The following is a 72,089-nucleotide window of genomic DNA, read 5'->3' as shown; positions in this document are numbered from 1 at the left end:
TTATTCAATAGAATTTCAGCTTCATATGGTGTTCTTTCCCTGAAAACAGAACCAGCACAACTATCCAGGTAATCTCTGGAAGCATTGGTTAGTCCATTATAAAAGATATCAAGTATTTCATTTTTCTTAAGAGGACGATCAGGCAAAGCATTAAGTAATTGGAGAAGCCTCCCCCAAGCTTGTGGGAGACTCTCTTCTTCAATTTGCACAAAATTATATATATCCCTTAAAGCAGCTTGTTTCTTATGAGCATGGAAATATTTAGCAGAGAAGTAATAATCATATCCTGGGGACTACGCACACAACCAGGATCAAGAGAATTAAACCATATCTTAGCATCACCCTTTAATGAGAACGGAAATATTTTAAGGATATAAAAGTAGCGAGTTCTCTCATCTTTAGTAAACAGGGTAGCTATATCATTTAATTTAGTAAGATGTGCCACTACAGTTTCAGATTCATAGCCATGAAAAGGACCAGATTCAACCAAAATAATTATATCAGGATCAACAGAGAATTCATAATCCTTATCGGTAACACAGATGGGTGAAGTAGCAAAAGCAGTGTCAGGTTTCATTCTAGCATTTAGGGATTGCTTATTCCATTTAGCTAATAACATCTTAAGTTCGTATCTATCTTTGCAAGCTAAAATAGCTAAAGAGGCTTCTTGATCAAAAACACAACCCTCAGGAATAACAAGTGATTCTTCATCATCACTTTCATCACTATTATCAGATTCAATATTTTCAATCTCTCTAGCCCTAGCAAGTTGTTCATCCAGAAATTCACCAGGTGGCACAATAGTATCAGGCATAGAAGTAGTTTCATCATAAGTATCATGTATAACATAAGTGATATCATCAATAACATGCGACATATCCTAACGAATAGCAGAAGCAGGTTTAGGTGTCGCAAACTTACTCAAAACAGAAGGTGAATCAAGTGCAGAGCTAGATGGCAGTTCCTTACCTCCCCTCGTAGTTGAGGGATAAATCTTGGTTTTTGGATCTTTCAAGTTCTTCATAATGATAAGCAGATATAAATCCCAAGTGACTCAAAGAATAGAGCTATGCTCCCCGGCAACGGCGCCAGAAAATAGTCTTGATAACCCACAAGTATAGGGGATCGCAACAGTTTTCGAGGGTAAAGTATTCAACCCAAATTTATTGATTCGAAACAAGGGGAGCCAAAGAATACTCTCAAGTATTAGCAGCTGAGTTGTCAATTCAACCACACTTGGAAACTTAATATCTACAGCAAAGTATTTAGTAGCAAAGTAATATGATAGTAGTGGTAACGGTAGCAAAAGTAATGTTTTTGGTATTTTGTAGTGATGATAGCAATAGCAACGGGAAAGTAAATAAGCGAAGAACAATATAGGAAAAGCTCATAGGAAATGGATCGGTGATATAGAATTATGCCGGATGCGGTTCATCATGTAACAGTCATAACCTAGGGTGAAACAGAACTAGCTCCAGTTCATTGATATAATGTAGGCATGTATTCCGAATATAGTCATACGTGCTTATGGAAAAGAACTTGCATGACATATTTTGTCCTACCCTCCCGTGGCAGCGGGGTCCGTACGGAAACTAAGGGATATTAAGGCCTCCTTTTAATAGAGTACCGGAACAAAGCATTAACACATAGTGAATACATGAACTCGTCAAACTACGGTCATCACCGGTAAGTATCCCGATTATTGTCACTTCGGGGTTAACAGATCATAACACATAATAGGTGACTATAGACTTGCAAGATAGGATCAAGAACGCTCATATATTGATGAAAACATAATAGGTTCAGATCTGAAATCATGGCACTCGGGCCCTAGTGACAAGCATTAAGCATAGCAAAGTCATAGCAACATCAATCTCAGAACATAGTGGATACTAGGGATCAAACCCTAACAAAACTAACTCGATTACATGATAGATCCCATCCAACCCATCACCGTCCAGCAAGCCTATGATGGAATTACTCACGCATGGCGGTGAGCATCATGAAATTGGTGATGGAGGATAGTTGATGATGACGATGGCGACGGATTCCCCTCTCTGGAGCCCCGAACGGACTCCAGATCAGCCCTCCCGAGAGGTTAGGGCTTGGCGGCGGTTCTGTATTTGTAAAATGCGATGAATTCTTATCTCTGATATTTTTCTCCCCGAAACACAATATATAGAGTTGGAGTTGGAGTCAGAGAGGCACCAGGGGGCCCATGAGGTAGGGGCGCACCCTAGGGGGGGCAGGCGTGTCCCCCACCCTCGTGGAGAGGTGGTGGGCCCCCTGGCCTTCATATTTTGCAGGTATTTTTTATATTTTCCAAAAAGTTGCTCCGTGAAGTTTCAGGTCATTCCGAGAACATTTGTTTCTGCACATAAATAACACCATGGTAATTCTGCTAAAAACAGCGTCAGTCCGGGTTAGTTCCATTCAAATCATGCAAGTTAGAGTCCAAAACAAGGGCAAAAGTGTTTGGAAAAGTAGATACGACGGAGACGTATCAGCACCCCGCGTCGGTGGGTGGTGGTCGCCGGCAAGCACCAGAACAACGGCGAGGTCGACTCTGATGGACGACAGCGTCGGGTGGTTGTGGGCTTCGCCGGAGGGGGCTCTAGTTGACGAATTGGAGCGCGGAAATGGTCACAGGGTCGATCCGTGGGCTACTTATGAAGTTTGGGTGGAGGAGATGGCCTAACGACGATGAGAGGCTCTCGGATGCCGCGGCGGATCGGGTGGTCGGAGGTGGGGAAGATGACCCTGTCGAAGTTGAGGTAGTGTGCGGGAGGTCGATTGAGATGGTGGTGGAGTGGTGTGGATGAAGAACGGAGCTCGAGGTGGCCTTTTATAGGTGGTCCGGGCAGGTCAGCGGCGGAGTGGATCACGTCGGAGTTACTCATGTCGGTGAGGTTGGTTTGGATGGCATGCGCGGTTGGCGTGAAGTGGATGAGGCCGAGGGAGTCTCTCAAAGTGCCAGTGCGACGAGTCCCGAGCTCTGTGGCCTTATCTGTGGTGCGGATTATGCACAGGCGTGGCGGCGGCGATCGGCTCTGGCGACTGTCAGACAGGCACGGGGCGGTTTGGGTGGTGGGTCAACGCCGTATGGGAGGCGATGCGTGGAGAGGAGATAGGTAGGGGAGTGAAGGCGGCCGGTGGCCGTGCTGATCCTGTTCGGCCGCTGCAGCTGAGGACGGTGGCAGGTGCACCGGCCAGCCACTGTGCTGGTCGGCGGTGAGGCACTGACCAGAGGGGTCTGGGCATCACATTTAAGCCTCAGGTAGACGACACCGCGCGGGGAAGTGGAAGAGGAGAAGTGCACGGCATCGATCTCCCTCTCTCTCTGAATTTCTGTTACTACTGAATTTTACTGAAACTTTTTGACAGTGGTGAACAGTGCACTTCAGGTGTTTGATAAAATGCCAGAGAGCTCTAGACATTTTTAGAAAATTTTGAGAATTTTTTTGGTGATGCGTTGATGCATAAGAGAGTGTCTCGCAAAATTTCAGAATTGTTGGAGTAAGGAAAAATGGGTTTTGCCCATGGAATGTGAATCTAGACCAAATTTGAATTGCCTGAAGTTTGAAAATTTTGAACTGTGGAACCCCATGTTTTTGGTGAAATGGGTTGTGGGTACTGTCTAGTTGCTGGTGTAATTTTTGTGGGTGGACAAGAGTTGAAAAGAATATGGTTCCTTTGTAAACCAAAGAAACTAGGAATAATGCAAATTCCAACTTTGGAATTTATTAAATATGAGAAGAATATTTTTGTGGAGAAGTGAGGTGTTGGACACTGTCCTAGAAAGTGAGGAAGACTAGGAGAGGATTTTAGAGTGACATAATACATTTTTGGAAGAGTTAGAAGTATTTTGACAAGAGTGAAGTGACCAAATCCTTGAAATATTTTTAAATGCCACAAAAATTCTTATAACATAAGAAATGCTTCTGATATTAGACAAAATAACCAAACCAAAGACTCATCCAAATAAAGAAACCATTTTTAATTTTTTTAAATCCAAGGGATAATTTTGGGGTGTTACAGTTCACCTTCGAGCACGAGGAGGCCTGGAGGCGCGGCGTCCGCTGATACATCTCCAACATATCTATAATTTATGAAGTATTCATGCCATTATATTATCATTCTTGGATGTTTTGCATTCATTTTATAACAACTTTATATCATTTTTTGGGACTAACCTATTGACCCAGTGCCCAGTGTCAGTTGTTGTATTTTGCATGTTTTTTACATTGCAGGAAATCAATATCAAACGGAGTCCAAACACCGTGAAACTTTTTGTGGATTTTTTATGGACCAGAACACCCAAGATGGGCCAGAGCAACACCTGGGGGGGGGGTACCTCGAGGGGGGCACAACCCACCTGGGCGCACCTGGGGGCCCAGGCGAGCCCAGGTGGGTTGTGCCCAACTCGGTGGCCTCCCGCACCCCCTTCGGGGTTAACCTAGATCAGAAGTTCCACCGCCGTAAGGCTCTGTAGCCACCGAAAGCCAATCTAGACCCTTTTTGGCACCCTGCCGGAGGGGGGAATCATCTCCGATGGCCATCTTCATCATCCCGGCAGCCACCACGATGAGGAGGGAGTAGTCCACCCTCGGGGCTGAGGGTTTGTACAAGTAGATATGTGTTTAATCTCTCTCTCTCTCTCTCTCTCTCTCTCTCTCTTTCTCGTGTTCTTGAGATGTCATGATTTTTATGTTTCTCGCGGGCTTTGTTAATATAGTCGGATCATATGGTGTTTTTCCCTCTATATCTTGTTGTGATGAATTGAGTTTTTCCCTTTGAGATTTCATTGTTATCGGATTGAATACTTTTATGGATTTGAGAACACTTGATATATGTCTTTCAATTGAATACTCATGGTGATAATGGGGTATCATATTGATTCACTTGATATATGTTTTGGCACTCAACTCGCGGATTCCCAATGTGGCATTGGGGTAATCTATGCATAGGGGTTGATGCACGTTCTTGTCTTTGTTTCTCCGGTAGAAATCTTGGGGCACTCTTTGAAGTTCTTTGTGTTGGATTGAGTATTATGAATATGAATTTGCTTTGGTGTTATTTTAGTACGAACTCTAGCATAGATCGAACGGAAAGAATAACTTTGTGTTATTCTGGTACAAAATCTTGAATAGATCGATTGGAAAGAATAGCTATGACGTGGTTCCGTACCCTACAAACAATTTATTCTTATGTTCTCCGCTAGATAGGAACTTTGGAGTGATTCTTTATCGCACTTTGAGGGGTGGTTATATGATCCAATTCTATTAGCATCGTTGAGAGGTTGCACTAGTGAAAGTACGTACCCTAGGCCTCATTTTCAAGCATTGCAATACCGTTTGTGCTCTGCTTTATCAATTGCTACCTTGCTATTTTTTATTGTTCCTATTTTTTGACTATTCACTGCAAGGAAACAGCCTCACGGTCCTTTATTAAAAGAAAAAAAGAGAATAGGTTACAAGTTAAGAATTTACAAAGGAGAGAAAGATACTTACAAGAAAAAGCTAAGAAAGGTTAGCTATCCAAGACAAAAAACTATCTCTATATTTACATTTAATCCTATGAGATAGGAGGGTGATGTCATGAATAAAGTTTCTTCTCCAAGCTCTAAATGATGGTTGTTCATTTCTGAAAATCTTCCCATTCCATTGTATCCAAATATTCCAGGTAGCAGTGAATACAACCTCAGAGAAAAAAGGGAGACCAAAATCCTTTCTAACTGCTTGTGCCATTTCATATGTGGTTTGGTTCGGTTGAACTGTCCAAGAAATCCCAAGATAGTTCCAAACCCTTTGGCTATAGTTGCAAGCAAAGAAAAGATGAGCCCGATCCTCATGTTGTGCAAGGTTGCATAGCACGCATGTGTTATCCTGGATGATCCAATGTCGATGTTGCATCATATCCCTAGTATTCAAGCGATCCATTAACAGGAGCCAACCAAAACTTTGAGCTTTAGCGTGCATGCACACTTCCAAATCCAGCGTAGTATTGGATCAACCACTAGGTGTGTGAAGCAAGAGTCATAATATATCTTTGACATAAAGACTCCAGACTTTGAGCGCCACTTCCAAATATCCTTGCGCTCAGCATCCATATTGATCAAAGGCAGGAGGGCCTCTAATTGTGTGTGTTCAGAGAAGGCCTCCTGTGATAGAGGCAAATGGAAATGATCCAAGTTATCGGTCTGCTCCATAAAGTCCTTGACTGTGATTGCATCATCCACCACAAATGAATGTAGCCTCGGGAAACAGTCCTGCAAGAGAACAACACGATTTCCCAGTTGCCAACGGTCAAGCCAAAAAAGCACAGTGTCACCAGCAAGAACTTGCGGAATAGCAAGCTTGCAGAACTTGGGATATAAGCGCATGATATCACGCCACCAAAATCAATATCTACTATCACTACTACACTTGTATCACCATCTCTTCACCGAACTAGTGCACCTATACAAATTACCATTGTATTTGGTGTGTTGGGGGACACAAGAGACTTTTTGTTATTTGGTTGCAGGGTTGTTTGACAGCGACCATCTTCATCCTACACCTCCCACGGATTGATAAACCTTAGGTCATCCACTTGAGGGAAAAAAAACTCTGCGCTTGGAGGCCCAACACAAGTGTACAAGAAAAAGTTGCATAGTAGACATGATCCGCAACATGTGGCGTCGCTCGCATCTGCCGCCCCTTGTTGTGCGCGATGACGACAAGAAGGCAGAGGCCGCCTACTAGGCGGTGCTGGCCGCTGTCCTCCGGGAGAGCGAGGAGGACGAGCGGCACATGGAGGAGGAGGAGGAGGTGTACCACACGCGCATGCCAGAGGCCATGGCATTGTCCGCGATCAGCGACTACGTCATGCCGCCACTGGCCCCACTGTCCCCAGCCAAGGCCGAGCTGGAGCCGACCCCCATCAAGCGCTATTCCTGGACCGGGGTGGTGCGCGAGTGGGTCAGCGCGCCATCGGTCTGGATGGATGCGAGGGGGGCGCAAGAAGGCGCCTACCTCGAGCAATGTCGCCAGTGAAGGCTGGTCGAGGATCGCCGCAAGGGCGAGTACCTTGAGCAGCTGGAGCGCGATGCCGAGGAGGAGGCACGCCGTGCCTAGGGTGGGGCACCCAGCTGGCGGCAGCACAACCAACGGAGGAGGACGTCGCCCAGGCCTAGGAGACGGTGTTCCCTTGGGCTGGCCCAGCGCTGACGCTGATCGACCTCACCGGCCCCGACGACAACGACGAGTATGCATTGGGCAGCGCGCCGCCTCGTAGTTTTATTAAGTTTAATTAACATTAGTTAATTTAAATGTGGACGTGTGGACTCTCTTCGGCCTTTGTGGCCAACATTAATGTTTAATTAATGTTTTTTCTAAAATTTGTGTTCTATTTTTTCGCGCAACCTAAAAATGAATCGAATCAATGTTGGGCACATCCACTGACCCAAACGCAAAGGCGAAGATGAATGTCAGCCAGGCCGATTCAGACAAATAGAAAACAGATAAAATCGCCGTCCATTTGAGTCGGCTGGCTCTTATCAATCAAGAGGAAGCGAGCAGGGTGCTCGAGGATGTCTCGGCGATATGGCAGCAACAGTTGGCATCGGCAGAGTCGATCGATCCAGATCGGACCTGGCAGCGCGTGTGGCAACCCTAGGTGAGAATGGATTACGTCTGGGCGAGAGAGGTCTACATGGAAAATACTATAATGCAAGAGATAAGAGTTTATGGTGGGTACTTGGTAGGCTTGATGTAGATCTCCCCGGCAACGGAACTGGAAATTCTTCCTGCTACTTCTTGAGCTTGCGTTGGTTTTTCCCTTGAAGAGGAAAGGGTGATGCAGCAAAGTAGAGATAAGTATTTCCCTCAGTTAAGAACCAAGGTATCAATCCAGTAGGAGATACACGCAAGTCTCCAATCTATGCACCTGCACAAACAATCAAACACTTGCACCCAACGCAATAAAGGGGTTGTCAATCCCTTCACGGTCACTTGCAAGGATGAGATATGATAGAGATAGATATAAAAGCTTACTAAAACGTAAAACAAAGTAAAAACAAATAAATTGCAGCAAGGTATTTTTGGGTCTTTTGGTTTATAGACATGAAAATATATGATGGAAAATAGACCCGGGGGCCATAGGTTTCACTAGAGGCTTCTCTCCTGAAGGAAAATAATACGGTGGGCGAACAAATTACTATCGAGCAATTGATAGAAAAGAGCAAAGTTATGAAGATATCAAAGGCAATGATTATGAATATAGGCATCATGTCCATGTCAAGTAGACCGACTCCTGCCCACATCTACTAATATTACTCCACACATCGACCGCTATCCAGCATGCATCTGAGTATTAAGTTCATAAGAACTGAGTAACGCCTTAAGTAAGATGACATGATGTAGAGGGATAAACTCAAGCAGTATGATGAAAACCCCATATTTTTACCCTTGATGGCAACAATACAAATACGTGCCTCGCTACCCTACTTTGTCACTCGGTGAGGACACTGCAAGATTGAACCCAAAACTAAGCACCTCTCCCGTTGCAAGAAGAACCAATCTAGTTGGCCAAACTAAACAGATAATTCGAAGAGAAATTCAACAATATAAAATCATGCATATAAGAATTCAGAGAAGATTCAAATAATATTCATAGATAAACTAATCATAAATCCACAATTCATCGGATTTCGACAAACACACCGCAAAAGAATATTACATCAGATAGATCTCCAAGAACAACGAGGAGAACATGGTATTGAGAATCAAAGAGGGAGAACAAGCCATCTAGCTACTAGCTATGGACCCGTAGGTCTATGGTAAACTACTCACGCTTCATCGGAAGGGCAATAGAGTTGATGTAGATGCCCTCCGTGATCGAAATCCCCTCCGACGGGATGCTGGAAAAGGCCCCAAGATGGGATCTCACGGGAACAAAAGGTTACGGTAGCAGAAAAGTATTTTTGGTGGACGCTTCTGGTCGTTTGGGAATATTTCTGAATTTATAGGCCAAGATTTAGGGTTAGAGGAGCTCTGAGGGCCCCCAAGCCCTCAAGGCGGCGCCCCCTGGGGTGCGCCCCTGTGTCTTGTGTCCGCCTCGAGACTCCTCTGACTTCATCTCCAAGTTCGTGTGTATTCTGGTCCAAGAAAAACCATCACGAAAGTTTTTATTCCGTTTGGACTCCTTTGATATTCCTTTTCTGTAAAACTCAAAAACAAGGAAAAAATAGAAACTGGCACCGGGCTCTAGGTTAATAAGTTAGTCCCAAAAATAATATAAAATAGCATAAAATGCATATAAAACATCCAAAACAGATAATATAATAGCATGGAATGATCGAAAATTATAGATATGTTGGAGACGTATCAGCACAAAAGGTATTTCTTCGGTATCCGGGAGTTGCATGATCTCATGGTCGAAGGAATATATTTTGACATTTAAGAAAGAAGTGACAATAAACTGAATGATCATATGCTAAGCTAATAGATGGGTCTTGTCCATCACATCATTCTCTTAATGATGTGATCCCGTTATCAAATGACAACTCATGTCTATGGTCAGGAAACCTTAACCATCTTTTAATCAACGAGCTAGTCTAGTAGAGGCATACTTGGGACTTGGTATTTACTTATGTTTCACACATGCATTTAAGTTTCCAATCAATACAATTCTAGCATGAATTAGAAATCTTTATCATGATTAAGGAAATATAATAATAATTACTTTATTATTGCCTCTAGGGCATATTTCCAACAGCACTACCCCATATGGAACTATATATAAGTGTTTTTATAAGTGTTGATTACAAAACCAGAAAATGATGGTGTATGCCACACATGCTAGAATGAATTCATTTTTCATGAAATGCAGTTTGGTCACTTTCAGTGTGGTTAGAGGAATAAAAGGTTACATGATGAGTAACCAGAAAAATATAAGAAGAGATGGGGTGGGGTACAAGTTATAGATCAATTGTTGCACCCTCAATCAGGCTCTCGTGGTTTGTCCACCAGGGCCATGACCCGACACCTTCCAGCATCAATCCATGTGTTTGCTTCCTCTTTTAGGTTGAGCATAATCTGGTTGGCCGTGATAGCTTGCTGGTTGAAGATACGAGCGTTCCACTCCTTCCAAAGCACCCACCAAGTCAAAGAAATTACCGATCTCCAGTTCTTCATTCCTTCCTTTGTAAGTCTCGCCGAAGACCTCATTACCCAGTCAAGGAGAGAGCCATCAGATGGTCCCCAGGCCATGTCGTGAGGCATGCCAACATCATTGAGGATCAGAAGCCAAATCCCCTGCGTTAGAGGGTAGGAAGCCAGTAGGTGGGCCGGTGTTTTTGGTTACTGCTGGCAAAGCACGCAGGTCGGGCTATGGGGCCAGCCACGCTTGGCCAGATTATCTGTCGTGAGGCAATGACCTTGGATCGCTAGCCAGACGAAGAACTGACAGTTAGGAGGGGCGTCCGAGGTCCAGGAAATCATGGCAAAGTCCTGCTTGATGTTACCAGTGAAGAGTAGTCTGTTGGTGGAGGCAATGTTGTACACACCATTCATTGTCCATATCCAGGAAATGGTGTCTTGCTGTCCCTGGGTGAGCCGCACACCATGCAGATCGTTCCAAAGGTTGGTGAATTGGAGGATTGCTTCTGCACTCAAGTTTGTCTTGAAATGCCTCATCCACTTGTCATCATCCAGGGTAGTTGCAATTGTTATACGACGAAGGGTGCAATGATCAAATAAATCTGGATACGTTGTGCAGAGGCTCTGAGCTGGAGCTAGGGGTCTGTCCAGAACTGCGTGAAAGCACTGTCCCCAATGGAGAAATCGATTGAAGCCTCAAAGAGGCCGCACACAGCTTGGTAAACCAGCAGAGGAAGACCAATCCATGGTCTCGAGCGATCCATCCAGCTAAGCCACAACCATGTGCATCTTAGGGCCATGCTCTTGAATGGGAGACTTGGCACACCTAGGTCGCCCATGTTATGCGGCAGGCAAACCTGCTTCTAGTTAACCAGATACTTGCCACCCTTAGCTTCCTCTTTGTTGGCCCAAAGAAATCCTCTGCAGAGCTTGTAAGTTTTCTTCAGCATCCACGGGTTTGGGTCGATGGCCAGGATCTGGAATGTGGGGATGGCATATAGCACTGATATGATAAGCATAGCATGTCCTGCCACCGGCAAGCCTAGCTTGTTCCAGCATGTGGTTCTGTGTTGTAGCTTGTCATAGATGGGCTAGAAGTGGATTCTCTTCATCCTTGTGACATCGAGTGGCATCCCAAGGTAAGTGCAAGGGAAATCCTAAACTGGACATTGAATAATAGCCGCCAGTGTGGCTAGGTCCACATCATCACATTGAATGCCACAAATACTGCTCTTTTGGAAGTTTGTAGACAGCCCACCGACATCCGCAGAAGTGTCAAGGATGGCCTTAGCTACAAGTATCTCCCGGCTCATGGATTTGATGAACATGATGACATCATCTGCATAAAACGATGCCCTTACGGGCGGCAAGCTGGGAGCAAGGATGGTAAATAGTTGGTCATTCACAACAGCATGAACAAGGGTGTCCAGCATGTCCATAAAGATGACAAATAGCAGAGGCGATAGTTGATAACCCACAAGTATAGGGGATCGCAACAGTTTTCGAGGATAGAGTATTCAACCCAAATTTATTGATTCGACACAAGGGGAGCCAAAGAATATTCTCAAGTACTAACAGTTGAGTTGTCAATTTAACCGCAACTGAAAGACTTAACATCCGCAGCAAAGTATTTAGTAGCAAAGTAATATGGAAGTAGCAGTAACAGTGGCAAAAGTAACAACAGTAGTTTTTGTAGTGATTGTAACAGTGGCAACGGAAAAGTAACTAAGCAAAGATCAATATGTGAAAAGCTCATAGGCAATGGATCAGTGATGGATAATTATGTCGGATGTGATTCCTCATGCAACAGTTATAACATAGGGTGACACATAACTAGCTCCAGTTCATCAATGTTATGTAGGCATGTATTCCGAATATAGTCATACGTGCTTATGGAAAAGAACTTGCATGACATCTTTTGTCCTACCCTCCCATGGCAGCGGGTCCTATTGGAAACTAAGGGATATTAAGGCCTCCTTTTAATAGAGTACCGGACCAAAGCATTAACACTTAGTGAATACATAAACTCCTCAAACTATGGTCATCACCGGTAATGGTCCCGATTATTGTCACTTCGGGGTTAACGGATCATAACACATAGTAGGTGACTATTGACTTGCAAGATAGGATCAAGAACTCACATATATTCATGAAAACATAGTAGGTTCAGATCTGAAATCATGGCAGTCGGGCCCTAGTGACAAGCATTAAGCATAGTGAAGTCATAACAACATCAATCTTAGAACATAATGGATACTAGGGATCAAACCCTAACAAATCTAACTCGATTACATGATAAATCTCATCCAACCCATCACCGTCCAGCAAGCCTACGATGGAATTACTCACGCACGGTGGTGAGCATCATGAAATTGGTGATGGAGGAAGGTTGATGATGACGATGGCGATGGATTCCCCTCTCCGGAGCCCCGAACGGACTCCAGATCAGCCCTCCCGAGAGAGATTAGGGCTTGGCGACAGCTCCGTATCATAAAACACGATGAATCCTTCTCTCTGATTTTTTTCTCCCCAAACGTGAATATATAGAGTTGGAGTTGACATCGGTGGAGCCTCAGGGGGCCCATGAGACAGGGGGCGCGCCCCCACCCTCGTGGACAGGGTGTTGGCCCCTGGTGTTGATTCTTTCGCCAGTATTTTTTATTAATACCAAAAATATTTTCCGTTGATTTTTAGGTCATTCCGAGAACTTTTATTTCTACACAAAAATAACACCATGGCAATCCTGCTGAAAATAGCGTCAGTCTGGGTTAGTTCCATTCAAATCATGCAAGTTAGAGTCCAAAACAAGGGCAAAAGTGTTTGGAAAAGTAGATACATTGGAGATGTATCAACTCCCCCAAACTTAAACCTTTGCTTGTCCTCAAGCAATTCAGTTGACAAACTGAAAGTGATAAAGAAAAACTTTTACAAACTATGTTTGCTCTTGTTGTTGTAAATATGTAAAGCCAGCATTCAGGTTTTCAGCAAAGATTATGAACTAACCACATTCACAGTAACACTTAGGTCTCATGTTTACTCATATCAATGGCATAATCAACTAGCGAGCAATAATAATAAATTTCAGATGACAACACTTTCTCAAAACAATCATAATATGATATAACAAGTTGGTATCTCACTAGTCCTTTTTGAGACCGCAAAACATAAATGTAGAGCACCTCTCAAGATCAAGGACTGACTAGACATTGTAATTCATGGTAAAAGAGATCTAGTCACAGTCATACTCAATGTAAACTAATAGTAATGCATGCAAGTGACAGAGGTGCTCTCCAGATGGTGCTTTTTAATAAGAGGTGATGACTCAACATAAAGGTAAATAGATAGGACCTTCGTAGAGGGAAGCAGAGATTTGTAGAGGTGCCAGAGCTTCAGTTTTGAAACAGAGATAAATAATATTTTGAATGGTATACTTTCATTGTCAACATAACAACCAGGAGATCTCGATATCTTCCATGCTACACACATTATAGGCGGTTCCCAAATAGAATGGTAAAGTTTATACTCCCCCACCACCAACATACATCAATCCATGGATTATCCGAAACAACGGGTGCCTCCAACTAACAACAATCCTGTGTGAGTTTTGTTTGCGATTATTTTAATTTAAGCATGGGACTGGGCATCCCAGTTACCAGCCATTTTCTCGTGAATGATGAGTGGAGTCCACTCATCTTGAGAATAACCCACCTAGCTGTTGGGGAACATAGTAATTTCAAAATTTTCCTACGCACACGCAAGATCATGGTGATGCATAGCAACGAGAGGGGAGAGTGTGATCGACGTACCCTTGTAGACCGACAACGGAAGCGTTAGCACAACGCGGTTGATGTAGTCGTACGTCTTCATGGCCCGACCGATCAAGCACCGAAACTACGGCACCTCCGAGTTTTAGCACACGTTCAGCTCGATGACGATCCCCGAACTTCGATCCAGCAAAGTGTCGGGGAAGAGTTCCGTCAGCACGACGGCGTGGTGACAATCTTGATGTACTACCGTCGCAGGGCTTCGTGTAAGCACCGCTACAATATTATCAAGGATTATGGTGGAAGGGGGCACCGCACACGGCTAAGAATATGATCACGTGGATCAACTTCTGTGTCTATGGGGTGCCTCCTGCCCCCGTATATAAAGGAGTGGAGGAGGGGAGGGCCCGCCCTCTCTATGGTGCACCCTAGGGGAGTCCTACTCCCACCGGGAGTAGGATTCCCCCTTTCCTAGTCCAACTAGGAGTCCTTCCATGTAGTAGGAGTAGGAGACAAGGAAGGGGAAGAGGGAAGAGAAGGAAGGAGGGGGCGCAGCCCCTCCCCCTAGTCCAATTCGGACTAGGCCTTGGGGGGGGGGGCTGCCTCTCCCTCTCCCCTAAAGCACAATAAGGCCCATATACTTCTTCTCCCGTATTCCCGTAACTCCCCGGTACTCCGAAAAATACCCGAACCACTCGGAACCTTTCCGGTGTCCGAATATAGTCGTCCAATATATCGATCTTTTCGTCTCGACCATTTCGAGACTCCTCGTCATGTCCCCGATCTCATCCGGGACTCTGAACTCCTTCGGTATATCAAAACTCATAAACTCATAATATAACTGTCATCGAAATCTTAAGCGTGCGGACCCTACGGGTTCGAGAACAATGTAGACATGACCGAGACATGTCTCCGGTCAATAACCAATAGCGGAACCTGGATGCTCATATTGGCTCCCACATATTCTACGAAGATCTTTATCGGTCAGACCGCATAACAACATACGTTGTTCCCTTTGTCATCGGTATGTTACTTGCCCGAGATTCGATCGTCGGTATCTGAATACCTAGTTCAATCTCGTTACCGGCAAGTCTCTTTACTCGTTTCATAATATATCATCCTGCAACTAACTCATTAGTTGCAATGCTTGCAAGGCTTATGTGATGTGCATTACCGAGAGGGCCCAGAGATACCTCTCCGACAATCAGAGTGACAAATCCTAATCTCGAAATACGACAACCCAACATTTACCTTTGGAGACACCTGTAGAGCTCCTTTATAATCACCCAGTTACGTTGTGATGTTTGGTAGCACACAAAGTGTTTCTCCGGCAAATGGGAGTTGCATAATCTCATAGTCATAGGAACATGTATAAGTCATGAAGAAAGCAATAGCAACATACTAAATGATCGGGTGCTAAGCTAATGGAATGGGTCATGTCAATCACATCATTCTTCTAATGATGTGATCCCGTTAATCAAATAACAACTCTTTGTCTATGGTTAGGAAACATAACCATCTTTGATTAACGAGCTAGTCAAGTAGAGGCATACTAGTGACACTCTGTTTGTCTATGTATTCACACATGTATTATGTTTCCGGTTAATACAATTCTAGCATGAATAATAAACATTTATCATGAAATAAGGAAATAAATAATAACTTTATTATTGCCTCTAGGGCATATTTCCTTCAGTCTCCCACTTGCACTAGAGTCAATAATCTAGTTCACATCGCCATGTGATCTAACATCAATAGTTCACATCTTTATGTGGTTAACACCCATAGTTCACATCGATATGTGACCAACACCCAAAGGGTTTACTAGAGTCAGTAATCTAGTTCACATTGCTATGTGATTAACACCCAAAGAGTACTAAGGTGTGATCATGTTTTGTTTGTGAGATAATTTTAGTCAACGGGTCTGTCATATTCAGATCCGTAAGTATTTTGCAAATTTCTATGTCTACAATGCTCTGCACGGAGCTACTTTAGCTAATTGCTCCCACTTTCAATATGTATCCAGATGAAGACTTAGAGTCATCCGGATCAATGCGAAAACTTGTATCTACGTAACCCTTTTACGACGAACCTTTTTTCACCTCATAATCGAGAAACATATCCTTATTCCACTAAGGATAATTTTGACCGCTGTCCAGTGATCTACTCATAGATCACTATTGTACTCCCTTGCCAAAATCAGTGTAGGGTATACAATAGGTCTGGTACACAGCATGGCATACTTTATAGAACCTATGGCCAAGGCATAGGGAATGACTTTCATTCTCTTTCTATTTTCTGCCGTGGTCGGGCTTTAAGTCTTACTCAATTTCACACCTTGTAACATAGGCAAGAATTCTTTCTTTGACTGTTCTATTTTGAACTAATTCAAAATCTTGTCAAGGTATGTACTCATTGAAAAAACTTATCAAGCGTCTTGATCTATCTCTATAGATCTTGATGCTCAATATGTAAGCAGCTTCATCGAGGTCTTTCTTTGAAAAACTCCTTTCAAATATTCCTTTATGCTTTCCAGAAAATTATACATTATTTCCGATCAACAATATGTTGTTCACATATTCTTATCAGAAATGCTGTAGTGCTCCCACTCACTTTCTTGTAAATACAGGCTTCACCGCAAGTCTGTATAAAACTATATGCTTTGATCAACTTATCAAAGCGTATATTCCAACTCCGAGATGCTTGCACCAGTCCGTAGATGGATCCCTGGAGGTTGCATATTTAGTTAACACCTTTAGGATCGACAAAACCTTCTAGTTGCATCGTATACAACTCTTCTTTAATAAATCCATTAAGGAATGCAGTTTTGTTTATCCATTTGCCAGATTTCATAAAATGCGGCAATTGCTAACATGATTTGGACAGACTTAAGCATAGATACGGGTGAGAAACTCTCATCGTAGTCAACACCTTGAACTTGTCGAAAACCTTTTTGCGACAATTCTAGCTTTGTAGATAGTAACACTACTATCAGCGTCCGTCTTCCTCTTGAAGATCCATTTATTTTCAGTGGCTCGCCGATCATTGGGCGAGTCAATCAAAGTCCATACTTTGTTCTCATACATGGATCTCATCTCAGATTTCATGGCCTCAAGTCATTTCGCGGATTCTGGGCTCATCATCGCTTTCTCATAGTTTGTAGGCTCGTCATGGTCAAGTAACATGACCTCCAGAACTGGATTACCGTACCACTCTGGTGCGGATCTCACTCTGGTTTTACCTATGAGGTTCGGTAGTAACTTGATCTGAAGTTACATGATCATCATCATTGGCTTCCTCACTAATCGGTCTAGTAGTCACAGGAATAGATTTCTGTGATGAACTACTTTCCAATAAGGGAGCAGGTACAGTTACCTCATCAAGTTTTACTTTCCTCCCACTCACTTCTTTCGAGAGAAATTCCTTCTCTAGAAAGGATCCATTCAAAGCAACGAATATCTTGCCTTCGGATCTGTGATAGAAGGTGTACCCAACATTTTCTTTTGGGTATCCTATGAAGACACACTTCTCCGATTTGGGTTTGAGCTTATCAGGTTGAAACTTTTTCACATAAGCATTGCAACCTCAAACTTTAAGAAACGACAGCTTAGGTTTCTTGCCAAACCATAGTTCATACGGTGTCGTTTCAACGGATTTAGATGGTGCCCTGTTTAACGTGAATGCAGCTGTCTCTAATGCATAACCCCAAAACGATAGTGGTAGATCGGTAAGAGATATCATAGATCGCACCATATCTAATAAAGTACGGTTATGACGTTCGGACACACCATTACATTGTGGTGTTCCAGGTGGCGTGAGTAGTGAAACTATTTCACATTGTTTTTAACTGAAGGCCAAACTCGTAACTCAAATACTCTTCTCTACGATCAGATCGTAGAAACTTTATTTTCTTGTTACGATGATTTTTCACTTCACTCTGAAATTCTTTGAACTTTTCAAATGTTTCAGACTTATGTTTCATCAAGTAGATATACTCATATCTGCTCAAATCATCTGTGAAGATCAGAAAATATTGATACCCGTCGCGAGCCTCAATATTCATCGGACCACATACATCAGTATGTATGATTTCCAACAAATCTGTTGCTCGCTCCATTGTTCCGAAGAACAGAGTCTTTGTCATCTTGCCCATGAGGCATGGTTCGCAAGCATCAATTGATTCATAATCAAGTGATTCGAAAAGCCCATCAGCATGGAGTTTCTTCATGCGCTTTACACCAATATGACCTAAACGGTAGTGCCACAAATAAGTTGCACTATCATTATTAACTTTGCATCTTTTGGTTTCAATATTATGATTATGTGTATCACTACGATCGAGATCCAACGAACTATTTTCATTGGGTGTGTAACCATATAAGGTTTTATTCATGTAAACAGAACAACAATTTATTCTCTTACTTAAATGAATAACCGTATTACAATAAACATGATCAAATCATATTCATGCTCAACGCAAACACCAAATAACACTTATTTAGGTTCAACACTAATCCCGAAATTATAGGGAGTGTGTGATGATGATCATATCAATCTTGGAACCACTTCCAACACACATCGTCACTTCACCCTTAACTAGTCTCTTTTTATTCTGCAACTCCCGTTTCGAGTTACTAATCTTAGCAACCGAACTAGTATCAAATATTGAGGGGTTGCTATAAACACTAGTAAAGTACACATCAATAACATGTATATCAAATATACTTATGTTCACTTTGCCATCCTTCTTATTCGCCAATCACTTGGGGTAGTTCCGCTTCCAGTGACCAGTCCCTTTGCAGTAGAAGCACTTAGTCTCAGGCTTAGGACCAGACTTGGGCTTCTTCACTTGAGCAACAACTTGATTGCTGTTCTTCTTGAAGTTCCCCTTCTTCCCTCTGCCTTTTCTTGAAACTAGTGGTCTTGTCTACCATCAACACTTGATGTTTTTGTCGATTTCTACCTTCGTCAATTTCAGCATTACGAAGAGCTTGGGAATCGTTTCCGTTATCCCTTGCATATCATAGTTCATCACGAAGTTCTACTAACTTGGTGATGGTGACTAGAGAATTCAGTTAATCACTATTTTATCTGGAAGATTAACTCCCACTTGATTCAAGCAATTGTAGTACCCAGACAATCTGAGCACATGCTCACTAGTTGAGCGATTCTCCTCCATCTTTTAGCTATAGAACATGTTGGAAACTTCATATCTCTCAACTCGGGTATTTGCTTGAAATATTAACTTCAACTCCTGGAACATCTCATATGTTCCATGACGTTCAAAACGTCTTTGAAATCCCGATTCTAAGCTGTTAAGCATGGTGCACTAAACTATCAAGTAGTCATCATATTGAGCTAGCCAAACGTTCATAACGTCTGCATCTGCTCCTGGAATAGGTCTGTCACCTAGCAATGCATCAAGGACATAATTCTTCTGTGTAGCAATGAGGATAAACCTCAGATCACAGATCCAATCCGCATCATTGCTACTAACATCTTTCAACACAATTTTCTCTAGGAACATATCAAAATAAACACATGGAAGCAACAACGCGAGCTATTGATCTACAACATATATATGCTAATACCACCAGGACTAAGTTCATGATAAATTAAAGTTCAATTAATCATATTACTTAAGAACTCCCACTTAGATAGACATCCCTCTAATCCTCTAAGTGATTACGTGATCCAAATCAACTAAACCATGTCCGATCATCACGTGAGATGGAGTAGTTTCATTGGTGAACATCACTATGTTGATCATATCTACTATATGATTCACGCTCGACCTTTCGGTCTCCGTGTTCCGAGGCCATATTTGTATATGCTTGGCTCATCAAGTATAACCTGAGTATTCCGCGTGTGCAACTGTTTTGCACCCGTTGTATTTGAACGTAGAGCCTATCACACCCGATCATCACGTGGTGTCTCAGCACGAAGAACTTTCGCAACGGTGCATACTCAGGGAGAACACTTCTTGATAATTAGTGAGAGATCATCTTAAAATGCTACCGTCAAACAAAGCAAGATAAGATGCATAAAAGATAAACATCACATGCAATCAATATAAGTGATATGATATGGCCATCATCATCTTGTGCTTGTGATCTCCATCTTCGAAGCACCGTCATGATCACCATCGTCACCGGCGCGACACCTTGATCACCATCGTAGCATCGTTGTCGTCTCGCCAATCTTATGCTTCCACGACTATCGCTACCGCTTAGTGATGAAGTAAAGCATTACAGCGCAGTTGCATTGCATACAATAAAGCGACAACCATATGGCTCCTCCCAGTTGCCGATAACTCGGTTACAAAACATGATCATCTCATACAATAAAATTTAGCATCATGTCTTGACCATACACATCACAACATGCCCTGCAAAAACAAGTTAGACGTCCTCTACTTTGTTGTTGCAAGTTTTACATGGCTGCTACGGGCTTAAGCAAGAACCAATCTTACCTACGCATCAAAACCACAACGATAGTTTGTCAAGTTGGTGCTGTTTTAACCTTCGCAAGGACCGGGAGTAGCCACACTCAGTTCAACTAAAGTTGGAGAAACTGTCACCCGCTAGCCACCTTTGTGCAAAGCACGTCGGGAGAACCGGTCTCGCGTAAGCGTACGCGTAATGTCGGTCCGGGCCGCTTTGTCCAACAATACCGCCGAACCAAAGTATGACATGCTGGTAAGCAGTATGACTTATATCGCCCACAACTCACTTGTGTTCTACTCGTGCATATAACATTAACACATAAAACCTGGCTCTGATACCACTTTTGGGGAACGTAGTAATTTCAAAATTTTCCTACGCACACGTGAGATCATGGTGATGCATAGCAACGAGAGGGGAGAGTGTGATCTACGTACCCTTGTAGACCGACAGCGGAAGCGTTAGCACAACGCGGTTGATGTAGTCGTACGTCTTCACGGCCCGACCGATCAAGCACCGAAACTACGGCACCTCCGAGTTTTAGCACACGTTCAGCTCGATGACGATCCTCGGACTCCGATCCAGCAAAGTGTCGGGGAAGAGTTCCGTCAACACGACGGCGTGGTGACGATCTTGATGTACTACCATCGCAGGGCTTTGCCTAAGCACCGCTACAATATTATCGAGGATTATGGTGGAAGGGGGCACCGCACACGGCTAAGAATATGATCACGTGGATCAACTTCTGTGTCTATGGGGTGCCTCCTGCCCCCGTATATAAAGGAGTGGAGGAGGGGAGGGCCAGCCCTCTCTATGGCGCACCCTAGGGGAGTCCTACTCCCACCGGGAGTAGGATTCCCCCTTTCCTAGTCCAACTAGGAGTCCTTCCATGTAGTAGGAGTAGGAGACAAGGAAGGGGAAGAGGGAAGAGAAGGAAGGAGGGGGCGCAGCCCCTCCCCCTAGTCCAATTCGGACTAGGCCTTGGGGGGCGCGGGGCCTGCCTCTCCCTCTCCCCTAAAGCCCAATAAGGCCCATATACTTCTTCTCCTGTATTCCCGTAACTCCCCGGTACTCCGAAAAATACCTGAACCACTCGGAACCTTTCCGATGTTAGAATATAGTCGTCCAATATATCGATCTTTTCGTCTCGACCATTTCGAGACTCCTCGTCATGTCCCCGATCTCATCCGGGACTCCGAACTCCTTCGGTATATCAAAACTCATAAACTCATAATATAACTGCCATCGAAACCTTAAGCGTGCGGACCCTACGGGTTCGAGAACAATGTAGACATGACCGAGACATGTCTCCGGTCAATAACCAATAGCGGAACCTGGATGCTCATATTGGCTCCCACATATTCTACGAAGATCTTTATCGGTCAGACCGCATAACAACATACGTTGTTCCCTTTGTCATCGGTATGTTACTTGCCCGAGATTCGATCGTCGGTATCTTAATACCTAGTTCAATCTCGTTACTGGCAAGTCTCTTTACTCGTTTCGTAATACATCATCTCGCAACTAACTCATTAGTTGCAATGCTTGCAAGGCTTATGTGATGTGCATTACCGAGAGGGCCCAGAGATACCTCTCCGACAATCGGAGTGACAAATCCTAATCTCGAAATACGGTAACCCAATATTTACCTTTGGAGACACCTGTAGAGCTCCTTTATAATCACCCAATTACGTTGTGATGTTTGGTAGCACACAAAGTGTTCCTCCGGCAAACGGGAGTTGCATAATCTCATAGTCATAGGAACATGTATAAGTCATGAAGAAAGCAATATCAACATACTAAACGATCGGGTGCTAAGCTAATGGAATGGGTCATGTCAATCACATCATTCTTCTAATGATGTGATCCCGTTAATCAAATAACAACTCTTTTTCTATGGTTAGGAAACATAACCATCTTTGATTAACGAGCTAGTCAAGTAGAGGCATACTAGTGACACTCTGTTTGTCTATGTATTCACACATGTATTATGTTTCCGGTTAATACAATTCTAGCATGAATAATAAACATTTATCATGAAATAAGGAAATAAATAATAACTTTATTATTGCCTCTAGGGCATATTTCCTTCACTAGCATGGAAGATATAGACATCCCTAGTTGATACATGAGCTATTCGAGCATACAAAACAGAATTTCATTTGAAGGTTTAGAGTTTGGCACATACAAATTTACTTGGAACGGCAGGTAGATACCGCATATAGGTAGGTATGGTGGACTCATATGGAATAACTTTGGGGTTTATGGAAGTGGATGCACAAGCAATATTCCTGCTTAGTACAAGTGAAGGCTAGAAAGAGACTGGGAAGCGACCAACTAGAGAGTGACAACAGTCATGAACATGCATTAAAATTAATCAACACTGAGTGCAAGCATGAGTAGGATATAATTCACCATGAAGATAAATATCATGGAGGCTATGTTGATTTTTCAACTACATGCGTGAACATGTGCCAAGTCAAGCCACTCGAATCGTTCAAAGGAGGATACCACCCTATCATACCACATCACAACCATTTTAATAGCATGTTGGCATGCAAGGTAAACCATTATAAACTCCTAGCAAATTAATCATGGCATGAGCAACTATAATCTCTAATTGTCATTGCAAATATGTTTCATTCATAATAGGCTGAATTAGGAACAATGAACTAATCATATTTACAAAAACAAGATAGGTCGAGTTCATACCAGCTTCTCTCATCTCAATCAGTCCATCATATATCGTCATTATTGCCTTTCACTTGCACGACCGAACGGTGTGGATAATAATAATAGTGCACGTGTGTTGGACTAAGCTGGAATCTACAAGCATTTAATACATGGGAGAAGACAAGGTAATATGGGCTCTTGGTTAAATCAACAATAATGCATATAAGAGCCACTCAACATTTTCATCATGGTCTACTCCTCTCGACCCCCAAATAAAAGACATAAAACTATTTACACGGGAAAGATCCCAATAAGCAAAAGAAGAACAAGAAATCTTTTTGGGTTTTATTTTAATTGCTACTACTACAGGCATGGAAAGTAAACTAGCTAAAAGCTACAACTAACTTTTTTGGTTTTTCTTAAGGTTATTCAAACACACAAGAATAAGGCTTAGAAAAATAAAATAAAATAAACTAGCATGGATAGTACAACGAAAAAGTATGAGCACCGACAAGTAGAATGAGTGTGTGAACATGAATGTAATGTCGATGAGAAATACGTACTCCCCCAAGCTTAGGCTTTTGGTCTAAGTTGGTTTATGGCCACCACTGGCCTGGCGGATATCCAAAGTTGTAGTTGGGGTCGTACTGAGATGTAGCGGCTACTGCCTGACGAGCTGCCTCTTGGACGCGAGCTGCCTCTGTCCTCCTTTCATACTCGTTCGCCTCCTCCCTGGTTATAATATATCTCCTTTTTTCCTGAAAGTCAAAGAAAGTAGGAGCAAGGAGAGCAATATGGACAACGCGATGTCTGTCAAAGATTAGTCGGTACTGGAGGAATTGTTCATTCCTCTCAACAAACTGATGGCGAACCATAGCATTATAATCTAGATAAGCAGGAGGTAACTCCATATCATTTTCATGTATGGGTACATCAAGATAATTAGCTACACGAGTTGCATAAATTCCACCAAACAAATCTCCACTTATATTGTTGTGATGCAACCTCCGTGCAACAATGCCCCCCAAGTGATATTGTTTATCACCTAATACCGCACTTTTGATGACACTAAGATCTGGAACGCACATGTACCAAGCCTCATCTTTACCGTTAATACATCCACCTATAAAGAGAGGAAAATAATGTATGGAAGGAAAATGAATGCTCCCTATGGTAGCTTGTGTGATTTGTCTAGGTTCCCCCATAGTGATACTAGCAAGAAAGTCTTTATATTCAGATTTGCGAGGTTCACTAACATTGCCCCACTGCGGGAGTTTACAAGCAGTATTAAAATCTTCTAGGTCCATGGTATATGATTTATCATATAGATCAAATAAAACAGTGTGAGAATTGTGAGAGGATGTAAATTCAAACCTTCTCACAAAGAGATAACCCACAAGTATAGGGGATCAATTTGTGACGCCCCAATTCAATCGTACACTAATCATGCACGCAATGTGTACGATCAAGATCAAGGACTCACGGGAAGATATCACAACACAAGTCTAAAACATAAATAAGTCATACAAGCATCATAATACAAGCCAGGGGCCTCGAGGGCTCGAATACAAGTGCTCGATCATAGACGAGTCAGCGGAAGCAACAATATCTGAGTACAGACATAAGTTAAACAAGTTGCCTTAAGAAGGCTAGCACAAACTGGGATACAGATCGAAAGAGGCGCAGGCCTCCTGCCTGGGATCCTCCTAACTACTCCTGGTCGTTGTCAGCGGGCTGCACGTAGTAGTAGGCACCTCCGGTGTAGTAGGGGTCGTCGTCGACGGTGGCGTCTGGCTCCAGGGCTCCAGCATCTGGTTGCGCCAACCAGGTAAAAGGGAAAAGGGGGAAAAGAGGGAGAAAAGCAACCGTGAGTACTCATCCAAAGTACTCGCAAGCAAGGAGCTACACTACATATGCATGGGGATATGTGTAAAGGGCCATATCAGTGGACTGAACTGCAGAATGCCAGAATAAGAGGGGGGATAGCTAGTCCTATCGAAGACTACGCTTCTGGCAGCCTCCGTCTTGCAGCATGTAGAAGAGAGTAGATTGAAGTCCTCCAAGTAGCATCTCCAAGTAGAATCTCCAAATAGCATCTCCAAGTAGCATCGCATAGCATAACCCTACCCGGCGATCCTCCCCTCGTCGCCCTGTGGAAAAGCGATCACCGGGTTGTCTGTGGAACTTGGAAGGGTGTGTTTTATTAAGTATCCGGTTCTAGTTGTCATAAGGTCAAGGTACAACTCCAAGTCGTCCTGTTACCGAAGATCACGGCTATTCGAATAGATTAACTTCCCTGCAGGGGTGCACCAACTTACCCAGCACGCTTGATCCCATTTGGCCGGACACACTTTCCTGGGTCATGCCCGGCCGCGGAAGATCAACACGTCGCAGCCCCACCTAGGCTCAACAGAGAGGCCAACACGCCGGTCTAAACCTAAGCGCACAGGGGTCTGGGCCCATCGCCCATAGCACACCTGCACGTTGCGTACGCGGCCGAAAGCAGACCTAGCCTAGTGGCGTTCCAGTCCAATTCGGCGCGCGCCGCTCCGTCGCTGACGTCTGAAGTGCTTCGGCTGATACCACGATGCCGGGATACCCATAACTACTCCCGCGTAGATGGTTAGTGCGTATAAGCTCGTAGCCAACTCAGATCAAATACCAAGATCTCGTTAAGCGTGTTAAGTATCCGCGAACGCCGAACAGGGCTAGGCCCACCTGTCTCCTAGGTGGTCTCAACCTGCCCTGTCGCTCCGCCACCAAGTAACAGTCGGGGGCCGTCGGGAACCCAGGCCCACCTCTACCGGGATGGAGCCACCTGCCCCTTCAGCCCCCAACTCCGAACATTATCACAGGTAATGTAACAGTGTAAAGTATATAGTATATGCCCGTGATCACCTCCCGAAGTGATCACAGCCCAGTAGTATAGCATGGCAGACGGACAAGAGTGTAGGGCCACTGATGGAACACTAGCATCCTATACTAAGCATTTAGGATTGCGGGTAAGGTATCAATGACTGTAGCAGCAATGACAGGCTATGCATCAGAATAGGATTAACGGAAAGCAGTAACATGCTACACTACTCTAATGCAAGCAGTATAGAGAAGAGTAGGCGATATCTGTGATCAAAGGGGGGGCTTGCCTGGTTGCTCTGGCAAGAGAGAGGGGTCGTCGGTGACGTAGTCATACTCGGTGGCATCAACGTCGGTCTCGTAGTCTACCGGAGATAAGAGGGGGAAGAAACAATGAATACAATGCAAACATAAACACGACGATGCATGACGTGACAATGAGCGGTGCTAGGTGTGCCCTAATGTGGTATGAGGTGGTACCGGTTAAGGGGGGAAACATCCGGGAAAGTATTCCCAGTGTTTCGCGTTTTCGGGCAGAGGAGCCGGAGGGGGAAAGTTGCGAGTTCGATAGGTTAGGGGTGTGTGGCAGACGAACGGACTGCGTATCCGGATTCGTCTCGTCGTTCTAAGCAACTTTCATGTTGAAAATATTTTAATCCGAGTTACGGATTAAAAGATATGATTTTCTAAAGATTTAATTATTTTCTGATTTTATTTAATTATTTATTTAAATCCAACACTATCCAGAATAGTAAATGATGACGTCAGCATGACATCAGAGTGATGTCAGCAGTCAACATTGACCATTGACCTGGTCAACCTGACGTGTGGGTCCCTCTGTCATTGACTAAGATTAACTAAAACAGATTAATTAGTTTAATTAGTGATTAGGTTAATCTAATCAGGATTAATTAACTTAATTAATTACTTAATTAATTAATTAATATTTTAATTTTTTAATTATTTATTTATTTAATATTTTTAATTCCTTTTTTATTAAAACGTTTTGGGCTAGGCCCACCTGTCATTGGCACAGGGAGCCATAGCGGGTGTGGGGGGGTTCACGGGCGTCGGACGCGACCGGCAGGGGCAACCCAACTGGGGCGCCGGCGACCACGGCAGAGCGCCGGAGAAGAGGGGGGCCGGTGGCCTGGGGCGGCCTGGGTGGGCGCGGGTCGGCAGTGAGGGGAGCCGCAGCGAGGGGGCGCGGCACACAGGGGGACGGGGAAGGGCAGCCGCAGCTGCGGTCGGCGCGGGCGCGCGACCATGGGCGTGCGAGCGAGCGGGAGGAGGGGGGAGGCGGTGCGGTGGCCGTGGTGCCGTTCGGCAATCCCGTCGACGCGACGGAACGGACGACGGAGACGGGGATAGAAGAGGAGGCCGGGGGTGCGGCCACGGGCGCGGTCATGAGCAGGGAGCCGGCCACGGCGTGGGTGCCGCGCGTGCGGGTGCGGAGGAGAAGAACGGGGGCTCACAGGGGGGTTCGTGGGGTTCGGGGCAACGGGGGGCGAGGAGGAGGACGGCGACGACATCGTAGAGGAGGCAGGCCGGTGGGGAGGGGCGCCGGCGAGGACGAGCTCCGGGCGGCGTCAGGCGCAGTCCGAGCGGCGACGGGTGCGCGGGGAGAGGGGCGAGGGGATCCAGCGGGGGTGGGGGGGAGTGGTGCGATTGGGGGGTCTAGCGTTGGACCGGGGGGGAGTGGGGGTTATGGGGAGGCCGGTTGGGCCAAAGGAGATTTGGGTCGGCCTGGTAGGTCGTGGCCCAGTTGGGCCGGTGGCCTGCTGGGCCGGAGCCCCGGGGGGTTTCTCTCCTATATTTTTTTTGTCTTTTGTTTTTCTGTTTTATCTCTTTTGTTTTATTTATTTTCTTCTACGGATTTATATTATTTTAGTTTTATAAAACATAAAAGTTGCACCTAAATTATTATTACTAGTTATACCTCGGTCACAAAAAGGTCTAACCCCCAAATAAAATAGTTTAGTATTTTATAAAATACAAAAGGCATTTATTTAGTTGTTTTAGCTACTGCTTAAATCATTTTAGAGCATTCAAACATTTTATAAAAGGGTGGTTTCTTCACCATAATTACCTATGCTTTATTTGTCACCGTTTGTACTTTTTAGTTCTGACATTTGAAAATTTTACTGGTTTGACTTTATTTTAAATTTGAATTTCGAATCGGTTTTGAACTACGCGTGATTAACAACAGTAATCGAGGTGACGTGGCATCATTTGGTGAGGGTTACTATAGCTTAATTATCCGGGCGTCACAATTCTCCTCCACTACAAGAAATCTCGTCCCGAGATTTAAGAGGAGAGTAAGGGGGAGATCTGGTTACGAAACTCTAACGAATCTTCTCGGTCTTGGTTGCTCTTCTCGAAGAGATCGATCCATTACATTGATGTCTTCATTACTCTTCTTCCAGCCATCAGGATGAAGTCAGCATCCTTTCTTCAGGATCTCCATCGTACTTACGAATAGGTAAGGGGCAGCTCGGCTACGACATAATGCTTATGAGGGAAACAATCTGGGGTTAACCCATGAATGAGCATAAGATTATCTCTCGAGTTGAACATATAAAATACATCGAGAGTAAGGTACGAAGGTACAATAAGAGGTTCCAAGCGGATAGGTGGTTGCTCGAAGTCCGAACCAGAGTGAGAAAGGGGTTCAGAGTAGCGACAGTAAATATTGCGTCTGATACCATAATAGAGCACTAGGAAGGTGGCCCATGAATTAAATACGAAGCCAAGCGTGGGGAATAACCACTAGAAACAGGGTCGTACAGGAGAGTCAGGTTTCGATCCAGTGGACCTGTGGGTTATGGGCCCACCATGTGGGTTAGAAGTAGGAAGGGCGGAGACGTCTTGCGTGATCATGCAAGCAAGGCATGTCAGGGGGGGGTAGCCTGTCGATTATGTCGGCGACAACGTCGATACCAAGGGCGAGGGACGAAGAGAACTATTTTCCTGCTCGTTGAACGAGGCGGGCCAAGAGGCAAAGTTCTCATCCATCGGCGGTTACCGAAATGCCATCAACAATAGAAACAGGGTCTCACTGTCAGAGTTGTACACCGAGGTGTTTACCTACGCAGTGAATTATTACTGCTTAGATTATATAGATCACAAGAAAGGTTAAAACAAATAATGGAAAGGAAAACGTGTTTAAACACATATATCAGGGGTATATCCTTCCCAAGGACAAGCAGAGCATGATATCCTTGGCAGGATATAATGTAGAAAACTCCTTAGGAAAGGGGAGAGAAATTTCATGACATTACCGATGCAACGGTGTTTGGGTAATTGAGCAAGTAACATTTAGCATTGGGCTTCAAATGTTCTTGTTGAGAATCGGAGCACCACCGACATGCTTCGAGATAGCATTGACATGGTCTATAGGTGAAGATCAGACTTTGGAAACAACATGATCCATCAGGAACAACTTATAGAATAAGTCTTACAATTTCCTCATTGAAGAATGGATAACCTTGCTGAAAAGGAAACTATAACACTTGGTCCTCCGGTCAGGTGTGCATGACATCACCTTACCGGGTCATATGAGGATCAATGTTATAACTCTTGAAAATATGTTCCAACCATCATATCTGACCGAGATTCAGATCTGATTGGGGTCATGATACCTCAGACCCAGGATGCCTGAGAAGAAAAGGTGTAACACAAATTGACGAGAAGACATTGTAAGATTCTCGGGGAAATGAACTATGTAGTGATTTCCGTTATCAAGAGTCCATCATTAACCCAAGGAGAGGACAAGGAGGTGTCTGGTGAACTCAACGGCAATTCACCGAGATTCCCAAAAGATGGATGTCCACAATTAAGTGAACAAGGAGATAACATTGGTCAGATCAAATGATATAAGGAAATATGCTCGAGGAAAACATACACCATTAAACATTGGTTGAAAGGTGCGCTCGAAATATGGGTTGGGTTGCACGACCAATGTCAGAATGGTGATTCAATAGTCAATAGCCTAAGAATGAACTTTCGACCATTAACTTCAAAAAAATAGGGTTGCTAGAAGGAAAGAATCCAAACAACACCGTTCACTTGTTGGAATTAACACGGGGACCAAGAAAGAATGGTGATGGTGAGAAGTATTTCTATGTCAAGAATTCTCAAGAGGTGGAACAAATCTCAGAACATTCTTGACATAAAGGATGGTAATACTCCAAGGTAAAGAAGAACAATTGCTGGATAGCAAGGAACTCAAGATATAACACCAAACATGAACAAGCTTGTGTTGGTGGGAGGGCAATAAAGTGGTCGACGATAATACAATTCATCGAGGGCAAGGATGGTATTTCTCATCATGAATTCAATTGATATCCTGGATGAACTCAGAATGTTGATGATCACGACACCTTTGTCGCGAGAGTTCATGAAGATGTAATCGATCGGCGACGACATCAAGTCAAAGTAATGATGAAGTGAAAGGTTATTGGAACCAAGGGTACAACACAAACTCGAAATCAAGCTTGATGTTCAAAGCGAAATGATATGACAAGGAAGATCGACGTAAGTCTAGCTCATCATCGAAAGTTGTGCTCCGGAAGAAGGACCGGGTAGCACAGTTAAAATTAGCTCGATAATGATATAGCCGATCAGGCTAGGAACGACTTGAAGGATTAATAAATTTGTAAGCAGTGATGGGTTCAAATACTTGTTGAATCGCAATGCGAACTCGATTCAGTTATCGGTGTCTTTGAGTTTTTAATAACTCAGAGCCCGTGAAAAATTTGAATCAGTGAGAAGGTAGTACTTGATGAACTCATAAAAATTTAGGCAGTTCCATAATAATCTCGAGATACCATGGGGTAATACTCGATGACAGATCGAAGTAGAGGTTGGACTGGGGCATTGCTCTGCAGAAGACAAGTGCTTAAACTTGCACGAGAAATGGTATTTAAAGGAGAACATGGTCGGAACCAAGATTGCAAAAAGGCCAGATCCCAGATATAAGATGATCTTATATCAATGGAATAATTAATTTTAAAAGAAGCTTCGATGAGAAGATGTGTATCGTGTCCATGGGCATGAACACAAAGTTCAAGGTCGACTCCCACTTCCCCAATGCACAACCTTTCATTCACTTCTCGCGTTCAATGAAGTTGTAGTGTTGAAATTTTATCTGGCAAAATATCAGAAGAGTACGACTCGTGAAAACTTTCGAGCCCACACATATTAAGGAAGGCATAGGTTCAACCCATCGGGGCATCTTAGAATCATATACCAGAATCTTTAGAAGTAATTAACTCAAGCTCGAAGACAGAGCATGGTTGAGAAAGCAGACGATACAATTTACCAAAGGCATTATGTATCAGAGAAAAGGCTCACAAGGTTATTGAATATGAAGGGCGTTGTCAGATAAAATCCAACAAAGGATCTGGTGGTCCACAAGGGATCTGACGTGAGCATCGGTACTCAACTAGAGGAAGCAAATTATAGAAACAACTGACTAACTCAATTGTCAAATGCAAAGGAATTATGATTTCCAAATCAAGGGATCAGAAGCAATGCTCTGATTAGGGGTGGATAAGTTGAATAGCCTTAGGGTACAATCAAAGACAATTGGATTGGTCGAGAACCAATTCCAGTTAAAAGGATGGCAGCTCAGCCGGAAAATTAATTTATAAGGATCAATGATGATTGCGTGTATTCGCAAACATATTGAGTCAACGGACTCAAAATGATAATGACAAGGAATGTCATTAAGACTACGAGACTTATGGGATTAACCATAATGCAAGCAAGCAAGAATTTCAAGAGCCAAAGGCTCCAGAGGATTTTAGGAAGATCGAATATTATTTTGAAGACTTTTGTGAAACACATGAACAACTGGGGATGAGCGGATACTCGGCAAGCGCGAGTAATTATCCGTAGGGGTATTCATGCAGCAAGGAACTGCAGGGCAGTAAGCGTAAAGAATTCTCGGAATAACGAAGAGTATTTCAGGACATCTTGTAATAACAAGAGCAACTGGGGATGACAATATGAACGATAGGTGTAAGTAGTTATCCAGAGGGATTTATCGATGGAAGTGAATTGCAAAAGCGATGGCACATAGTCTCGAGAGCACATCGTAGAGTATCTTCGGAATCTTCTGGTTAGCAGACGGTCATCTGAAGTGAGGGGCTCTCCGGGAGAAAGTACTTGCGAGAACCTAAAGTTAGTTTTGTTTTTAGCAAAATCGTTTAACCCGAATAGAAGAGAGTTCAGAATCCCAGAGTAAAGATCGAGGAGTAAAAGATCCTAATACCACCCAATGGCGACGTGGGCCCATGGGCCGCACAGCCATGTTAGTAAAAGTTTTGTAAAGTCTAGACCCGACTTCGGCCAAGGAGTTGGAAGGGGGATTCCTACAGGCAGTTGGCTCTGATACCAACTTGTGACGCCCCCGATTCAATCGTACACTAATCATGCACGCAAACGTGTACGATCAGGATCAGGGACTCACGGGAAGATATCACAACACAACTCTAAAACATAAATAAGTCATACAAGCATCATAATACAAGCCAGGGGCCTCGAGGGCTCGAATACAAGTGCTCGATCATAGACGAGTCAGCGGAAGCAACAATATCTGAGTACAGACATAAGTTAAACAAGTTGCCTTAAGAAGGCTAGCACAAACTGGGATACAGATCGAAAGAGGCGCAGGCCTCCTGCCTGGGATCCTCCTAACTACTCCTGGTCGTCGTCAGCGGGCTGCACGTAGTAGTAGGCACCTCCGGTGTAGTAGGGGTCGTCGTCGACGGTGGCGTCTGGCTCCAGGGCTCCAGCATCTGGTTGCGCCAACCAGGTAAAAGGGAAAAGGGGGAAAAGAGGGAGAAAAGCAACCGTGAGTACTCATCCAAAGTACTCGCAAGCAAGGAGCTACACTACATATGCATGGGGATATGTGTAAAGGGCCATATCAGTGGACTGAACTGCAGAATGCCAGAATAAGAGGGGGGATAGCTAGTCCTATCGAAGACTACGCTTCTGGCAGCCTCCGTCTTGCAGCATGTAGAAGAGAGTAGATTGAAGTCCTCCAAGTAGCATCTCCAAGTAGAATCTCCAAATAGCATCTCCAAGTAGCATCGCATAGCATAACCCTACCCGGCGATCCTCCCCTCGTCGCCCTGTGGAAAAGCGATCACCGGGTTGTCTGTGGAACTTGGAAGGGTGTGTTTTATTAAGTATCCGGTTCTAGTTGTCATAAGGTCAAGGTACAACTCCAAGTCGTCCTGTTACCGAAGATCACGGCTATTCGAATAGATTAACTTCCCTGCAGGGGTGCACCAACTTACCCAGCACGCTTGATCCCATTTGGCCGGACACACTTTCCTGGGTCATGCCCGGCCGCGGAAGATCAACACGTCGCAGCCCCACCTAGGCCAAACAGAGAGGCCAGCACGCCGGTCTAAACCTAAGCGCACAGGGGTCTGGGCCCATCGCCCATAGCACACCTGCACGTTGCGTAGGCGGCCGGAAGCAGAACTAGCCCCTAGTAAGAGCAGGCTTCCAGTTCCAATCCGGCGCGCGCCGCTCCGTCGCTGACGTCTGAAGTGCTTCGGCTGATACCACGACGCCGGGATACCCATAACTACTCCCGCGTAGATGGTTAGTGCGTATAAGCTCGTAGCCAACTCAGATCAAATACCAAGATCTCGTTAAGCGTGTTAAGTATCCGCGAACGCCGAACAGGGCCAGGCCCACCTGTCTCCTAGGTGGTCTCAACCTGCCCTGTCGCTCCGCCACCAAGTAACAGTCGGGGGCCGTCGGGAACCCAGGCCCACCTCTACCGGGATGGAGCCACCTGCCCCTTCAGCCCCCAACTCCGAACATTATCACAGGTAATGTAACAGTGTAAAGTATATAGTATATGCCCGTGATCACCTCCCGAAGTGATCACAGCCCAGTAGTATAGCATGGCAGACGGACAAGAGTGTAGGGCCACTGATGGAACACTAGCATCCTATACTAAGCATTTAGGATTGCGGGTAAGGTATCAATGACTGTAGCAGCAATGACAGGCTATGCATCAGAATAGGATTAACGAAAAGCAGTAACATGCTACACTACTCTAATGCAAGCAGTATAGAGAAGAGTAGGCGATATCTGTGATCAAAGGGGGGGCTTGCCTGGTTGCTCTGGCAAGAGAGAGGGGTCGTCGGTGACGTAGTCGTACTCGGTGGCATCAGCGTCGGTCTCGTAGTCTACCGGAGATAAGAGGGGGAAGAAACAATGAATACAATGCAAACATAAACACGATGATGCATCACGTGACAATGAGCGGTGCTAGGTGTGCCCTAACGTGGTATGAGGTGGTACCGGTTAAGGGGGGAAACATCCGGGAAAGTATTCCCGGTGTTTCGTGTTTTCTGGCAGAGGAGCCGGAGGGGGAAAGTTGCGGGTTTGATATGTTAGGGGTGTGTGGTGGACGAACGGGCTACGTATCCGGATTCGTCTCGTCGTTCTGAGCAACTTTCATGTTGAAAATATTTTAATCCGAGTTACGTATTAAAAGATATGATTTTCTAAAGATTTAATTATTTTCTGATTTTATTTAATTATTTATTTAAATCCAACACTATCTAGAATAGTAAATGATGACGTCAGCATGACATCAGAGTGATGTCAGCAGTCAACATTGACCATTGACCTGGTCAACCTGACGTGTGGGTCCCTCTGTCATTGACTAAGATTAACTAAAACAGATTAATTAGTTTAATTAGTGATTAGGTTAATCTAATCAGGATTAATTAACTTAATTAATTACTTAATTAATTAATTAATATTTTAATTATTTTAATTATTATTTATTTATTTATTTATTTAATATTTTTAATTCCTTTTTTATTAAAACGTTTTGGGCTAGGCCCACCTGTCATTGGCACAGGGAGCCATAGCGGGTGTGGGGGGGTTCACGGGCGTCGGGCGCGACCGGCAGGGGCAACCCAACTGGGGCGCCGGCGACCACGGCAGAGCGCCGGAGAAGAGGGGGGCCGGTGGCCTGGGGCGGCCTGGGTGGGCGCGGGTCGGCAGTGAGGGGAGCCGCAGCGAGGGGGCGCGGCACACAGGGGGACAGGGAAGGGCAGCCGCAGCTGCGGTTGGCGCGGGCGCGCGACCATGGGCGTGCGAGCGAGCGGGAGGAGGGGGGAGGCGGTGCGGTGGCCGTGGTGCCGTTCGGCAATCCCGTCGACGCGACGGAACGGACGACGGAGACGGGGAGAGAAGAGGAGGCCGGGGGTGCGGCCACGGGCGCGGTCATGAGCAGGGAGCCGGCCACGGCGCGGGTGCCGCGCGTGCGGGCGCGACGCCGCGGGCGTCGGGACGGCGCTGCTGAGCGCGTGCGGGGCGAGGCGGAGGAGAAGAACGGGGGCTCACAGGGGGGTTCGTGGGGTTCGGGGCAACGGGGGGCGAGGAGGAGGACGGCGACGACGTCGTAGAGGAGGCAGGCCGGTGGGGAGGGGCGCCGGCGAGGACGAGCTCCGGGCGGCGTCAGGCGCAGTCCGAGCGGCGACGGGTGCGCGGGGAGAGGGGCGAGGGGATCGGGATTTTGCCCCGATCCAGATCCAGCGGGGGTGGGGGGGGAGTGGTGCGATTGGGGGGTCTAGGGTTGGACCGGGGGGGAGTGGGGGTTATGGGGAGGCCGGTTGGGCCAAAGGAGATTTGGGTCGGCCTGGCAGGTCGTGGCCCAGTTGGGCCGGTGGCCTGCTGGGCCGGAGCCCCGGGGGGTTTCTCTCCTATATTTTTTTGTCTTTTGTTTTTCTGTTTTATCTCTTTTCTTTTATTTATTTTCTTCTACGGATTTATATTATTTTAGTTTTATAAAACATAAAAGTTGCACCTAAATTATTATTACTAGTTATACCTCGGTCACAAAAAGGTCTAACCCCCAAATAAAATAGTTTAGTATTTTATAAATACAAAAGGCATTTATTTAGTTGTTTTAGCTACTGCTTAAATCATTTTAGAGCATTCAAACATTTTATAAAAGGGTGGTTTCTTCACCATAATTACCTATGCTTTATTTGTCACCGTTTGTACTTTTTAGTTCTGACATTTGAAAATTTTACTGGTTTGACTTTATTTTAAATTTGAATTTCAAATCGGTTTTGAACTACGCGTGATTAACAACAGTAATCGAGGTGACGTGGCATCATTTGGTGAGGGTTACTATAGCTTAATTATCCGGGCGTCACAAAAGTGTAACCTCTTTTGATAAGAAAGAGTGTCGAACCCAACGAGGAGCTAAATGCAGAACAAATATTCCCTCAAGTTTTATCGACCACCGATACAACTCTACGAACGCTTGACGTTCGCTTTTACCTAGAACAAGTATAAAACTAGAAGTACTTTGTAGGTGTAAAGGGATAGGTTTGCAAGAATATAAAGATCACATAAATAAAAACTAGGGGCTGTTTTAAGTAAAGAAGCAATGAAGTTAGTATAGCAAGTGTGGAAAAGTGGTGGTAGGAGTTGCGAAATTGTCCCTAAGCAATTGACTACTTTACTAGACCGATAGCAAGTTTTATGTGGGAGAGGCCACTGCTAGCATGTCATCCCTGACTTGGAATTCTATGCACTTATGATTGGAACTATTAGAAAGCATCTGCAACTAATAATGTTCATTAAGGTAAAACCCAACCATAGCATTAAGATATATTGGTCCCCCTTCAATCCCGTATGCATCAATTTCTATGCTAGGTTGAAGCTTATGTCACTCTTGCCCTCCAATACGTAGTCCTATCAACATACAACTAACCCTATGGTGTGATCCACGCGCGCGCTCATATGATGGGCACCAAAGGACAGCAGCATAACCACAAGCAAATTAAACCAATCATACCAATTCACCAATTACCGATAGGATAACAAAAATCTACCCAGACATCATAGGATGGCAACACATCATTGGATAATAATATGAAGCATAATGCACCATGTTCAAGTTGAGGGTACAGCTGGTTGCGGGAGAGTGGACCGTTGTAGATAGATGGGGGAAGGTGATGGAGATGTTGGTGAAGATGACGAAGGTGTTGGTGTAGATCGCCGTCACACGATGATGGCCCCGGCGGTGTTCCGGCGCCACCGGGAGAGAGGGGGAGAGGGCCCCCCTTCTTCTTCTTCTTCCTTGACCTTATCCCTAGATGGGAGAAGGGTTTCCCCTCTGGTCCATGGCCTCCATGGTGGCGGAGGGGCGAGAGCCCCTCCGAGATTGGATCTCCCTCTCTCTCTGTTTCTCTCTGTTTCTGCCTTCCAGATTCTGGCCTTTCACCATTTCTTATATTCCCGGAGATACGTAACTCCGATCGGGATGAAATTTTAACATGATTTCTATCCGGGTATTGGATTTCTTGCGGCGAAAGAAGGGCACCAACCGCCTTACAGGGTGGCCACGAGGGCCCAGGGCATGCCTGAACCCCTCGGGCACCGTCTTGCATTGATTCCACTTCCCAAAATTCACATATATTCCAAAAAAATCTCCGTCAGTTTTTATCCCGTTTGGACTCCGTTTGATATGGATTTTCTGTGAAACAAAAAACATGCAACAAACAGGAACTGACACTGGGCACTAGATCAATATGTTAGTCCCAAAAATAGTATAAAAATTTGCCAAAAGTATGTAAAAGTTGTAGAATATTGGCATGGAACAATCAAAAATTATAGATACAATGGAGATGTATCACAAAGGAATCAGTTAGGTAGTGGTATTGCGGGCACTTATCTGACACGAAGCCCTCAAGATCAGCATTACGCACATACACGTCAAATTCTTCCTTGATGCTTGCTTGGACCATAAACTCCTCTGACGGCCATTCACAAGCCTGCACTTGAGCTTCCCTCGGTGGTTCATAATCTGGCTCACGTATCGTGAGCCTCGGTCTTTGCTTCCTTGAGGAACCACCTTGGTACATTCTCCTGAACATTTTTCTTCCTCTGAAAAATTTCTGAAATTTTTAGTGACTCAAAATAAAAGTGAACCAAACTCAACAAAATTGATAGTAACTACTCCTACAAGTGCCTAGAGGCAATATCATGCATTAAAACTACTTGGGACCATATAAATTTGACATGCAAGCTCAAGAACAGGGTCACCTAAGCAGCAAAAATTTGCAATAGATAAAGCACTAGAACAAAAACTAATTGGAGCATTGGAGGAGTCACATACCAAAGAACAATCTCCGCAAACAGTTTTGTGAATGGAGCTTTGAGCAAGGAGATCGAAAATGGCAGCAAGATGAGATAGAACACGGGTTTGAGCTATGGGATGATTTTTTTTCTAGAGGAAGACAAAGTAAATGGGTGCAGAAATAAGTGGAGGGGGTCCATGTGGGGCCCACGAGGCAGGGGGCGCGTCCAAGGGGGGTGGGCGTGCCCTGGACCCTTGTGGCCATATGGTGGGTCCCCCTGGTGTGTTCTTAGTGCCAGATATTCTCAAATATTATACAAAAAATCATATTTAATTTTCGGGGCATTTGGAGAACTTTTATTTTTGGGGTATTTTTTATTGCAAGGATATTTCAGAAAACAGACAGAAAATACTATTATTGCTTTATTTAATCTAAATAACAGAAAGTAAAAGGAGGGTACAGAGAGTTGTGCTTTCTAACTTCATCCATCTCATGCTCATCAAAAGGAATCCATTAACAAGGTTGATCAAGTCTTGTTAACAAACTCTTTCCGAATAACATGAAACCGGAGAATTTTCGAATAACACTATGTTACCTCAACGGGGATATGCATGTCCCCAACAATAAGAATATCATACTTCTTCTTGATAGTACGAAGAGGGAATTCAAAACCTCCACTAGTAATCATTGGAGTTTTCCCAATAGAATTAATACTATGGACTTGAGGTTGTTTCCTCGGAAAGTGTACCGTATGCTCATTACCATTAACATGAAAAGTGACATTGCCTTTGTTGCAATCAATAACAACCCCTGCAGTATTCTAAAAGGGTCTACCAAGAATAATAGACATACTATCGTCCTCGAGAATATCAAGAATAACAAAGTCCGTTAAAATAGTGACGTTTGCAACCACAACAGGCACATCCTCACAAATACTGACATGTATAGTAGTTGATTTATCAGCCATTTGCAAAGATATTTCAGTAGGTGTCAACTTATTCAAATCAAGTCTACGATATAAAGAGAGAGGCATAGCACTAACACCGGCTCCAAGATCACATAAAGCAGTTTTAACATAGTTTCTTTTAATAGAGCATGGTATAGTTGGTACTCCTGGATCTCCTAGTTTCTTAGGTATTCCACCATTAAAAGTGTAATTGGCAAGGATGGTGGAAATTTCAGCTTCCAGTATCTTTCTTTTATTTGTAACAATATCTTTCATATACTTAGCATAAGGATTCGTTTTAAGCATATCAGTCAAACGCATATGCAAAAAAGATAGGTTTAATCATTTCAGCAAAGCGCTCAAAGTTCTCATCATCCTTTTTCTTGGATGGTTTAGGAGGAAAGGGCATGGGTTTCTGAACCCATGGCTCTCTTTTTTTACCGTGCTTCCTAGCAACGAAGTCTCTCTTATCATAATGTTGATTCTTTGATTGTGGGTTATCAAGATCAACAACAGGTTCAATCTCTACATCATTGTTATTGCTAGGTTGAGCATCAACATGAACATCATCATTAACATTATCACTAAGTTCATGTTCATTACCAGATTGTGTTTTAGCATCAGAAATATAAATATCATTGGGATTCTCAGGTGTGTCAACAACAGGTTCACTAGAAACATGCAGAGTCCTATCATTTTTCTTTTTCTTCTTTTTAGAAAGACTAGGTGTATCAACATTAGTTTTCTGAGAATCTTGCTCAACTCTCTTAGGGTGGCCCTCAGGATATAAAGGTTCCTGAGTCATTCTACCCCCTCTAGTCACAACTCTAACAACATTATCATTTTTCTTATTATTTAATTCATTGAGAAAATCATCTTGAGCTTTAAGCACTTGTTCTACTTGAGTGGTAACCATAGAAGCATGTTTACTAATGAGTTTAAGTTCACCTTTAACTCTAGACATATAATCACTCAAGTGTTCAATCATATAAGTATTAAGTTTCAATTGTCTACCAACATAAGCGTTGAAGTTTTCTTGTTTAACAATAAAATTATCAAACTCATCCAAGCATTGGCTAGCAGACTTATAACGAGGAATATCACCTTCATCAAATCTATAGAGAGAATTTACCTTTACTACCTATGTCGAGTTATCAAGACCATGTATTTCTTCAATAGGTGGTAAATTCTTAACATCTCCAGCTTTAATACCCTTTTCTTTCATAGATTTCTTTGCCTCTTTGCATATCTTTAGGAATGAGAAATAGAATACCCCTTTTATTCGGAATTGGCTTAGGAGTTGGTTTAGGAAGTGTCCAATCATTATCATTACTCAATATATTATTCAATAGCAATTCAGCTTGCTTAGCAGTTCTTTCCCTGAAAACACAACCAGCACAACTATCCAGGTGGTCTTTGGAAGCATCGGTTAGTCCATTATAATAGATATCAAGTATTTCATTTTTCTTGAGAGGATGATCAGGCAAAGCATTAAGTAATTGGAGATGCCTCCCCCAAGCTTGTGGGAGACTCTCTTCTTCAATTTGCACAAAATTATATATTTCCCTTAAAGCAGCTTGTTTGTTATGAGTGGGGAAATATTTAGCAGAGAAGTAATAAATCATATCCTGGGGACTACGCACACAACCAGGATTAAGAGAATTAAACCATGTTTTAGCATCACCCTTTAATGAGACGGAAATAACTTAAGGATATAGTAGTAACGGATTTTTTCCTCATTACTGAATAGGGTGGCTATATCATTCAATTTAGTAAGATGTGCCACAACAGTTTCAGATTCATAGCCATAAAAAGGATCAGATTCAACCAAAGTAATTAACTCAGGATCGACAGAGAAATCATAATCCTTATCAGAAATACAGATAGGGGAAGTAGCAAAAGCAGGGTCATATTTCATTCTAGCATTCAAAGACTTTTCTTTCAGCTTAGCTAACAGATTCTTAAGATCATATCTATCTTTGCAAGCAAAAAGATCTCTAGCAGTTTCATCATCCATAACATAACCCTCAGGAACATCAGGCAATTCGTATCTAGGGGCAGAATCTTCATTATCACTTTCATCAATATTATCAGTTTCAATTATTTCATTCTCTCTAACCCTAGCAAGTTGTTCATCCAGAAATTCACCTAGTGGCACAGTATTATCAAGCATAGAAGTAGTTTCATCATAAGCATCATGCATAGTAGAAGTGGTGTCGGGGATATACCCCGCGGCGTAACCCGGCCGGAAGTATAACCCGGCCGGACTTGGCCATTCACCGGCGACCCGCACTGACCAGACGGTTTACAAGCATCCTGATTGAACATTATGGTTCACTGGTAACCCGGCGGGCCGGACAGGCGGATGACAAGGCCCAAGGCCCAGAAGGCCGGTTAATGTTATGGTGGGCCGGTTTAAGAGGAAAGGCGTGAGGAATATTTGTCTTACAAGGAGTTAAGACCTGGACTTGTATCCGGTTTGTATTGGAAGGTAGACTAGTCCTAATCCTAATAAGACTCCATATGTAACCCGCCCCTTTAACATATATAAGGAGGGGCAGGGCTCCCCAAAGAGGGACAAGCAAGAAGAAACAATCTCTAGGGCTAGACACAAAGAGCCGGCTTACGGTGACTCCTTCGTGATGATAATGAGACCTAGGCACAAACAACACATAGGGTTGTTACCGGATGATGTTTCCCGAGGCCCGAAGCTGTCTAAATCCTTGTCTTGCGTTGCGTCTCTCAATTCCGCTCAACCCCTCTCTAGCTACCACATAGATGTGTTGGCCTCACGGCTAAGTCCTCACACTAGGACATCTGCCGTGACAATTCCACGACAGTTGGCTCCCACCGTGGGGCCTGCGCATGGTGGTGTAGAGTTCTTGGAGGGATTTCTTCCAGGGATCGAGAAGTTTGCAGTTTACAGGATGAAGATGATCCGGTTTGGAAGGATCTGCATCAAGTGCAAGTTTACCAGATTGATTGAGATGAAAATAATTAGGGTTTGATGTTTTGTGCGCTGCCGGCGACGTGACACGATTCGTCGATAGGAGATTGATTTTCATTTCTACACCAAGTCCTACAAGCTGTCAAATTGTACTTTCAATCGAATCCGACAAAAGAAATCTGCTGTCCGATCGGCCGAGTTCCGCAAGTTTCGGCTGCCGGATACATGCTCAAACCCAGAGGAAATCAAGCATTACTACTCGCTAAGTACTGGAGTACTAGTCTTATTTCTGTACACTACGCCCGGTACTGATGACTCTACTTTTTCTATTCAAGAGCCACTACCACCCGGACGTGGAGGCGGCGATGACTCGGGAACGGATACAGCCGTGGCCTGACCCGCGGGCTCCCTGCTACTGCCGTACCACGAGCGAACAAGCTGGCCTAAAGGAAACGGGCGTGGACTCAAAGTCAACTCCCAGTTTGTCCCCACCAGGAGCCACCTACGCCTCGCCAATTTTGGCCTCCGCGACAAGTCACCGCTGGACTATCTGCCTCAGGTCGACCTCCCTTCACCGGTGCTCCACCACTGTCTCTATGGTCGGTCAATCAGTCACATCGTTCTGCAGGAGTACTACCAATCCTTGAAGCAGTGAACGCACGAGTACCTGATGACCCACAAGTATAGGTGATCTATCGTAGTCCTTTCGATAAGTAAGAGTGTCAAACCCAACGAGGAGCAGAAGGAAATGATAAGCGGTTTGCAGCAAGGTATTCTCTGCAAGTACTGAAATAAGTGGTAACAAATAGTTTTGTGATAAGATAACTTGTAACGAGCAACAAGTAACAAAAGTAAATAATATGCAGCAAGGTGGCCCAATCCTTTTTGTAGCAAAGGACAAGCCTGGACAAACTCTTATAAGATGTAAAGCGCTCCCGAGGACACATGGGAATATCGTCAAGCTAGTTTTCATCACGTTCATACGATTCGCGTTTGGTACTTTGATAATTTGGTATGTGGGTGGACCGGTGCTTGGGTACTGCCCTTACTTGGACAAGCATCCCGATACGTCTCCAACGTATCTATAATTTTTGATTGCTCCATGCTATATTATCTACTATTTTGGACTATATTGGGCTTTATTTTCCACTTTTATATTATTTTTGGGACTAACCTATTAACCGGAGGGCCAACCCAGAATTGCTGTTTTTTTTTGCCTATTTCAGTGTTTCAGATAAACAGAATATCAAACGGAGTCCAAACGGAATAAAATCTTTGGGAACATGATTTTCGCACCGAACGTGATCCAGGAGACTTGGACCCTGCTCCAAGAAACAAAAGAGGCGGTCATGAGGGTGGGGGCGCCCCCCCTAGGGCATGCCCCCTGCCTCGTGGGCCCCTCGTTGCTCCTCCGGCGTACTTCTTCCTCCTATATATACACAGGTACCCCCAAACGATCAGAACATGAGCCAAAAACCTAATTCCACCGCCGCAAATTTCTGTATCCACGAGATCCCATCTTGGGGCCTGTTCCGGAGCTCCGCCGGAAGAGGGCCGTCATCACGGAAGGCTTCTACATCATCATAGCCTCTCCGATGAAGTGTGAGTAGTTTACCTCAGACCTTCGGGTCCATAGTTGGTAGCTAGATGGCTTCTTCTCTCTCTCTTTGAATCTCAATACAAAGTTCTCCCCCTCTCTTGTGGAGATCTATTCGATGTAATCTTCTTTTTGCGGTGTGTTTGTTGAGACCGATGAATTGTGGGTTTATGATCAAGTCTATCTATGAATAATATTTGAATCTTCTCTGAATTCTTTTATGTATGATTGGTTATCTTTGCAAGTCTCTTCGAATTATCCGTTTGGTTTGGCCAACTAGATTGGTATTTCTTGCAATGGGAGAAGTGCTTAGCTTTGGGTTCAATCTTGCGGTGTCCTTTCCCAGTGACAGTAAGGGCAGCAAGGCACGTATTGTATTGTTGCCATCGAGGATAACAAGATTCGGGTTTTCTTCATATTGCATGAGTCTATCCCTCTACATCATGTCATCTTGCTTAAGGCGTTACTCTGTTTTTAACTTAATACTCTAGATGCATGCTGGATAGCGGTCGATGAGTGGAGTAATAGTAGTAGATGCAGGCAGGAGTCGGTCTACCCGTCTCGGACGTGATGCCTATATACATGATCATACCTAGATATTCTCATAACTATGCTCAATTCTATCAATTGCTCAACCGTAATTTGTTCACCCACCGTAGAATACTTATGCTCTCAAGAGAAGCCACTTGTGAAACCTATGGCCCCCGGGTCTATCTTATCATATCAATCTCCTACTACTTAGTTATTTTACTTTGCCTTATTTATTTGCATCTTTATACCAAAATACCAAAAATATTATATCTATTAGATCTCACTCTCGTAAGTAACCGTGAAGGGCTTGACAACACCTAATCGCGTTGGTTGCAAGTAGTTATTGCTTTGTGCAGGTACGAGGGACTTGAGCGTGGGCTCCTACTGGATTGATACCTTGGTTCTCAAAAACTGAGGGAAATACTTACGCTACTCTGCTGCATCATCCCTTCCTCTTCGGGGAAAACCAACGCAAGATCAAGACGTAGCAAGAAGGATTTCCGGCGCCATTGCCGGGGAGTCTACGCAAAAAGTCAACATATCAAGTACCCATCACAATCCCTATCTCTCGCATTACATTATGTGCCATTTGCCTCTCGTTTTCCTCTCCCCCCAATTCACCCTTGCCGTTTTATTCGCACTCTCTCTCTCTCCCTATCCTCCCTCTCTATTTGCCTCTTTTACCTGTTTGCTCTTGTTTGCTTGCCGTCATGACTAGTCTCATATCTTCTCCGTTGTCTCCCGAGAGTGAAGTTCTAAATTTTAAACAAAGGGAGGGAGAAAATCTAAAAGATGCTTGGTATAGAGTTTATAATGCTCAAAATAGATCTACCAGGAAGCAATCTACCTTAGTTCTTCTCCGCAATTTTTATGTAGGTGTTAATCCTTGGTATAGATATATCCTCGATACCATTACCGGAGGGAATTTCTTGGGTAGCCGTACTTTTTATTCTTATAATGCTATGCTAAATTTATTTGACTCACCACCTCTTTTGGTTAATGGAACCACGTTAACTTTGGAGCATGTTATGCAAAGACTTGAAATTACCGAAAATAAAATTGCTAATATTGAATCAATTGAAAATCTAGATAAAAAGATCCACAATCAAATTACTCAATATGGATCTAAGGTAGGAATGACTTTGAAAAATATTAAGGAAAAAGAACCCAGAGTTAATGAGAGAATGAACTTAGATTCTACAAGAATTGATAAACTTGAGGGTATCATTACAAATTTGGGAACCGCCTTTTCTTCCATAAAGAATACCCCAAGTCCTCCTACTAAAATTGCCAAGCTTATTTATGTTCCTAAAAATAAGGGTGAATCATCTAGTAAGGAAACTGCGGATCTTAAATCTATAAGTGTTCACCCCAATCCTTTTGCTATCATTAAGGAACCATTTATTACAAATGAATTTTTCGATCTTGTGCCTAAAAGTTTGATAATTAATAAAAAGAAAGAAATTCCTAAAGATGTTAGATGCCTAATTGAAGAATTGCCTACCAAAGATGGCAATACCTAGATCTATGCTCACTTTTATGCCTAGCTAGGGGCGTTAAACGATAGCGCTTGTTGGGAGGCAACCCAATTTTATTTTTTCCTTGCCTTTTGCTCCTGTTTAGTAATAAATAAATTATTTAGCCTCTGTTTTGGTTGTGTTTTTTGTGTTTAATTAGTGTTTTTGCCAAGTAGAACCGTTGGGAAGACTTGGGGAAAGTCTTGTTGAACTTGCTATAAAAAACAGAAACTTTAGCGCTCACGAGAACTGCTGTCATTTTTATTTGAAGAGTGATATTTAGTTAATTCTTTTTGAAGACGATTAATAGATAAATTCCTTACGTACAGAAATTTATTTTAGAATTTTTGGGGTTCCAGATCTTGCGCTAGCTACAGATTACTACAGATTGTTCTGTTTTTGACAGATTCTGTTTTTCGTGTGTTGTTTGCTTATTTTGATGAATCTATGGCTAGTAAAATAGTTTATAATCCATAGAGAAGTTGGAATAAAGTAGGTTCAACACCAATATAAATAAAGAATGAGTTCATTACAGTACCTTGAAGTGGTCTTTTGTTTTCTTTCGCTAACGGAGCTCACGAGTTTTCTAATTTGAGTTTTGTGTTGTGAAGTTTTCAAGTTTTGGGTGAATTCTTTTGATGGATCATGGAACAAGGAGTGGCAAGAGCCTAAGCTTGGGGATGCCCATGGCACCCCCAAGAGAATCCAAGGACACAAAGAAGTCAAAGCTTGGGGATGCCCCGGAAGGCATCCCCTCTTTCGTCCACTTCCATCGGTAATTTACTTGGAACTATATTTTTATTCACCAACATGATATGTGTTTTGCTTGGAGCGTCTTGTATTATTTGTGTCTTTGTGTATTAGTATGCCACAATCATCCTTGCTGTAAACACCTTTTGAGAGAGCCATACATGAATTAAAATTTGATAGAATACTCTATGTGCTTCACTTATATCTTTTGAGCTAAGTACTTTTGCTCTATGTGCTTCACTTATATCTTTTGAGCATTATAATTTCGCTCTATGTGCTTCACTTAGATCTTTTAGAGCATGGTGGTGGATTTGTTTTAAAGAAACTATTGATCTCTCATGCTTCACTTAAATTATTTTGAGAGTCTCTTAATAGCATGGTAATTTGCTTAATAATAATATGCTTGGTATTCAAGATTTGTGAAACTTTCTTGTGGGTGTGTTGAATACTAAGAAAAGATTGAAGCATGATAATTGTTTTGAGATATGGAGGTGATAATATTAAAGTCATGCTAGTTGAGTAGTTGTGAATTTAAAGAATACTTGTGTTAAGGTTTGTGATTCCTGTAGCATGCACGTATGGTGAACCGTTATGTGATGAAGTCAAAGCATGATTTATTTATTGATTGTCTTCCTTGTGAGTGGCGGTCAGAGACGAGCGATGGTCTTTTCCTACCAATCTATCCCCCTATGAGAATGCACGTAATACTTTGCTTTGGTAACTTCTAGATTTTTGCAATAAGTATATGAGTTCTTTATGACTAATGTTGAGTCCATGGATTATACGCACTCTCACCCTTCCACCTTTGCTAGCCTCTCTAATATCGCGCACCTTTCGCCGGTATCATACACCTATCCTATACCTTCCTCAAAACAGCCACCATACCTACCTATTATGGCATTTCCATAGCCATTCCGAGATATATTGCCATGCAACTTTCCACCGTTCCGTTCATGACACGTTTATCATTGTCATATTGCATATCCCGGTACACCGCCGGATGCATTCACATAGAGTCATATTTTGTTCTAAGTATCGAGTTGTAATTGTTGAGTTATAAGAAAAATAAAAGTGTGATGATCATCATTATTAGAGCATTGTCCCAGTGAGGAAAGAATGATGGAGACTATGATTCCCCCATAAGTCGGGATGAGACTCCGGACGAAAAAAAGAGGCCAAAGAAGCCCAAATAAAAAGAGGCCATAAAAAAAAGAGAAAAGTCCCAAATAAAAAAAATAAAAAAATGAGAGAAAAATAGAGAAGGGACAATGTTACTATCCTTTTACCACACTTGTGCTTCAAAGTAGCACCATGATCATCATAGTAGAGAGTCTCTCATGTTATCACTTTCATATACTAGTGGGAATTTTTCATTGTAGAACTTGGCTTGTATATTCCAATGATGGGCTTCCTCAAAAATTGCCCTAGGTCTTCATGAGCAAGCAAGTTGGATGCACACCCACTTAGTTTCTTTTTGACCTTTCATATACTTATAGCTCTAGTGCATCCGTTGCATGGCAATCCCTACTCACTCACATTGATATCTATTGATGGGCATCTCCATAGCCCGTTGATACGCCTAGTTAATGTGAGACCATCTTCTCCTTTTTTGTCTTCTCCACAACCACCATTCTATTCCACCTATAGTGCTATATCCATGGCTCACGCTCATGTATTGCGTGAAGATTGAAAAAGTTTTGAAAAAGTTAGAGTATGAAACAATTGCTTGGCTTGTCATCGGGGTTGTGCATGATTTAAATACTTTGTGTGGTGAAGATGGAGCATAGCCAGACTATATGATTTTGTAGGGATAACTTTCTTTGGCCATGTTATTTTGAGAAGACATAATTTCTTTATTAGTATGCTTGAAGTATTATTATTTTTTATATCAATATAAACTTTTGTCTTGAATCTTTCTATTCTGAATATTCATACCTCAATTAAGAAGATTTACATTGAAATTATGCCAAGTAGCACTCCGCATCAAAAATTCTCTTTTTATCATTTACCTACTCAAGGACGAGCAGGAATTAAGCTTGGGGATGCCTGATATGTCTCCACCGTATCTATAATTTTTGATTGCTCCATGCTATATTATCTACTGTTTTGGACTATATTGGGCTTTATTTTCCACTTTTATATTATTTTTGGGACTAACCTATTAACCGGAGGCCCAGCCCAGAATTGCTGTTTTTTTTGCCTATTTTAGTGTTTCGGATAAACGGAATATCAAACGGAGTCCAAACGGAATAAAATCTTCGGGAACGTGATTTTCTCACCGAACGTGATCCAGGAGACTTGGACCCTGCTCCAAGAAACAAAAGAGGCGGTCACGAGGGTGGGCCCCCCCTAGGGCGCGCCCCTGCCTCGTGGGCCCCTCGTTGCTCCTGCAGCGTACTTCTTCCTCCTATATATACACACGTACCCCCAAACAATCAGAACAGGAGCCAAAAACCTAATTCCACCGCCACAACTTTTTGTATCCACGAGATCCCATCTTGGGGCCTGTTCCGGAACTCCACCGGAAGAGGGCCGTCATCACGGAAGGCTTGTACATCATCATAGCCTCTCCGATGAAGTGTGAGTAGTTTACCTCAGACCTTCAGGTCCATAGTTAGTAGCTAGATGGCTTCTTCTCTCTCTTTGAATCTCAATACAAAGTTCTCCTCCTCTCTTGTGGAGATCTATTCGATGTAATCTTCTTTTTGCGGTGTGTTTGTTGAGACCGATGAATTGTGGGTTTATGATCAAGTCTATCTATGAATAATATTTGAATCTTCTCTGAATTCTTTTATGTATGATTGGTTATCTTTGCAAGTCTCTTCGAATTATCTGTTTGGTTTGGCCAACTAGATTGGTAGTTCTTGCCATGGGAGAAGTGCTTAGCTTTGGGTTCGATCTTGAGGTGTCCTTACCCAGTGACAGAAGGGGAAGCAAGGCACGTATTGTATTGTTGCCATCGAGGATAACAAGATGGGGTTTATTTCATATTGCATGAATTTATCTCTCTACATCATGTCATCTTGCTTAAGGCATTACTCTGTTTTTAACTTAATACTCTAGATGCATGCTGGATAGCGGTCGATGGGTGGAGTAATAGTAGTAGATGCAGAATCGTTTCGATCTACTTGTCACGGACGTGATGCCTATATACATGATCATGCCTAGATATTCTCATAACTATGCACAATTCTGTCAATTGCTCAATAGTAATTTGTTCACCCACCGTAGAATACTTATGCCCTTGAGAGAATCCACTAGTGAAACCTATGGCCCCCCGGGTCTATTCTCATCATATCAATCTCCATTACTTTAATCTTGCTTTGCTTTTTTTACTTTGCCTTTACTTTTTACTTTGCATCTTTATACCAAAAATACCAAAAATATTATATCTATTAGATCTCACTCTCGTAAGTGACCGTGAAGGGCTTGACAACCCCTAATCGCGTTGGTTGTGAGTAGCTATCGCTTTGTGCAGGTACGAGGGACTTGAGCGTGGGCTCCTACTGGATTGATACCTTGGTTCTCAAAAACTGAGGGAAATACTTACGCTACTCTGCTGCATCATCCCTTCCTCTTCGGGGAAAACCAACGCAAGCTCAAGACGTAGCACATCCCACTTATGATTAACCTCTATTGAAAGCGTCCACAACTACAACAAAAGTATTAAGGTAAACCTAACCATAGCATGAAACATATGGATCCAAATCAGCCCCTTACGAAGCAACGCATAAACTAGGGTTTAAGCTTCTGTCACTCTAGCAACCCATCATCTACTTATTACTTCCCAATGCCTTCCTCTAGGCCCAAATAATGGTGAAGTGTCATGTAGTCGACGTTCACATAACACCACTAGAGGAGAGACAACATACATCTCATCAAAATATCGAACGAATACCAAATTCACATGACTACTAATAGCAAGACTTCTCCCATGTCCTTAGGAACAAAAGTAACTACTCACAAAGCATAAACATGTTCATAATCAGAGGGGTATTAATATGCATATAGGATCTGAACATATGATCTTCCACCAATTAAACCAACTAGCATCAACTACAAGGAGTAATTAACACTACTAGCAACCTACTAGCACCAATCCCGGACTTGGAGACAAGAATTGGATACAAGAGATGAACTAGGGTTTTGAGATGAGATGGTGCTGATGAAGATGTTGATGGAGATTGCCCTCTCCCGATGAGAGGAGCGTTGGTGATGACGATGGCGATGATTTCCCCCTCCGGGAGGGAAGTTTCCCCGGCAGAACAGCTCCGCCAGAGCCCTAGATTGGTTCCGCCAAGGTTCCGCCTCGTGGCGGCGGAGTTTCGTCCGAGAAGATGGCTTATGATTTTTTTCCCATCGAAAGACTCCATATAGCAGAAGATGGCCACCGAAGGGCCACCAGGGGGCCCACGAGGTAGGGGGCGCGCCTAGGGGGTAGGGCGCGCCCCCACCCTTGTGGGCAGGGTGTGGCCCCCCTGGTGAAGTTCTTGCTCTCAGTATTTTTTATATATTTGGAAAACATCTTCCGTGAAGTTTCAGGACTTTTGGAGCTGTGCAGAATAGGTCTCTAATATTTGCTCCTTTTCCAGCCCAGAATCCCAGCTGCCGGCATTCTCCCTCTTTATGTAAACCTTGTAAAATAAGAGAGAATAGGCATAAGTATTGTGAAATAATGTGTAATAACAGCCCATAATCCAATAAATATCGATATAAAAGCATGATGCAAAATGGATGTATCAACTCCCCAAGCTTAGACCTCGCTTGTCCTCAAGCGAAAAGCCGAAATCGAAAAATATGTCCACATGTTTAGAGATAGAGGTGTCGATAAAAATAAAATACGGACATGAGGGCATCATGATCATTCTTAGAACAACAACTTATATAATTCTTGTCATATAATCTCTAATGCTAGAGTAATAATTCAATCACAATATCAAGTATGAATCGTAAACTTCATTGAAAACTAACAAACTACAATCTCAGTCATTGAAGCAATTGCAATTTATCATAACATAGGAAAGAGTCAATGTATAAGAGCTTTTCAGCAAGTCCACATACTCAACTATCATATAATCTTTCACAATTGCTGACACTCACGCAATACTTATGGGTATGGAGTTTTAATCGGACACAGAGAAAGATAGGGGCTTATAGTTTTGCCTCCCAACGTTTTACCTCAAGGGTAATGTCAACAGTAATAGTTCATGAAAACTCACATCCAATTAGCCATATATACCAGGATCTTTCCAACATATTGTGCTTGCCAAAGGATAAAATGTAAAAAGGAAGGGTGAAGATCACCATGACTCTTATGCAATGTAGGAGATAAAAGTAAAAGATAGGCCCTTCGCAGAGGGAAGCAGAGGTTGTCATGCGCTTTTATGGTTGGATGCACAAAATCTTAATGCGAAAGAACGTCACTTTATATTGCCACTTGTGATATGGACCTTTATTATGCAGTCTGTCGCTTTTATTACTTCCATATCACACGATCGTATAAAGCTTATTTCCTCCACACCAATCAATCATACATATTTAGAGAGCAATTTTTATTGCTTGCACCGATGACAACTTACTTGATGGATCTTACTCAATCCATAGGTAGATATGGTGGACTCTTATGGCAAGACTGGTTTAAGGGTATTTGGAAGCACAAGTAGTATCTCTACTTGGTGCAATGAATTTGGCTAGCATGAGGGGGAAAGGCAAGCTCATCATGTTGGAAGATCCAAGACAATATAATTTATCTCAGATGTAAGAAAACATAACCCATTACGTTGTCTTCCTTGTCCAATGTCAACTCTTTAGCATGTCATATTTTAATGAGTGCTCACAATCATAAAAGATGTCCAAGATAGTATATTTATATGTGAAGACCTCTCTTTCTTTATTACTTCCTATTAATTGCAACGATGACCAAAACTGTGTTTGTCAACCCTCAACAACTTTTATTCATCATACTTTTCTATCTGAGCTCATTACTCTCCATAAGACTCGCATGATCTATTTGTTTCTTTTTATTTCTTTCTCTTTTCTTTTATTCACTTAGGATCATGGCAAAATAATCAAGCCCTTGACTCAACACTAATCTTTATTATATAGCTCACGGACTCGATTACATAGAAGGATAATAAAGCAAAACTCACAACTAGATCATACTAAGAACTTTTATTCTACTAGATCAAGATATTACCAAAAGGATCGAACTAAGAAAAACGGTAAAGATAAAGTGATGGTGATACGATACCGGGGCACTCCCCCAAGCTTGGCAGTTGCCAAGTGGAGTGCCCATACCCATGTGATTATGTCTCTCTTTTCGGGGATGGTGATGTGATGTTCTTGGCGATGATGCCCCTCAAGATACGATTCTCCTCCTCAAGCTTGTTGACTTGCTGCTTGAGGTCCATTATTTCCTTTCGGAGTTTTCCTGTAACAGCCAAAGCTCCCTGCACCCAAGGGTGCTGCATAGCTGCGGGAGAACCAGTGACACTCTTTTTCATATTCTCATAAGAAAGAAATCTAACATTGGAAGGGATAACCAAGTTTGGAATAGCTGAGCTCTGCAGTTCTCCCATTGTGAATCCATCTTGGAGGCGGGAAGTGACTTCTTGATCCTCTTCCATGGCATCTATCCTCTTCAAATCAGCCTCCATCTCTTCCTCCGTTGCTGGCCCAAAGGGGTCAACATGATTGTTTGTCGTTGATCTCGGTGCCGGATGAGACACCCGGCTCTCCCCGACTGACTCTTGCGAAGACATCCTGCTCTAATCTGCAGCAGCAACAGCTTGAAACACAAATAGGAGATAATTGTGTGATACGGGAGTCAAAACCTCCGGGAGATTATATAATGAATTTTTACCGACCAAAATACGTGTCGTGTACGAAAACAGAGTCCGGAGAGCACACGAGGTGCCCACGAGGTAGGGGGCGCGCCCAGTAGGGTAGGGCGCGCCCTCCACCCTCGTGGAGCCCTCGTGTCCTTCCCGGACTGCTGCTTATTTTTCTATTTTTCTAAATATTCCAAAACGGAGAAATATTGCCTTAAAAACTGTTTTGGAGTCGGTTTACTTACCGTACCACATACCTATTCCTTTTCGGAGTCTGAAACGTTCCGGAAAGTGTCCCTTATGTATTCCTCCGGGGTTACGGTTTCAATAACATTGGTTTCAACATTTATGGGATTACCTGAGATATAGTGTTTGATTCTTTGACCGTTCACCACCTTCGGATTTGTGCCTTCGAAGTTGTTGATTTTTATGGCACCGGAACGGTAGACCTCCTCGATAACGTAAGGACCTTCCCATTTAGAGAGAAGTTTTCCTGCAAAAAATCTTAAACGAGAGTTGTATAGCAATACATAATCACCTACATTAAACTCACGCTTTTGTATCCTTTTGTCATGCCATCTTTTAACTTTTTCTTTAAACAACTTGGCATTTTCGTAGGCTTGGGTTCTCCATTCATCAAGTGAGCTAATATCAAATAACCTCTTCTCACCGGCAAGTTTAAAATCATAATTAAGTTCTTTAATAGCCCAATAAGCCTTGTGTTCTAGTTCGAGAGGTAAGTGACATGCTTTTCCATAGACCATTTTATACGGAGACATACCCATAGGATTTTTATATGCAGTTCTATAGGCCCATAATGCATCATCAAGTTTCTTGGACCAATTCTTTCTAGACCTATTAACAGTCTTTTGCAAAATTAATTTGAGTTCTCTATTACTCAATTCTACTTGACCACTAGACTGAGGGTGATAAGGAGATGCAATTCTATGATTAACATCATATTTAGCAAGCATTTTACGGAAAGCACCATGAATAAAATGTGAACCACCATCAGTCATTAAATATCTAGGGACTCCAAATCTTGGAAAAATAACTTCTTTAAGCATTTTAATAGAAGTGTTATGATCAGCACTACTAGTTGGAATAGCTTCTACCCACTTAGTAACGTAATCAACAGCAACTAAAATATGTGTATAACCATTAGAGGAAGGAAAAGGTCCCATATAGTCAAAGCCCCAAACATCAAATGGTTCAATAACAAGTGAATAATTCATAGGCATTTCTTGACGTCTACTAATATTACCAATTCTTTGACATTCATCACAAGATAAGACAAACTTACGGGCATCCTTGAAGAGAGTAGGCCAATAAAAACCAGATTGCAGTACCTTATGTGCAGTTCTATCTCCAGCATGGTGTCCTCCATAAGCTTCGGAGTGACACTTGCGTAGGATCTGTTCCTGTTCATGCTCAGGTACACAACGTCTAATAACACCATCTACTCCTTCTTTATAAAGATGTGGGTCATCCCAAAAGTAATGCCTCAAATCATAGAAGAACTTTTTCTTTTGCTGGTATGTGAAACTAGGTGGTATAAACTTAGCAACAATGTAATTAGCATAATCAGCATACCATGGAGCAGTATGAGAAGCATTTATGACATTTAATTGCTCATCAGGAAAGCTATCATCAATAGGTAGTGGGTCATCAAGCACATTTTCTAACCTAGACAAGTTGTCTGCAACGGGGTTCTCAGCTCCTTTTCTATCAACAATATGCAAATCAAATTCTTGTAGCAAGAGAACCCATCTAATAAGTCTAGGTTTAGCATCTTTCTTTTCCATAAGATATTTAATAGCAGCATGATCAGTGTGAATAGTTACTTTAGAATCAACAATATAAGGTCTAAACTTATCACAAGCAAATACAACTGCTAAGAATTCTTTTTCAGTAGTAGCATAATTTCTTTGAGCATTGTCTAGAGTTTTACTAGCATATTGAATAACATTTAGTTTCTTATCAACTCTTTGTCCTAGAACAGCACCTACAGCATAATCACTAGCATCACACATAATTTCAAAGGGTAAATTCCAATCAGGTGGCTGAACAATAGGTGCAGAGATCAATGCTTTCTTAAGTATTTCAAATGCTTCTACACAATCATCATCAAAGACAAATGGTATATCTTTTTGTAATAAATTAGTCAGAGGCCGAGAAATTTTTGAGAAGTCCTTAATGAACCTCCTATAAAACCGGCATGACCAAGGAAACTTCTTATACCTTTGATGTCCTTGGGACATGGCATCTTTTCAATAGCATCAACCTTGGCTTTATCAACTTCAATACCTCTTTCAGAAACTTTATGCCCCAAGACAATACCTTCATTAACCATAAAGTGGCACTTTTCCCAATTCAAGACAAGATTAGTTTCTTCACATCTCTGCAAAACTCGATCAAGGTTGCTCAAGCAATCATCAAAAGAAGATCCATAGACGGAAAAGTCGTCCATGAAAACCTCACAAATCTTTTCACAAAAGTCAGAGAATATAGCCATCATGCATCTTTGAAAGGTAGCAGGTGCATTACATAAACCAAAAGGCATACGTCTATAAGCAAAAGTACCAAAAGGGCATGTAAAAGTAGTCTTTGATTGATCTTTGGCTGACACAGGTATTTGAGAGAAACCAGAATAACCATCTAGAAAGCAAAAATGTGTATGTTTGGATAATCTTTCTAGCATTTGATCGATAAAAGGTAAGGGGTAATGATCTTTTTAGTAGCCTTATTTAATTTGCGGAAATCAATTACCATCCTATAACCTGTAATAATTCTTTGAGGAATCAATTCATCTTTATCATTAGGAACAACAGTAATACCTCCCTTCTTAGGGACACAATGGACAGGGCTTACCCATTGACTATCAGCAACGGGATAAATTATACCTGCCTCAAGGAGCTTTAGTATCTCCTTTCTTACCACTTCTTTCATTTTAGGATTCAGCCGGCGTTGATGATCACGAACTGGTTTAGCATCTTCTTCCAAATTAATTTTATGTTGACATAGAGTGGGACTAATGCCCTTAAGATCATCAAGAGTATACCCAATAGCAGCACGGTGCTTCTTCAGAGTTTTCAATAATCTCTCTTCTTCATGTTCTGAAAGGTTAGCACTAATAATAACAGGATATATCTTTTTCTCATCAAGATAAGCATATTTAAGAGTATCAGGTAACGGTTTAAGCTCAAACACGGGATCACCCTTGGGTGGAGGAGGATCCCCCAAGATTTCAACATGTAAATTGTTTTTCAGAATAGGTTCCTGTTTAAAGAATACTTCATCTAATTCCCTTCTTTCATTCATAAACATATCATTTTCATGGTCTAGCAAATATTGTTCTAAAGGATCACTAGGAGGTACGGCAATAGAAGCAAGACCAATAATTTCATCCTTACTAGGTAATTCTTCTTCACGGTGTTGTCTACTAAATTTAGAAAAATTAAATTCATGAGTCATATCATCTAAACCGATAGTAACAACATCTCTTTTGCAATCTATGGTAGCATTAACAGTATTTAAGAAGGGTCTACCAAATATAATGGGACAAAAGCTATCTTGTGGGGAACCAAGAACAAGAAAATCAGCAGGATATTTAGTTTTCCCACACAAGACTTCAACATCTCTAACAATTCCCATTGGTGAAATAGTATCTCTATTGGCAAGTTTAATTGTGACATCAATATCTTCCATCTCAGCAGGTGCAATATCATGCATAACTTCTTGTATAAGGAATAAGGTATTGCACTAGCACTAGCACCCATATCACATAAGCCATGATAACAATGATCTCCTATTTTAACAGAAATAACAGGCATGCCTACCACAGGTCTAGGTTTATCTTTATCACGGGGTTTAGCAATTCTAGCAGTTTCATTACAGAAATAAATAACATGCCCATCTATATTATCAGACAAGAGATCTTTAACAATAGCAATATTAGGTTCAACTTTAACTTGCTCAGGAGGTGTATATGTTTTAATATTGCTTTTACGAACCACAGTTGAAGCTTTAGCATGATCCTTTATCCTAACAGGGAAAGGTGGTTTCTCAACATAAGAAGTAGGAACAATAGGATCATTATAAGTGATAGTCTTTTCTTCAACTTTAATAGGTGCAGCTACTTTTACTTCTATGGGAGGATGATATTTAAACCACTTCTCCTTGGGGAGATCAACATAAGCAGCAAAAGATTCACAGAAAGAAGCTACTATCTCAGAGTCAAGTCCATATTTAGTGCTAAATTTACGAAAAATATCGGTATCCATAAAAGATTTAACACAATCAAAACTAGGTGTCATACCTGACTCCTTACCATTGTCGAGGTCCCAATCTTCAGAGTTGCGTTTAATTCTTTCCAATAAATCCCATTTGAATTCAATAGTCTTCATCATAAAAGAGCCAGCACAAGAAGTATCAAGCATGGTGCGATTGTTACCAGAAAGCCGAGCATAAAATTTTTGAATAATCATTTCTCTTGAGAGCTCATGATTGGGGCATGAATATAACATTGATTTAAGCCTCCCCCAAGCTTGAGCGATGCTTTCTCCTTCGCGAGGCCAAAAATTATATATATAATTGCGATCACGATGAACAAGATGCATAGGATAAAACTTCTAATGAAATTCCAATTTCAATCGTTTGTAATTCCAAGACCTCATATCATCACATAGCCTATACCATGTCGATGCATCTCCCCTCAAAGATAAGGGAAAGACCTTCTTCTTAACAACATCTCCGGATACACCTGCAAGCTTAAATAATCCACAAACTTCATCCACATATATCAGATGTTCATCAGGATGTTTTGTTCCATCTCCTAAAAAGGATTAGCTAGCAGTTTTTCTATCATACCCGAAGGAACTTCAAAGCAAGCATTTTCATTTTCATTTTCAGTAGGTTCAGTAGGTTGAGGAGCAACTCTTTGCTCTACTGGTCGGGGTGAAGATACCCCGAACAAGCCCCTCAGAGGATTACTTTCCATGATAACAAGTGACAGTAAATTTCAGCACATTATATAATTTTTTCCTTACCAAATTCCACCTACCAAAGGCACTTCACTCCCCGACAACGGCGCCAGAAAAGAGTCTTGATGACCCACAAGTATAGGGGATCTATCGTAGTCCTTTCGATAAGTAAGAGTGTCGAACCCAACGAGGAGCAGAAGGAAATGATAAGCGGTTTCCAGCAAGGTATTCTCTGCAAGTACTGAAATAAGTGGTAACAGATAGTTTTGTGATAAGATAATTTGTAACGAGCAACAAGTAACAAAAGTAAATAAGGTGCAGCAAGGTGGCCCAATCCTTTTTGTAGCAAAGGACAAGCCTGGACAAACTCTTATAAGATGTAAAGCGCTCCCGAGGACACATGGGAATATCGTCAAGCTAGTTTTCATCACGTTCATATGATTCGCGTTCGGTACTTTGATAATTTGGTATGTGGGTGGACCGGTGCTTGGGTACTGCCCTTACTTGGACAAGCATCCCACTTATGATTAACCTCTATTGCAAGCATCCGCAACTACAACAAAAGTATTAAGGTAAACCTAACCATAGCATGAAACATATGGATCCAACTCAGCCCCTTACGAAGCAACGCATAAACTAGGGTTTAAGCTTCTGTCACTCTAGCAACCCATCATCTACTTATTACTTCCCAATGCCTTCCTCTAGGCCCAAATAATGGTGAAGTGTCATGTAGTCGACGTTCACATAACACCACTAGAGGAGAGACAACATACATCTCATCAAAATATCGAACGAATACCAAATTCACATGACTACTAATAGCAAGACTTCTCCCATGTCCTCAGGAACAAAAGTAACTACTCACAAAGCATAAACATGTTCATAATCAGAGGGGTATTAATATGTATGTAGGATCTGAACATATGATCTTCCACCAATTAAACCAACTGGCATCAACTACAAGGAGTAATTAACACTACTAGCAACCTACTAGCACCAATCCCGGACTTGAAGACAAGAATTGGATACAAGAGATGAACTAGGGTTTTGAGATGAGATGGTGTTGATGAAGATGTTGATGGAGATTGCCCTCTCCCTATGAGAGGAGCGTTGGTGATGACGATGGCGATGATTTCCCCCTCCGGGAGGGAAGTTTCCCCGGCAGAACAGCTCCGCCAGAGCCCTAGATTGGTTCCGCCAAGGTTCCGCCTTGTGGCGGCGGAGTTTCGTCCGAGAAGATGGCTTATGATTTTTTCCCATCGAAAGACTCCATATAGCAGAAGATGGCCACCGGAGGGCCACCAGGGGCCCCCTAGGTAGGGGGGTGCCCAGGGGGTAGGGCGCGCCCCCCACCCTCGTGGGCAGGGTGTGGCCCCCCTGGTGAAGTTCTTGCTCTCAGTATTTTTATATATTTGGAAAACATCTTCCGTGAAGTTTCAGGACTTTTGGAGTTGTGCAGAATAGGTCTCTAATATTTGCTCCTTTTCCAGCCCAGAATCCCAGCTGCCGGCATTCTCCCTCTTTATGTAAACCTTGTAAAATAAGAGAGAATAGGCATAAGTATTGTGACATAATGTGTAATAACAGCTCATAATGCAATAAATATCAATATAAAAGCATGATGCAAAATGGACGTATCTGTACCAAAAGGAGACTTGGAATCCACTCCCATGTGAGATTTTTGTCAGTAAATCACTGCGTCCGGACAAAGCGACTATGATTATCAGTCTCCTACACTGATCAGATGTGTATTAAGACCATCAACACAAATTTCAAGGCAATGAAGGACAATAATCAATTAGAAAAGTAGAAAAAGACAAAAGCAACCCACGTGGGTGGTAATGCCACATGGAGATAGACTTACGCCTGGGCGTATGTACAACAAATACCAGGTGCTATCTTGTCTATCTATTATATATATATATATATATATATATTTATGAAAGAACAATTACTTTGCCCTGTAATATTTTACATAGGATAAATTTTTTATGCCATTATACCACGGATACGGAGTGCATGCACTAGCGTTCGTCCAAGTCACGCCGCTCGACAGACACGTGTGTAAGCCACCTTTCCCGCGGTCCAGCCTGCATCAACTCGTCAGGACCACGCCCACTCGCGTGAATTGCCCAATAGCGCGCATAGGCCGCCGTCCCCCGCAGTCCGGTTTACATCAACATACGTCCGACTCGCCCATGCGTGCCGGCTTACAACGCCGGTGCCGGCTCTCCCCGTTCGCAACGTCGCGTCCGGTTCATCTGTCTGCTCCTACGGCCGACTCATCTATTGTCTAGGCGAATCAGGTGATATCCCTTTAAGTCTATTTTATTGGCACATACTATTTCTAGTCAAAGAACAAGTACTTTGGCTTGTGATATTTTTTGATGTAGGACAATTGATCATTACATCAATGCGACGTGGCGACTCTCTTGTCAGCGCCAGCTTACAATGCCGCTGCCGACTCTCTTGTCCGCACTGGCTTACAAACGCCGCGGCCAACTCGCCCGTCCGCACCGGATTATAATGCCACAGCCGACTCGCCCACCTGCACCTGATGATTCAATGGATAGGGCACACAAGTCGCCGCGATTACGGTTTTTCTTAAACAACCAGCTGGGATGAACCGCTAGCCGGATTATTGACACAAATGATACGGAGTCATTTATGACCCGCCACAATTGACCTCAAGTTTCCGTGGATTTACATTGCGTTATCAACGCCAAGGATATACAATGAGTTTTGCAAGATCATTAACTCGCCGCCTTGCTTCCAACTTCAACATATGACAATGGTCCGCTGTTCAGCTATATGCCAGTTTATATCACAATCAAATATGGAGAATCTCAAGCCAACTCCTCGAGTTACCTTGAGACTCGGGGGCTACGATGACATGACTCAGCAAATCTTGCCAGTTTCAGCAAATTTAAGAACCCCAGGACGATGGAGGGAAAGATAACCCGGTCCCGAAGGCTACTGTTATATTGATGAAAATTTAAAAGTCGTCAGAAAATTTCCGGCTTAGAAAGTATATGACAGTTACAAAATCCCGACTCAATGAAGAAGTTCCGGGTCATCAGAAAGGATTCCAGTTTAAAATCCGGCTCAAGAGAGGTCAGTTTCACTTAAGCTCTCAAATGTCCGGTTTACAATCCGGTTCGAGGGATATCTGTCTCCCACAAAGCTATGAAGCTCTGAAATCCGGTTTAAGAATGTCCGGTTCAAAAAGAAATTAACTTCTCGCAAGTTCGAGTTTAAAGGCCGTCAGAAAATTTCCGGTTGAAAATGAAGATTCCGGTTTAAAATCCGGTTCAAGGGAAAGATCTCTCCCACAAAGCTTTGAAGCTCTCAATATCCGGTTTAACATCTGGTTCAAGAAGAATTCATCTCTCACAAGTTCGAGTTCTCAGAAAAATTATAGGCACCAAAGAGAGTTTGTTGCATAGCACAACTCAAACATAGGCACCCGACGAGCACAACTCAGAAATATATCACTTGGGGGCTTGGTCGTATTCGAACCATAGCTACACCTCTTGATCGGCGTACGGCCACCAGGGAAATCACTTGGGGGCTTGGTCATATTCGAACCATAGCTACACCTCTTGATCGGCTCAAGGCCAAAAAATTGCTTAGGGGCCAAAGAGAGAGTTGCAAAAGCACAACTCAAATATAGGCACCCACTGAGCAGAGCTCAAAATATTACTTGGGGAATCTTTGCTTCACAATGAACAAAGAATCTACACTTGTAATAGGCTATCAAGCCATGGCTTGGAAGCCTGGTGTATACACCTAAAACCCCGGGTTAGCTTACCTTTTTAAGTAAGCCACTCTGTCCAGGTAAACCTGGTATGACCCGCCGAACTTTTGACAAGTCAATCTCATAGACCCTGAACTTGTCAAAGTTAAAATGACGATTGGTTAAAGATTGAGGTCAATCTTAAAAGGCTTTGTAAAATGGTTTAACTCAGCGGCCTGGCAGCCCATGAAAAGCCTCGAATTTGGGGCCTGGCAGCCTGTGAAAAGCCTCAACTACAAGTTTTCATATGCTTTTATTTGCCAAGTTTTTTCTCCTTTGATGAGATTTATAATGGTTTTGATAAACCGACGTTCATTAACCCGGCTCAGCTTTCAACTACAAGTTTTCAGTACATGATCAATTATAATCCGGTGCTTATTAACCCGGTCTAGTTTCGATTATAAGTCGCCACTATATATTTGGATTGCACCATTGGAATCATGCGTTCATAAATCAATGGATTATATTATTCAAATCTTCAAATAGCCAACATGGCTGGATTTTATTATGGTTATCAGTAACTAGTATTATTATTTTCAAAGTCGCTTTCGCGCAATGGCTATTATATTATCAATGGATATGATTTATTAGACAATTGAAGGAATAGTCCCGAGTCGCTGCAGGCTTACAATCCGGCACTTGGGGACTACGTTATTCAAGTTGAGATTACATCAGATATGCAAGCCTCATGTCACTGCAAGCATGCACCATGACACTTGGGGGCTAATACAAAGTCATTTTTTGCTCACCTTATTGAAGACCCGACTCATCACAGTGTAATGAGCCGGCCCTTGGGGGCTACCAATTGCTCCTGTTAACAATTCAAGGTACACAAGTTTTAGTCCATTATATTGAAGGGTCCACTGCTCAGTTGGTAAAGCATAAAGCTCTTAACCTTGTGGACGTGGGATCAAGGCCCATGATGGGGGTTACATCACATGATGTTGTTTTCCATAAAGTATATATAAAGTCCAAGTTCAGTATTATCTTACTGAGCGGGCCCTTGGGGGATACACGTTGTTGTTCAAATCTACATGATCATATTTATAAAGTCCCTACTCATTATTGCATAATGACCCGGCCCTTGGGGGCTACACTGGTTGAAGTTTTTTGAGCATCGAGCAATTACAAGTCCCAGGTTGCTGCAAGTATGACAACCCGACACTTGGGGGCTACATAATATGGAGTATTCAGTTTTTACTAAGTGACTGGAATGAACAACATGGATTTCTTAAGTGGCAGTATTTATATTGAAGCAAGTCTTAAGCCATCACTTTGTTCTGTTCAAGACTTGGGGGCTACAGATAATATGGATATAAGGGAGAAAAATCTTCAAATTCTCAGTTTTGAATAAATCAGATTGACCAGACGTCATCAATAATCATGACCCGGCGTCATAATCATGAACCGGCATTGATAACAATCATGAACCGGCGTTGGCAACAATCATGACCTGGAATTATCAGTTTTTATAACCCGCCGATTTTGGAAATCATAGCTTGGCAAGTTCTACATTTTCAAGCCGGCTGAATATCAGTTGAATATTTGAAGACCAATATTTTTTCAAGTCAGAGCATTGAAGGCCGACTCAAATGGATTCTTTATTTACAATATTTATTCTACAAGCATATTGATTATGAAGCTGGTCTATTGACCCGTATTTTCTAGAAGGAGGAAATGACAAGGACTTAAGGATGATCAGGTGCCGGTTTACAAGAATTCTTAACCCGAAGCACAACCTGTCAAATTTGTTCTTGTGTTTATTTTGCAGCATAAGTTTACTATGGATAAATCCAAGCTAAACTTGGGGGCTAATGTCGGGGATATACCTCGCGGCGTAACCCGACCGGACTTGGCGATTCACCGGCGACCCGCACTGACTAGACGGTTTACAAGCAACCTGACTGAACATTATGATTCATTGGTAACCCGGCGGGCGGGACAGACGGATGACAAGGCCCAAGGCCCAGAAGGCCGGTTCATGTTTTGGTGGTCCGGTTTAAGAGGAAAGGCGTGAGGAATATTTGTCTTACAAGGAGTAAAGACCTGGACTTGTATCCGGTTTGTATTAGAAGGTAGACTAGTCCTAATCCTAATAAGACTCCACATGTAACCCGCCCCTTTAACATATATAAGGAGGGGCAGGGCTCCCTAAAGAGGGACAAGCAAGAAGAAACAATCTCTAGGGCTAGACACAAAGAGCTGGTTTACGGCGACTCCTTCGTGATGGTAATGAGACCTAGCCACAAACAACACGTAGGGTTGTTACCGAATGATGTTTCTCGGGGCCCGAAGCTATCTAAATCCTTGTCTTACGTTGCGTCTCTCGATTCCGCTCAACCCCTCTCAAGCTACCACATAGATGCGTTGGCCTCACGGCTAAGTCCTCACACTAGGACATCTGCCGTATCAATTCCACGACAAGTGGCATCATCAATAACATGCGACATATCAAAATCAATAGCAGGTGTAGGTGTCGCAAATTTACTCATAACAGAAGGTGAATCAAGTGCAGAGCTAGATGGCAGTTCCTTACCTCCCCTCGTAGTTGAGGGAAAAATCTTGGTTCTTTCATCTTTCAAGTTCCTCATAGTGATCAATAGATATAAATCCCAACTGACTCAAAGAATAGAGCTACGCTCCCCGACAACGGACTAGAAAATAGTCTTGATAACCCATAAGTGTAGGGGATCGCAACAGTTTTCGAGGGTAGAGTATTCAACCCAAATTTATTGATTCGACACAAGGGGAGCCAAAGAATATTCTCAAGTATTAACAGTTGAGTTGTCAATTTAACTGCACCTGAAAGACTTAATATCTGCAGCAAAGTATTTAGTAGCAATGTAATATGGAAGTAGCAGTACGGTGGAAAAAGTAACAGTAGTAGTTTTTGTAGTGATTGTAACAGTGGCAACGGAAAAGTAACTAAGCAAAGATCAATATGTGAAAAGCTCGTAGGCAATGGATCAGTGATGGATAATTATGTTCGATGTGATTCCTCATGCAATAGTTATAACATCAGGTGACACAGAACTAGCTCTAGTTCATCAATGTAATGTAGGCATGTATTCCGAATATAGTCATACATGCTTATGGAAAAGAACTTGCATGACATCTTTTGTCATACCCTCCCGTGGCAGTGGGATCCTATTGGAAACTAAGGGATATTAAGGCCTCCTTTTAATAGAGTACTGAACCAAAGCACTAAAACTTAGTGAATACATGAACTCCTCAAACTATGGTCATCACCGGTAATGGTCCCGATTATTGTCACTTTGGGGTTAACGGATCATAACACATAGTAGGTGACTATTGGCTTGCAAGATAGGATCAAGAACTCACATATATTCATGAAAACATAATAGGTTTAGATCTGAAATCATGGTATTCGGGCCCTAGTGACAAGCATTAAGCATAGCAAATTCATAGCAACATCAATCTTAGAACATAATGGATACTAGGGATCAAACCCTAACAAATCTAACTCGATTACATGATAAATCTCATCCAACCCATCACCGTCCAGCAAGTCTACGATGGAATTACTCACGCACGGTGGTGAGCATCATGAAATTGGTGATGGAGGAAGGTTGATGATGATGATGGCGACGGATTCCCCTCTGGTGCCCTGAACGGACTCCAGATCAGCCCTCCCGAGAGAGATTAGGGCTTGGCGGCGGCTCCGTATTGTAAAACGCGATGAATCCTTCTCTCTGGTTTTTTCTCCCCGAACGTGAATATATAGAGTTGGAGTTGACGTCGTTGGAGCCTCAGGGGGCCCACGAGATAGGGGGCGTGCCCCTAGGGGGTGGGCGCGCCCCCATCCTTGTGGACAGGGTGTGGCCGCCTGGTGTTGATTCTTTCGCTAGATTTTTTTATTAATTCCAAAAATATTCTCTGTTAATTTTGAGGTCATTCCGAGAACTTTTATTTCTGCACAAAAATAACACCATGGCAATTCTGCTGAAAACAGCTTCAGTCCGGGTTAGTTCCATTCAAATCATGCAAGTTAGAGTCTGATGTCTACTACACAACCTTCTTCTTGTAGACGTTGTTGGGCCTCCAAGTGCAGAGGTTTGTAGGATAGTAGAAAATTTCCCTCAAGTGGATGACCTAAGGTTTATCAATCCGTAGGAGGCGTAGGATGAAGATGGTCTCTCTCAAGCAACCCTGCAACCAAATAACAAAGAGTCTCCTGTGTCCCCAACACACCCAATACAATGGTAAATTGTATGGGTGCACTAGTTCGGCGAAGAGATGGTGATACAAGTGCAATATGGATAGTAGATAAAGGTTTTTGTAATCTGAAATTATAAAAACAGCAAGGTAACTAATGATAAAAGTGAGCACAAACGGTATTGCAATGCGTTGAAACAAGGCCTAGGGTTCATACTTTCACTAGTGCAAGTTCCCTCAACAATAATAACATAATTGGATCATAAAACTATCCCTCAACATGCAACAAAGAGTCACTCCAAAGTCACTAATAGCGGAGAACAAACAAAGAGATTATGGTAGGGTACGAAACCACCTCAAAGTTATTCTTTCCAATCAATCCGTTGGGCTATTCCTATAAGCGTCACAAACAGCCCTAGAGTTCGTACTAGAATAACACCTTAATACACAAATCAACCAAAACCCTAATGTCACCTAGATACTCCAATGTCACCTCAAGTATCCGTAGGTATGATTATACGATATGCATCACACAATCTCAGATTCATCTATTCAACCAACACATAGAACCTCAAAGAGTGCCCCAAAGTTTCTACCGGAGAATCACGACGAAAACGTGTGCCAACCCCTATGCATAGGTTCATGGGCGGAACCCGCAAGTTGATCACCCAAACATACATCAAGTGAATCATGTGGTATCCCATTGTCACCATAGATACGCACGGCAAGACATACATCAAGTGTTATCAAATCTTTAAAGACTCAATCTGATAAGATAAGTTCAAAGGGAAAACTCAATCCATTACAAGAGAGTAGAGGGGGGAGAAAACAACAGAAGATCCAACTATAATAGCAAAGCTCGCGATACATCAAGATCGTATCACCTCAAGAACACGAGAGAGAGAGAGAGAGAGATCAAACACATAGCTACTGGTACATACCCTCAACCCCGAGGGAGAACTACTCCCTCCTTGTCATGGAGAGCGCCGGGATGATGAAGATGGCCACTGGAGATGGATTCCCCCTCCGGCAGGGTGCCGGAACGGGTCTAGATTGGCTTTCGGTGGCTACGGAGGCTTCTGGCGGCGGAACTCCCGATCTATTGTGCTCCCTGATAGTTTTAGGGTATATGGGTATATATAGGAGGAAGAAGTACGTCAGGGGAGCCACGAGGGGCCCACGAGGGTGGAGGGCGCGCCCAGGGGGGTGGGCACGCCCCCTGCCTCGTGGCTTCCTCGTTGCTTCCCTTACGTAGACTCCAAGTCTCCCGGGTTGCTTTCCTTCCAAAAATATGTTCAGTGAAGTTTCAGGTCAATTGGACTCCGTTTGATTTTCCTTTTCTGCGATACTCTAAAACAAGGAAAAAACAGAAACTGGCACTGGGCTCTGGGTCAATAGGTTAGTCCCAAAAATAATATAAAAGTGTATAATAAAGCCCATAAACATCCAAAACAGATAATATAATAGCATGGAACAATCAAAAATTATAGATACATTGGAGACGTATCAGAGTCCAAAACAAGGGCAAAAGTGTTTGGAAAAGTAGATACGTTGGAGACGTATCAATTGTGGGTCACCCTGTCGCAGTCCTCGGTGATGGTAGATGTTTGCCGAAAGCTCGCCGTTGACAAGGATTCTAGTGGAGGCTGATGCAAGGATTAAGGATATCCAGTTGCGCCAATTCGGACCAAACCCCTTTGCAGTAAGAACTTCCAGGACACAATGTCAAATGCCTTTTGCACATCAAACTTTAATAAGAGTGGTGGAATCATCTTTGGGTATAACTGTCGTGTCACCCCTTGTGCAAGGATGAAGTTATCATGCAATGCCCTTCCTTTAATGAATGCACTTTTGGTCGGTAGAACAAGGGAGTTCATCTTTGGTTGCAGACTCATAGCAAGAATCTTCATGATCAACTTTGAAAAAAAGGAAATTAGGTTGATTGGTCTATAGTCTTTCGCCTCTTCAACATCTTGGTTCTTGGGAATGAGGACGAGGGTGGCGTCATGCAGGCATTGCAAGTGAGTTGAGCTCCAAGTCTCAAAATCTTTAATTGCGTCCATGACATCCATCTTGATCACATCCCAATAGACTTGAAAAAAATGAGTCGTGAAGCCATCTGGTCCAGGTGCCTTTCTGGGGTTGATCTCCATTAGAGCAACTTTCACTTCCTCCTTGGAAAAAGCACCCTCAAGGTCAAAAAGATCTGATGCGTGGACACGTAGCTCACTGAAGTTCAATCTGCATCTACACATCTTTGTCCCGATCAGGTCATTGAAGTGGTTCCACAAAAGTTCCATATTCTCATGCTGCCCGGTAGCCAAGGTCCCATTGTGCTTGAGGGTAAGCACCAAGTTCTTCTTTCATTATGCCGTTTCCTTGGCGTGGAAAACTTTTGTGTTGCCATCACTGATGTGCCCGTCAGTGCCGTACCAAAAACTGATCATATTACAAATTCTAATATTTTGATGATGGGTACAATGGCACTTAAAATACCGTCACCAGAACCAGAGCCTGAAGAAGTCAAGCCTAATTTTCGTACGCCAAGCTGGATAATTGTCGGTGCTATTTCGGTCCAGGTCACATGAGGTTTATGTACAGAAGCGTTCTAAATCCAAGATGATATAGTACGGTGAAGGTGTATTTTGGATCCTAGTGATCAGCGTGGCCGGATAGTTAATTAGTAAATTCTTGGTTGTTAGGTAAAGGAACTTTTCCTTAGGCGTGAGATTTAGAGGAGTCGTAGTAGTACTAGGAGTCCTGTTCGATTTATGGTTAGGAGAGAGAGTCCATATCAATTTTGCTTTGCTCGTGGGACGGTTTGATCAGGTGTGTGATGCCTATATAAAAGGCTGGCTACGGCCGATGTAAAGGGGAAGTTTTGTTTAGATCGTGAGTTGAATAAAAGTCAGAAAAGTCCCATGTCGGGGGACACCAAATATCGTGTTTGCTTTTGCTGATCCGTGACGGATTTTGTCGCTGCTACGCGTGGAGTTGATTCATCTACTCGACGCCAGTTTTTGATATTACGGTCTTGTATCTTTGCTCGATCGGAATTTCTTATTGCTGCTAGTACCGTGAAAGTTCGGACCGACGAACGACTCGCCATCTAGTCGAGTCTTCATCAAGTGGTATCAGAGCTAAGGTTGTTCACGGTGCTGTGTTGATTAAGATGTCAACCTCGGCCGACAAGGGTGATGAGGTTGCTGCTGATTCTGAGGAAATAGTGCGTCCAGTGTATGAGGATGATATTCCTCAAAATATTCGGGATGGTTTTGACCACACATGCAACTACATCAAGCAATGTCATGACGCGCTCGGCAAAAGGATAGATGTCCTGATCACTCGGTTCGATGGTTTGGCAGACATCATCAATATGCCGGCAGCGACTTCTGCACCACCACAGACTGCTCCGGCTACTCCACTGTATTATGCACCACCAGCTCGCGACGGATATGCTGGCGTGCATGATCGCCATCTGGCGGCACACCCTCACGCTGGAGATGATGGTTTTGGTGATGGCATTGACCACGCGGGGTACGCGCCACGACCACGACACTATGAGCCTCGTCCCGAAACATCCATTCGTGGTGGAGTGCATGACCGAGTTGGTCAAGCTGTGCGTGTGCCTTTGGATGATGAAATTGGGCGCATAAAAATTTCAATCCCTTCGTTCTTCGGCAAGTGCGAACCAGAAGGCTATTTGGAGTGGGAGATGCGTGTTGATCAATTTTTTGATGCCCATCATTATAGCGAGGAGAAGAAAATTCAACTTGCTGGAATTGAGTTCACCGGATACGCGCTAATTTGGTGGAATCAAATTTGTCGTTCAAGACATCGGCCAACGACTTGGCGAGGTATGAAAGAATTCATGAGGCGACGTTTTGTTCCTGAGCACTATAAAAGAGATATGTACAACAAGTTGCAGCGGTTCTCTCAAGGTAATATGAGTGTTGATGAATATTACAAGGAGATGGAATTGCTTATGATACGTACAGGGACAACGGAGGATCTGGAGGCGACCATGGCACGTTTCTTTAACGGGCTAAATATCGAGGTGCAGGATCGTGTTGAGATGGTGATCTACTACAACATACAAGATCTTGTGCACCAAGTTGTGCGTGCGGAGCAACAGATTAAGCGGAGCCAAGTCAAAACAGTTCCCAGTACCACTTTGAACACATGGCGACGCTCATAGTATAAGAGTGAGGATGTCAGTCCTAGCTCCAGGGCGACATCGTCAAATCGTTCGCATGGTTCCGTGCAGAAGGATGCTTCAAAATCAGGACTGTCGATGGTTGATTCTAGTGCACAGTCGACCGGACGCACTAGTGACATAGAGTGTTTCAAGTGTGGAGGAAAGGGACATATGAAGCATGAATGTCCTAATGAGAAAAGAGTGTTGCTCACGAGAGATGGCTATGCATCCGCTAGTGATGAAGAGGCAATTTCTGACACTTCCAGTGAAAAATCTAAGGATGCTGAAAATGTGGTTGCGAGTTTTGAAGCTGCTGAATTGTATCCTTCACTAATGGTGCAACGAGTGCAAGAGGATCGCATTGAGAATAAGGGACAGCGTTGGAATATTTTTCAGACTCAGTGCAAAGTCAATAACACCAATTGTAAGTTGATTATAGATGGAGGAAGCTACACCAACGCGGTCAGCAAGGAATTGGTGGAAGCTTTGGGGCTACCTACATGGAAACACCCACAACCACACTGCATTGAGTGGTTATACCAGTCTGGTAAACTGAAAGTTACTCAGAAGGTGCGTGTGAATTTTTCAGTAGGTGACTATAAAGATACAATAATTTGTGATGTCTTGCCAATGGATGCATGTCACTTGTTGTTGGGAAGACCATGGCAATATGACCGTCGTTCCACACACGAGGGCCGGTCCAACACTTACTCCTTTTGGGATGCCGGAAGACGTTGTGTGCTCCAGTCTATGTTTGCGGAAGAAATCAAGGTGGATACGAATATTTCCTTGAAGAAGAAGAAGGTCAGTAAAATTGTTGCAAAACCGAGGACGATTTTGATTCAAGGAGGAGGGGATGATGTGCCCGTCAGTGCCGTACCAAAAACTGATCATATTACAAATTCTAATATTTTGATGATATCTACAATGGCACTTAAAATACCGTCACCAGAACCAGAACCTGAAGAAGTCAAGCCTAATTTTCGTACGCCAAGCTGGATAATTGTCGGTGCTATTTCGGTCCAGGTCACATGAGGTTTATGTACAGAAGCGTTCTAAATCCAAGATGATATAGTACGGTGAAGGTATATTTTGGATCCTAGTGATCAGCGTGGCCGGATAGTTAATTAGTAAATTCTTGGTTGTTAGGTAAAGGAACTTTTCCTTAGGCGTGAGATTTAGAGGAGTCGTAGTAGTACTAGGAGTCCTGTTCGGTTTATGGTTAGGAGAGAGAGTCCGTATCAATTTTGCTTTGCTCGTGGGACGGTTTGATCGGGTGTGTGATGCCTATATAAAAGGCTGGCTACAGCCGATGTAAAGGGGAAGTTTTGTTTAGATCGTGAGTTGAATAAAAGTCAGAAAAGTCCCATGTCGGGGGACACCAAATATCGTGTTTGCTTTTGCTGATCCGTGACGGATTTTGTCCCTGCTACGCGTGGAGTTGATTCATCTACTCGACGCCAGTTTTTGATATTACGGTCTTGTATCTTTGCTCGATCGGAATTTCTTATTGCTGCTAGTACCGTGAAAGTTCGGACCGACGAACGACTCGCCATCTAGTCGAGTCTTCATCAATCACCATCTCTAATCTCGTCAATTCTCGCATGTTTCCTTCGATGAGCTCTTTGCAGCGCGGCAATTACAAGAACATTCATTTTTAGCATTCCTCTGAAATTGCGTTCCTCCACCGATAGGTCTCTATGGTCGGGGGCCTTGTCAAGCATACCAATTAGCTCGTTGGAGATGGTCGTGCGGATTTTAAGATCGCCCACGAACAAAGCACTCCATCTCTTCAGAGCCCGTGCAG

The sequence above is a fragment of the Triticum aestivum genome, chromosome 6A (assembly GCF_018294505.1).
Source record: "Triticum aestivum cultivar Chinese Spring chromosome 6A, IWGSC CS RefSeq v2.1, whole genome shotgun sequence".
In the NCBI taxonomy this organism is placed as follows: domain Eukaryota; kingdom Viridiplantae; phylum Streptophyta; class Magnoliopsida; order Poales; family Poaceae; genus Triticum; species Triticum aestivum.
This window is presented reverse-complemented; position numbering follows the sequence as displayed.